At 41.0% G+C, this 61,205-nt stretch overlaps 3 protein-coding genes across 3 annotated transcripts; 1 reads left to right on the plus strand and 2 right to left on the minus strand.

Annotated features, from left to right (window-relative positions):
* Positions 1-12,493: 12,493 nt before the first annotated feature.
* On the minus strand, positions 12,494-18,658 carry GIMAP4 (GTPase, IMAP family member 4). The gene is made up of 3 exons (XM_012443349.2): positions 18,562-18,658; positions 15,583-15,654; positions 12,494-13,441 (listed from the first exon to the last, which is right to left on the minus strand). Exons 2-3 carry the CDS (start codon positions 15,638-15,640, stop codon positions 12,510-12,512), a joined length of 990 nt encoding a protein of 329 aa, XP_012298772.2. The 5' UTR covers positions 15,641-15,654; positions 18,562-18,658; the 3' UTR covers positions 12,494-12,509.
* Positions 18,659-23,807: 5,149 nt separating this feature from the next.
* Positions 23,808-29,524, minus strand: GIMAP7 (GTPase, IMAP family member 7). Its single transcript, XM_012443362.3, has 2 exons — positions 29,417-29,524; positions 23,808-25,363 (listed from the first exon to the last, which is right to left on the minus strand). The coding sequence occupies exon 2, from the start codon at positions 25,320-25,322 to the stop codon at positions 24,435-24,437; it is 888 nt and encodes a 295-aa protein (XP_012298785.1). The 5' UTR covers positions 25,323-25,363; positions 29,417-29,524; the 3' UTR covers positions 23,808-24,434.
* A 27,901-nt stretch (positions 29,525-57,425) lies between these two features.
* On the plus strand, positions 57,426-60,704 carry LOC105711255 (GTPase IMAP family member 1-like). Its single transcript, XM_064380675.1, has 2 exons — positions 57,426-57,463; positions 59,992-60,704. The coding sequence occupies exons 1-2, from the start codon at positions 57,436-57,438 to the stop codon at positions 60,702-60,704; spliced, it is 741 nt and encodes a 246-aa protein (XP_064236745.1). The 5' UTR covers positions 57,426-57,435.
* The last annotated feature ends 501 nt before the right edge of the window (positions 60,705-61,205 follow it).

Genomic DNA, 61,205 nt, shown 5'->3' on the forward strand with positions numbered 1-61,205 from the left:
AGGAGATTCCCAGGCGGAAACATGCCACAAGTCTCCAGTGCAGCTGTTTCAGCCAGCAGAGCAGGTCTCCACACAAAATCTCACACAAATCACACAAATCCAGGTGTCTTTTGAACTGGCAACTGGAACGACTGGGAGACAGAGTCACTCATTCAACTGAAAAAAAGGGGACTGAAACAGGGAGCCAGGTCAGGAGATTCCTGGGCAAAAAAGCACCACGAGTCTCCCATGTGGCTGTTTCAGCCAGTGCAGCGGGTTTCTGCACAAAATCTCACACAAATCCGGGTGGCTTTTCAACTGGTGACTGGAATGCCTGGGAGAGAGTCGCCCGTTCAACTGATAAAAAGGAGACTGAAGCAGGGAGCCAGGCCAGGAATTTCCCAGGTGGAAACATGCCACAAGTCTCCAGCGCAGCTGTTTCAGCTGGTGGAGCAGGTCTCTGCACAAAATCTCACACAAATCTGGGTGCCTTTTGAACTGGCAACTGGAATGACTGGGAGACAGAGTCACCCATTCAACTGAAAAAAAGAGGACTGAAACAGGGAGCCAGGCCAGGAGATTCCTGGGCAAAAAAGCACCACGAGTCTCCAGCATGGCTGTTTGAGCCAGCACAGTGGGTCTCTGCACAAGAACTCACACAAATCCAGGCGCCATTTCAACTGGTAACTGGAATGCCTGGGAGACCGAGTCACCCATTCAACTGAAAAAAAAGGCATCTGAGGCAGGGAGCCAGGTGATCAGGATTGGCTGGCCCCACCCCCCAAAAGACCAGCGATCTGAAATGCTCTGGATTGAGAGTTTCACACCAAGCACAGCTGAACCCGGGATGGTACACCTCTGTGGGGGAGGGGTGTCTGCCATTACCGAGGCAGTCCACCACTATTGAGGTTATCCGCCATTGCCAAGGCAGTCTGCCATTACAGAGAGATTCCGCCATTAGAGGTGGGCTGCCATTGCCAAGCCAGTTCTAACTATATCCCTATAAACAGGAGCAGGGAAGTTCACATGGCAGCTGGGCAGAGCTCACAGCAGCGCAGCAATGCCTCTGGTGGCAGACTGTGACTAGGCTGCCTCCTTGCTCGGCAAGGCATCCCTAAAACAAGGCAGTGGCATGACAGAAACTTATAAATCAAGCCCCACCTTCCTGGGACAGAGCACCTGGCAAAAAAAAGGTGGTTATGAGTTCTGCTGCAGCAGACTTAAACGTACCTGCCCAGCTGCTCTGAACGGAACAGCAGAGCTCACAGCTCAGCACTTGAGCTCCTATAAAGGACAGACTGTCTCCTCAAGAAGCTCCCTGACCCCCATATATCCAGAGTCACCTCATAAAGGAGAGTTCAGACTGACATCTGGTGGATATCCTTCTGGGACAAAGATAGCAGAAGAAGAAAGTGGCAGCAACCCTTGCTATTCTGCAGCCACTGCAGGTGATCCCCAGGCAAGCAGGATCTGGAGTGGACCTCCAGCAGTCCTACAGCAGAGGGGCATGACTGTTAGAAGGAAAACTAAGAAACAGAAAGAAATAACTTCATCATCAACAAATAGGACATCCACTCAGAGACCCCATCTAAAAACGACCAACTACAAGGACTACAGGTAAATAAATCCACAAAGATGGGAAGAAACCAGTGCAAAGAGGATGAAAACACCCAAAACCAGAATGCCTCTCCTCATCCAAGGGATCACAACTCTTCACCAGCAAGGGAATAAGGCTGGATGGAGAATGAGTCTGATGAATTGACAGAAACAGGCTTCAGAAGGTGGGTAATAAGAAACTTCTCTGAGCTAAAAGAACATATTCTAAACCAATGCAATGAAACTAAGAACCTTGAAAAAAGGTTTGATGAAATGCTAATGAGAATAAACAGCTTAGAGAGGAATATAAATGAATTGATGGAGGTGAAAAACACAACATGAGAACTTCGTAAAGCATACACAAGTTTCAGTAGCCGAATTGACCAAGCAGAAGAAAGGATATCAGAGGTCGAAGATTAACTTAATGAAATAAAACGCGAAGGCAAGATTAGAGAAAAAAGAGTAAAAACAAATGAACAAAACCTCCAAGAAATATGGGACTATGTGAAAAGACCTAATCTACGTTTGATAGGTATATCTGAATGTGACGAAGAGAATGAATTCAAGCTGGAAAACACTCTTCAGGATATTTTCCAGGAAAACTTCCCCAACCTAGCAAGGCAGGCCAATATTCAAGTCCAGGAAATAGAGAGAACACCACAAAGATATTCCTCAAGAAGAGCAACCACAAGGCACATAATCGTCAAATTCACCAGGGTTGAAATGAAGGAGAAAATACTAAGGGCAGCCAGAGAGAAAGGTTGGGTTACACACAAAGGGAAACCCATCAGACTCACAGCAGATCTCTCAGCAGAAACTCTACAAGCCAGAAGAGAGTGGGGGCCAATATTCAACACCCTTAAAGAAAAGAACTTTCAACCTAGAATTTCATATCCACCCAAACTAAGTTTCATAAGTGAAGGAGAAATAAAATCTTTTACGAACAAACAAGTACTCAGATATTTCATCACCACCAGGCCTGCTTTACAAGAGCTCCTGAAAGAAGCACTAAACATAGAAAGGAACAACCAGTACCAGCCACTCCAAAAACATACCAAATGGTAAAGAGCATTGACACAATGAAGAAACTGCATCAACTAATGGGCAAAACAACCAGCTAGCATCAAAATGGCAGGATCAAATTCACACATAGCAATATCAACCCTAAATGTAAATGGGCTAAATGCCCCAATCAAAAGACACAGACTGGCAAATTGGATAAAAAGTCAAGACTCATCAGTGTGCTGTGTTCAGGAAACCCATTTCATGTGCAAGGACACACATAGGCTCAAAATAAAGGGATGGAAGAAGATTTACCAAGCAAATGGAGAGCAAAAAAAAAGCAGGAGTTGCAATCCTAGTCTCTGATACAGTGTACTTTAAACCAACAAAGATCAAAAGAGACAAAGAAGGTCATTACACAATGGTAAAAGGATCAATGCAACAAGAAGAGCTAATGATCCTAAATATATACACACCCAATACAGGAGCACCCAGGTACATAAAGCAAGTTCTTAATGGCCTACAGAAAGACTTAGACTCCCGCACAATAATAATGGGAGACTCTAACACTCCACTGTCAATATTAGACAGATTAATGAGACAGAAAATTAACAAGGATGTCCAGGACTTGAACTCAGACCTGGAACAAGCAAACCTAATAGACATTTACAGAACTCTCCACCCCAAACCCACAGAATACACATTCTTCTCAACACCACATCACACCTACTCTAAAATTGACCACATAATTGGAAGTAAATCACTCCTCAGCAAATGCAAAGGAATGGAAATCATAACAAACAGTCTCTCAGACCACAGTGCAATCAAGTTAGAACTCAGAATTCAGAAACTAACTCAGAACCGCACAGCTTCATGGAAACTGAACAACTGGCTCTTGAATGTTGACTGGATAAACAATGAAATGAAGGCAGAAATAAAGATGCTCTTCAAAACCAATGAGAATGAAGACACAACATACCAGAATCTCTGGGACACATTTAAAGCAGTGCCTAGAGGAAAATATATAGCAATAAATGCCCACATGAGAAGAAAGGAAAGATCTAAAATCGACACCCTATCTCAAAATTGAAGGGTCTAGAGGAGCAAGATCAAAAAAACTCAAAACCTAGCAGAAGACAAGAAATAGCTAAGATCAGAGCAGAACTGAAGGAGATAAAGACACAAAAAACCCTCCAAAAAATCAATAAATCCAGGAGCTTGTTTTTTGAAAAGATCAACAAAATACACCACTAGCCAGATTAATAAAAAAGAAAAGAGAGAAGAATCAAATAAATGTAATAAAAGACGAAAAAGGGGATGTCACCACAGATTCCACAGAAATACAAACCACCTTCAGAGATTACTACAAACAACTCTATGCACATAAACCAGTAAACCTGGAAGAAATGGATAAATTCCTGGACACTTGTCTCCTCCCAAGCCTAAACCAGGAAGGAATTGAAACCCTGAATAGACCAATAACAAGGGCTGAAGTTGAGGCAGCAATTAACAGCCTACCAACCAAAAAAAGCCCAGGTCCAGATGGGTTCACAGCCGAATTCTACCAGACATACAAAGAGGAACTGGTACCACTCCTTCTGAAACTATTCCAAACAATCCAAAAAGAGGGAATCCTTCCCAAATCATTTTATGAGACCAACATCATCCTGATACCAAAACCTGGCATAGACTCAACAAGAAAAGAAAACTTCAGGCCAATATCCATGATGAACATAGATGCAAAAATCTTCAATAAAATACTGGCAAACCGATTGCAATAGCACATCAAAAAACTTATCCATCACTATCAAGTAGGCTTCATCCCTGGGATGCAAGGCTGGTTCAATATAGGCAAGTCTATAAAGGTAATTCACTACACAAACAGAACCAAAGACAAAAACCACATGATTATCTCAATAGATGCAGAGAAGGCCTTTGACAAAATTCAACAGCCCTTTATGCTAAAAACTCTCAATAAACTAGGTATTGATGGAACATATCTCAAAATAATAAAAGCTATTTATGACAAGCCCACAGCCAATACCATACTGAATGGGCAAAAACTGGAAGCATTCCCTTTGAAATATGGTACTAGACAAGGATGCCCTCTCTCACCACTCCTATTCAATATAGTATTGGAAATTCTAGCCAGAGCAATCAGGTAAGAAAATGAAATAAAGGGTATTCAATTAGGAAAGGAGGAAGTCAAATTGTCTCTATTTGCAGACAACATGATTGTATATTTAGAAGATGTCATCGTCTCATCCCAAAATCTCCTGAAACTGATAAGCAACTTCAGCAAAGTCTCAGGATACAAAATCAATGTGCAAAAATTAAAATCACTTCTATACACCATTAATCAGCAGAGAGCCAAATCAGAGTAAACTCCTATTCACAATTGCTATAAAGAGAATAAAATATATAGGAATATAACTTACAAAGGATATGAAGGATCTTTTCAAGGAAACTACAAACCACTGCTCAAGGAAGTAAGAGAGGACACAAAGAAATGGAAAAACTTTCCATGCTCATGAATAGAAAGAATCAGTATCATTAAAATGGTCATACTGCCCAAAGTAGTTTATAGATTTAATGCTATCCCCATCAAGCCACCATTGACTCTCTTCACAGAACTAGAAAAAACTACTTTAAATTTCATATGGAACCAAAAAAGAGCCCGTATAGCCAAGACAATCCTAAGCAAAAAGAACAAAGCCAGAGCATCACTCTGCCTGACTTCTAACTATACTACAAAGCTACAGTAACTGAAATTGCATGATACTGGTAACAAAACAGATATATGGATCAATGGAAAAGAACAGAGGCTTCAGAAATAACACCACACATCTACAACCATCTGATCTTCAACAAACCTGACAAAAACAAGTAGTGGAGAAAGGATTCCCTATTTAATAAATGGTGTTGGGAAAACTGGCTAGCCATATGCAGAAAACTGAAACTAGACCCCTTCCTTACACCTTATACAAAAATTAACCTATCTAGATTAATTAAAGACTTAAACACAAGACCTAAAACCATAAAAACTCTGAAGAAAACCTAGGCAACACCATTCAGGACATAGACATAGGCAAGGACTTAATGACTTAAACACCAAAAGCAATGGTAACAAAAGTCAAAATTGACAAATGGGATCTAATTAAACTAAAGAGCTTCTGCACAGCAAAAGAAACAATCATTAGAGCGAACAGGCAACCTACAGAATGGGAGAAAATTTTTGCAATCTATCCATCTGGCAAAGAACTAATACCCAGAATCTACAAGAATCTTATATAAATTTATAGGAAAAAAACCACAAACAACCCCATCAAAACGTGGGCGAAGGACACTCTCAAAAGAAGACATTTATGCAGCCAACAGACATGAAAAAATCATCATCACTGGTCATTTGAAAAATACAAATCAAAACCATGATGAGATACCATCTCATGCCAATTAAATGGCGATCATTAAAAAGTCAGGAAACAACAGATGCTGGAGAGGATGTGGAAAAAAAAGAATGCTTTTACACTGTTGGTGGGAGTGTAAATTAGTTCAACCATTGTGGAAGACAGTGTGGTGATTCCTCAAGGATCTAGAGCCAGAAATATCATTTGACCCAGCAATCTCATTACTGGGTATATACCCAAAGGATTATAAATCATTCTGCTATAAAGACACATGCACACATATGTTTATTGCAGCACTATTCACAACAGCAAAGACTTGGAACCAACACGAATGCCCATCAATGATAGACTGGATAAAGAAAATGTGGCACATATACACCATGAAATACTACATAGCCATAAAAAAGGTTGAGTTCATGTCTTTTGCAGGGACATGGATGAAGCTGGAAACCATCATTTTCAGCAAACTGATGCAAGAACAGAAACCAAATACCATATGTTCTCACTGTAAGGTTGGCTGCGTCGTGGAGAGTTCGGACATGCCCCCTCCCCTTGTGGGGCGTTCGGACACGCCCCTTCCCCTTGCAGGGTGTTCGGACACGCCTCCTTCCCTTGCTGGGAGCTCAGAAATGCCTCCTCCTCCTCCCCCCCGCTGCCGGGAGCCCGGGAAAAAAAAAAGCCCCATCAGGACATACCTGATACCATTTTGTCCCATCCAGGCTCCACTCCCTGTCTACTATTTTGTCCTATCTGGGCCCCACTCACCACCATCCGGGTCCCACTCCCCTCCATTTTGTTTCATCCGGGTCCCACTCCCCTCCATTTTGTCCCACTCACCTTGGCCACAGCCAATCGGACGCCTCCACTCCCTATAAAACCCCGTGCCTGAGAGGAGTCTGCGCGACTTCTCTGGCCCCTCCTGTCGGGCCGCAGAACCTCGTCCGGGAGCCTGAATAAAACCCCTTGCATTGGATTATTTTCGTGCTGGCCTCAGTTTCTTCGTTTCGTCCTCAGCGAGAACAGACCTTACACTCACTAATAAGTGGAAGTTGAACAATGAGAACACATGGACACAGGGAGGGGAACATCACACACTGGGACTGTTGGGGGTGGGGATCTAAGGGACGGATAGCATTAGCAGAAATACCTAATGTAGATGACAGGTTGATGGGTGCAGGAAACCACCATGGCACGTGTATACCTATGTAACAAACCTGTACCTTCTTCACATGAATCCCAGAACTTAAAGTATAATTTTTAAAAAAAGAATAAAATAATGGAAAGCAACATAGAGTGATGAAAACCAGACAGAAAGTGAAGGTGTTTAGAGCCTCAAAGTAAGGAACTACACATGGCCACATCCACATTTGAAAGACTGTTCCCCTGAAAGCACTCCCCAGACCAAGGCTTAAGGGATGAGTAGAATTCCAGTATCTAATATTTCCTGAGCCAACATCTGGAGAGACAAAACTCAGGACACACATTTGACTGCTTTATTTTTCTGCATTCCTCTCTGGCTCTTTTCCCATAGAAGAGTGGGATTTCCATATTTTATTACCTAGACTTCTGTATAAAATTTTATTGTCTAGTAACCTGGAAACCTGAGCCTTGTCAAGGCAATTGGAGAAATGATAAAATGCAGACAATCCATTCTGAAGAAAGTACTCAGGCTAACAAGGCTGAAAATATTCTATTAATATTTTTGAATGTTGGAAGCTGATTATTTCTGCAGGTTTTTCTCTGCATATCTATGAAGCAAATATTGTATTTTCAAAAAACCTCCAGCATTAGCATGCATTTAAGGCTTGTTAAAATACGAAGTTTCTCAGGAAGTAGGTGTAGGGTGGGACCTGGGAATTTGTGTTCCTAAGCCTAACATTTAAGACATTTCCCCCATTTCCAAAGTTACTAGTAAATGACAGGGTGCCAAAGACCCTGCTCTCCTGCAGGATTCTGAAGAACATAGAACACACAAAGAACTCAATCAAATCAGGCAAAATACCATCTTTTTACCAGAAGGATAAGACTTTCTAATAAAGATGGAGTAGAGACTAGAGCAGGGACCAGAGCCCAAAGTGAGTGTCTAATCCTCCCACTGGAATGGAAGGGAGCTATTCCCCATCCTAAGCCACCTGACAACCAGAGAGTGACAGCTCCAGGAGAGAAGACCAGGCAGAGCTGCCAGAAGGAGACCTTCACTGGTGCCTGTAGAGTAGAAAGAGAAAGCAAACGTGAAGGTCACATCTGGTCACCACAGGGCAAAGGGAACACAGAACAGTCTGTTTCCTGTTTTTGGAAAGTTGAAACAATAGAAGGAAGTGGCCCAGTGGGTGTCAGGTTCTCTAACATCCTGGAATTGATCAAGGAGATGATTTGTTAAGCAGCTCCAAAGTTGCTTCCTCCTGGGTGTAGAGTGATAAATAGTTTCTCTTTCCAAGCTAGAGGGAGGAGAGTGGGCTCGGTATAGAAATGCCCAGTGCTGCCTTTGGTACCCTCCCCTGTAACTCAAAATCTGTAGGAAAGCTGCTAAAGCCTATACAATGCTGATCACTGTTCTGATGGTGGAAACCAGGCAGAAAACTGAACTTCAATTGAATGAACTTCAACTGCATGAAATGGGGTAGGACAAGGGACAGTGGCCCGTGCAGGAGAAAGTAGGGGAAGCATGAGGAAGTGAACGCAGAAAGCCCCCTGCAGGAGGGAGTTTGGACTCTGTGTGCTGTGGAAATGCAGCTTAAGCCAAGTTTTACCAATCTCCAAGGGCAAGGGTGATGTGCAGCTGCCAAACAGGTAAAAAATATTTAATGAGTGCTTCATGTACTCCAGGACATCAGAAACCAATAGTGAACAAGGAAGTGTTCTTCATCAGCCATAACTGTAGAAGACAGACAGCAAGCAGTTAAAATACAAGATCAAAGCTATTTTGTCCTGGGTATACCCAGCCTCAATGAGTGTGTCTTGAATGGGCTAGGAAACATTTTCCACAAAAAGGTCAGATTGATGATGAATGCTTCCATATGAATGCTTCAGCTGTCCCGAATCATTTGTTGTTTCTGAATCACAGAGGAGCCTTGTATGATATTTCTCATCACCTGTTACACTGTATGGTCCAAGTGAGAGTCAACCATAGTGAGACATTCACATGAGATTTGGATGGTGGACAAGGAAGAAGGACCATTCTCTGGCAGCAACAGCAGAGAGACAATGAACAGACCTAGCTGCATGTCACAGCAAATGAGCACCTGGAAACCACCCAGCTCCGTGCACCAGTGAGCTTTCAAGATCTCTGCATTCCCAGCCCTCCAGAGGTAGGACAGCCTCTAATTTCCTGGGTTGAAAACATATCCTACCTTTTTTTCACAAAGTGATTTATTAGGCAGAGAGGAGAGAGAGAGAGAGAGAGAGAGAGAGAGAGAGAGAGAGAGAGCGCTCCAACACTGCCCTGGGAATATCCTTCTTTTAATACCTACTACTCAGTATAAGTGGAGGAAGATGAAATGCTTCATGTTGGGTTCAAAAAATGGAACAGAGCATGATCTAATAACCCTGGGTCGTGAAACATGAAAATGAGACTGCTTACATAACAAGGGATTTGTGTCAAATACATGGCTAGAATTCTTACTTGACAAATGTGGATGATTTAAAAACATCTATACCGTGAATTCATATTTTATCCTGAATTTACAACACCTTTCATAAATTTGGAAATATTTTAACTCTTAACCTTTCACAATGTGGTTGTGTCATTGAAGCTGTGCCCACAATCCATCTCTGCAGAGCCCTGACAGTGAGGCAACCAGAAAAGACCCATGCAGGGGAATCCCTTTTGCCCTGTACTCTCAGTGGCTGGGGACAGTAGCTACCAGCTGAGTTGATAGTGAACTCAAAGTGTTTCATTCAAAATGGTGCCTCAGTGGTAGATCTTTCATGTTGCGTAAACATTTAAATATCTAGTCTTTTCCCCAATTTTCCCACAAAAGCTTTCATAACTGAAATAATATTTTCTCTTACCACCTCTCCAAATAAAAATGTGGACAAACATAAACAGAGAGAAATTTTGTAGCTTTACAGACTTACGTTAGTAAAAAAGAGAGTTCTAAAATCAGATATCTGAACTATCTATCTTAAGAAGAGGAAAAGCAGAACCATGATACTACTGTAATCCAGAACCTTGCTCATTTAATTGGAAAACACTGGAGGCATTGCCAAGAATAAGGCAAGCATGCCTGTCATCTCCACTACTGCTCAACATTATAATGGAAGTATTAGCCAATGCAATCAAACGAGAGAAATCAATCAGGTACAAAGATCAATTAAGAAGTGACAGACAAACTATGGAATGTCCATATGAAAAAATACTTCTCAGTCAAAAAAGAAAGAAAGAACAGGCAACTCAGATGACTCTCAAAAGCATTATGCTGAGATGAATGAACCCAATCTCAAAAGGGACTTCTTTTGCTCATTTCTAGATTCTCAGTGTCTGCTCTAGAACCAACCATGAGATACAAGAAATCAATGAGTGTTAATGAGTGCATGAGTAGGTATGAACTCGCAAAACTATTGAGAGAAGGAAGCATGCCTCACTCTCTTCTTGTAATCCCAATGCCTAGTATTTGCCAAGGACCCTCTGTCTGCCTTCTCTCCTGGGAGGCAAACAGACGACCCTCTTCTCAGGGTTTTTCACATGGGCTTCTCACCTGCTCACTGCTTCTTAAGTCAGTCTTTTTTCTTTGCCTCATCTGCAGCATTAACCTGAATGCAAAGGTTGGAATAATTGAGTGTGCGTTACACTGAAAATAACCACTACAGTTAAAGACGTTTTCCTATTAAACCTGAATTTTCTTTTTCTTGGGAGGAATGTGTGGCTTTTTGTTCAAATATTTGCTTACAGACGGTTGTAATACAATAAGATGTTAAGTTCCTGTCTCAAAATTTTGGCTAAAACTTCAATGATAAAAACAATAGACACAAGTACACCACATTCTGTGAGGTGAGAGACAGAAGCTGTCTTACTCTGAGTGATCATTTCTACAGAAATCACACATTTCATTGTGTAGTGCTTCTCTTATCTTTGAGCCTTTGCTAACTTTTGTTAAATGTATAGTCTAAACTTATTTGTGCTTTTGGGAAATAGGGAAGAAATGTGTATCCTATTTTGGGCAACATGATTTAGGGCATGGAGAAGCCAATTTCAAGATGGCAGAATATGGAAAGTTGGCATAAGTCACACGTGACCACTAGGACATATTAATAAAACAGGAAAACATGCTTTCAGGATTTCTAGAAATTATTAAGTGAGGAAAACCCAGTAGAAAAGGGATAGGAACTTCAACCATTGCTATCTCTATATTAAAGGGAATTTTTGCACCAACAAAACTACACAGGTCTCAGAAACCTTGGTTACACATAATGTCCCTTGGCACATAATGAACATCCAAGGAAGTTGTGGTCTTTGGCTGATGAATGGGTTGAAATTGTGGCTCAAGTCTTCTAGCAAAAGGGGGAAGGGGAGACAGCATGAGAGCAGACCAAGTCTAGCTCCAAAATTATCTTGAACTTTTACCAAAAAGCGAAATTAATCCCTATATGTAGCAGTAGTATTTTCTAAGACAAAACAGGTTCTAATTCTGCACAAATATGAGATAACTGAAAAGTTTCATTATAAACACAATAAGCAAAAAATTCAATGCAGTGGGGGCAGAAGTGTGTGTATGATCTGCCAAACAAGTATTCAAGGTGTGGAGTGAAGGAGGTGCGGTCGCAACTATCTGTTATTTCTCAAGAAAAGGAGAGAACTGGGTATTTATCAAACTGGTTAAATTGAGGTTGGTCAAAGAGTTTCCACAGATATACCTGAATATACCAATCGTTGCTCTCTTATCTGTTGAATTGCTGTCTTTCACTCTTTCAGGATTTGGGGATCACTATATAGTTGAATTTGTAGAGATCTATTTTCCAGACAAGTCTCTGTTCTTTAATGAGCAAATGATAAAAAACAATTTGACTCTTTATATAACAATGGAATTAAATAGATACTCATCTAGAAATAATTCTACAATTATCTCCATCTCTAAGATTACCTACTGCAAACAAAGAATTGATCTTTCTAACAAACCATATGAGTAAGATGATCACTGTGACTCTGAACACAAAAATAAGTGAGTAGAAGCTACAGGGAGAGACTATCTGCTAATACAGAAAGAATCTAGATAAAAGGTTTTATTAGAGGTAACATGATATAACTTGGAGTCATCTTCTTTGGTCTCTTGCATACATTTTCTCTGCATGTCTAAGGAAGAATTCACAAGGTAGCAGGCACAATACCTTCTGCTTTGGAGTTTCACAAATTAAAAATTTGTCCTTCTCTTGTTAAGTCAATCAAACATCTACCAATGGACAATGGTGGTCCTTATTTATGAGCACCTGAGAGACAGAAACTAGAGCACTCCAACTTTGCTAAATGAGTAAGTACGGGGCAAGGTTGCCAGAGAATATGCAGAAAATACAAACAGGTTTTCATTAAGTTTAATCTTCCATGAACACATGTGAGAAAATTAAGAAAGCAATCTTTAATGCATTAATGATTAATTCAAGCGTCCCATTCTGATTCTCCACTTCCTTTCTTGCCTCTTGCTGTCTTGCGACAAAGAGAGCCTCCTGTTCTGCTAGTTCCTTCACCATTGTTGCCCTTCTCTTTTCCTGCTCCATTTCATCTTTCAGCTTGCTGATTATCTCTTCATACTCCTCTCTTATCCGTGTTTTCTCTCTCTCCATCTCCATTCTGTAGAGTTCTTGCATCGCTTGGGTTTGCTTCTGGATCTCCTCCTCGGCCATTTGGTACGTCCTGTTAGTGTAGCAGCCTCCCTCGTTCTCCCTCACCACGCGCTGGACCAGGGCCAGCAGCTGCGCCCTCTGGGCCTCCTGCTCAGCGCCTGTTGCCCTGTTGTTGAACGCGCAGTAGCGGTCACCAAAAATGTTCATCAAGTCTTGAATGCCTTCTGGAGCTTCCATTAAGTAGTCGTGCAAATTGGTGCCATCTAAGTCATCCTTCCGGGTGAATAGGAGAATCATGAATCTTCTAGCCCTCTCTCCAAACATTTTCAGGATCTTCTCTGTGGCCTCCTGTTCTTCCTTGGTGTAACGGCCTAGTGGGACCACCAGAAGCAGAGCATGAGGCCCTGGGGAGGTCAGGAGGATGCAGCGACCGATCTCTTTGCACGTGTCATCATTCTGCACCTCAGTGTCGAAAATGCCTGGCGTGTCAACCACGACAAGTTCTGTTTCCTTCCATGTGCTGCTGCGTTTCTCACAATTCTTGGTAATGGATTTTGCTGCAATGCCGGAGTGAAACACTTTCTCTCCAAGGATGCTGTTTCCTGTTGCACTTTTTCCTGCTCCAGTTTTACCCACTAACACAATTCTCAACTGGGAATGTCTGGGCTCTTGGCTTCCAGGCCCTGGGATATCAAGAGAGAAAAAAAGCCACGCTGTTAGAATCTACCTCTAATAGTTTCTCCTGCAGAGTCCTCACTCCCTGTGCCCTTTTCTGTTACTGGCTGTGGGCTTCTCCTGATGTTACTCCTGCACTCACAGAGAGTCCTGTGGGCCTGACGCTCATCTTGCAGTATTTGGGCAACTGGCCCTTCCCTTAATCTCCGGTCTTCAGTCTTGCTTTTCAGGATTCCCTTGAGCTTCATCGTGTGATCTTTTGTAGCTATAGAGCCCACAGAGGAAGAAATAAAATGGTTTCAGAAGAGAACTATGTGAGCTACCAATAATAGCTGTTTGTTTGTTTTTTGAGACGGAGTTTCACTCTTGTTGCCTAGGCTGGAGTGCAGTGGCATGATCTTGGCTCACTGCAACCTCTGCTTCCCAGGTTCAAGTGATTCTCCTGCCTCAGCCTCCTGAGTAGCTGGGATTACAGGCATGCACCCCACACCAGGATAATTTTTGTATTTTTAGTAGAGACAAGGTTTCAGCATGTAGGTCAGGCTGCTCTCGAACTCCTGACCTCAGGTGATTCACCCGCCTCAGCCTCCTAAAGGGCTGGAATTACAGGCGTGAGCCACCAGGCCCGCTGTTTGTTTCTAGTAAGGTAGTACAGGGAGTAACCCAAGATTTGACTTTAGAGTATCTGTAATGGAGATTTATTTTCCCAATTTATATTCAAAATGAAGCATTTCTTCTTCCCATTAAGAAGCCAGGGAAGTGGGTTATACACCCTATCATTATTCTTAAAGCAGAACTTCCCACCTCTGATAACCACTATCCTAGGATGAAAGAAGCATAATTTCAAAAGTAACATGACTGAGAACACTGGATACAGGAAGGCTAAGATTATCTTTAAAAACAAAAACAAAAAACGTGGGCTGGCATCCACATTTTTATTTAGTTACCATCACAGTGGAAGGCTCTATCCGAAGGATATCCTGAGGGCATTGGTTGACCATAGGGAAGGGAATAGGAGAATCATGGGAAGTAAAATGACAAGGCCCAAAGGCCAGGTCCAACACTGCAAGTTTGTCGGTGTTGACAGCGTGGGGATGACAATCCATGGAGGAAATTGCAAATATAGCCACAATCTATTCCTATCCCTGCATGCCTCTTTAGGATGTCGAGTTGCAGTTCCTCCCATCAAGATGCTATCTGCCTCTTCAACCGTTGAATCTGGGTGGGTCTTATGACTTGCTCTGGACAGTAGGACAGTAGAAAGCCTGGTGCAAGCAGAGACTCCAAAAGTGCTTATGCATAGTGGCTTGCCTTTTCTTTCTGCTCTTCCAGCAACTGCCTTATGAGGAAGCGTGGAATAGCCTTCTTGATGATGACAGCAAGGCCCAGTTATCCCTATTACCCTGGCTATCTGAGAGCCTGCTAACTACCAGACACGTCCATAAGGCTATCCAAGACCATTCGGCCGCATACCAGGCACTAGCTCACCCCACATGCATGAACGAGTGCCTAAGATGAGCCAAGCTGGTCCAGACCCAAGAATGGCTCAGTGAGCCCACAGAATTAAAAGCCAGCTAAATGGCTGATGTCTTAAGCTACTAAACTTTGGAATAGTTTATTAAACCGGCAAAAGCTCAATTGACATAGTGAATTTCTATAGATAAGGAAGAAAATGGAGGGTCATGTGATACACCGAGTGAGCCAGCCAGTTTAGTTTGTTGGTTATAGTGAGACCACCAGGAGCTGGGAAATTAGGGACCAGGGTGAGGGATCAATTACTCCCACATTCCTCTTTCCCAACCCTCCTCCAGGCTGAAGAAAGGGGCAGAAAAACAGAGAGGATACAACCAGCTGTTCTGGTGTGTCCATGTTGCAGGAAGTAGGAGGTAAGAAACTGTGTCGAGCCCTGGGTCAATCAAAGGATGTTTAATCTCTCTTCTGCTTAGCTGCTACAGCCACAGCACGGGCAGAAAGTGCAGAGGGTCAAGAGAGATGAAAGAGCAGGTCAAATGAGGAGGAAATGAGAAAGGACGTTGGAAATATTTTTCTCCTGCTCAAATGGGGACTAGCTGGCAAGGCAGGAGAACCCCCACCCCCACCTGCTAACCTCCCTGCAGCCTGGCCTGGGGAGCCCTGAACACCCTCTCACCATAACTGGCCCCTGGTGTGCCGAGGTTGAAGTTCACGCCGCCGAATTTGGCTGCCATTGTCGCTTGAACTCCTGTAGATCGAGAACATAGCCATGTCATTTTAGGATAATGGAAGCAACTAGAATCCCCGACTGCCTGTAGCCAACAACTTTCTTTTTTGCCATGAACTTGCTACATTGATTTCTCCTGCCACATTTCCCAAAAGTCTCCTCAACCCTCCATTTATTTCCAGATTGTTCCTTTTTCTTTACACAAACACAAATGCTTCCAGTGCTTCATCAGCATTGGTCTGGCCCCTTCCCCCACCTAGAGATTCGTGGCTTGGATGCCTTTATATGAGGTCTGTACCCTACACCCTCCTCAGAGTTCTAAACTTTTATATTCACTCAGCTTCTCCCTTTGGCTGTTTCATGGGTATCTCAAACAGAACCTGGCTGAAATTAAGCCCTGACCTCCACCTCCTGTTCTGCCTCCCTGGCTCCCCCTCAGCAGACGGCACCACCATCTAGCCCGTGGCTCCTCCAGAACCCTGGGGTCATCTACAACTCTTTTATCCTCTCTCTCTCATTGGTCCATCACCAAATCCTATTGATTCTACTTCCAAAAAAACTCAAAATTACCCATTTATCTCCATCTTTGTGCTAATACAACCCACTGTCATTTGTTTGCAATTTAACAGGCTTCTAATTGATCATCTCCCCTTCAATCCCTTTTCTGCTCTACAATCAGATGTTATTTTAAAACTAACATTTGATATTTTTTCTGGTTTAAATTTCCTAGTGGCTTCCTATTGGTTTCAAAAATAACTTAAGTCCTTGGAATGGTCCATAGGCCCTGCATGATCAGCTTCTCTCCTCTCTCCTAGGTGTGAGCCACACTACCCTCAAAGTCCTGGAAATCTAGGCTCCTTCCACCTTCAAGGCCTTTGCAGAATCGTCCCCTCTCTGGAGCACTCACCCTCCAACCTAGTGCCCAGCTTGTTCCTGCTCAGCATGCAGGCCTCAGCTCTCCAGAGAGTCTCCCCAACACCACTGTCCACCAGCAACACCCTCTGGCATGGTCCACTTGGTATTTGCACCCCAGAGAGTTCTTACAGAATATGTATTACCCTCATTCTATTATAAAGACACATGCACACATACGTTTATTGCGGCACTGTTCACAATAGCAAAGACTTGGAACCAACCCAAATGCCCATCAATGATAGACTGGATAAAGAAAATGTGGCACATATACACCATGGGATACTATGTAGCCATAAAAATGGATGAGTTCACGTCCTTTGCAGGGACATGGATGAAACTGGAAACCATCATTCTCAGCAAACTGACACAAGAACAGAAAAGCAAACACTGCATGTTCTCACTCATAAGTGGGTGTTGAACAAAGAACACATGGACACAGGGTGGGGACCATCACACACTGGGGCCAGGTTGGGTGGCTGGCTAGGGGAGGAATAGCAGGGGGTGGAGAGATTGGGGAGATTAGAAGAAATACTTAATGTAGATGATGGGGCGATGGATGCAGCAAACCACCACCATCGCATGTGTATACCTATGTAACAAAACTGCACGATCTGCACATGTACCCCAAAACTTAAAGCATAATAATAAAAAAAGATCTGTATTACTCTAGGAAGTCATTTGTTTGATTTTTTTACTGTCTCCTCTTAGACTACAAGCTTTGTGACAGGAAGACCACGTCTTGTATTTCTCATTATTCCCTGGAGACAAACACAGTACTGGGCAAAGAATGGTTCTCAATCATTATTTGTTAAATAAATAAATGGATAATCTCCCTGCTTCTTGCCTCTGATTGGTCACTATGTCCAGCCCACATCTGATCTGTGAAAATGACAATCCTTTCCTTTATTAATTAATATGTAGTATTATAGAAACATGGTATAAATGTTAAATGTTTCATTTCACTGCTACCTACAAACATTTTGCAATGGAGAAAGATATTTGAAGAACTCTTTTTGGAGCAGACTGTGACCAAAACAGGCAGAAAATGGTAGCTGTTAAGGACAGAGTCACCTCATAGGACACCAACAAACATGAAACACTGTGAAAAGCCAGGTATTTCTTTTGAAAGAATGATTATTTCTTTACCCTTCAAGAATAGGGTGTAGGAAACAGCTTCTTGTAAACAAAGAAGAGAAATCATAAAATTTTTAAAATTCAGTGGCTGGTGTTAGGAGAAAGGATAGGACACCAGCAACAAGAAAACAATGCCGTGACATTCTTTGGGTGTTTCTTCACATCCTCCTTCTAGTACATGGGCTCTTTAATGCTGCTCTGCTGTTCCTAACTCAGAGACAAAGCCAGGAGGCTGTGCTTTCGTAGGTGCTAACCTCAGGTAGCCGAGTTCTCCTCCCTCTGCCTAAAGAAAAAGTATCCATCAGAACCCAGCTTCTCCTGAACTGCAGAGAGTCACACCCTCCTTCTACCCACTAAACGGGAGCTCAACTCTCAGTAAACCCAGGACTGTTCCTGAGGAGGCAGTTTCCCTAACAGGCAGTTCTGAGCAGTCAGTTAACCCGGTAACAAGATTTCAGACTGCAGAGCCTCCAATCCTGACCTGGATGCAGTCTTTGTGGGGGCGCATACAGACCTGTGCCCCTTACGCATCGCAATGTTTTTCTTCCCACCAACTCCTGCAGAACTAATTCTGTCCGCTCACCCAACTTTATCCCTGGAAGAATCCAAGTTTCTGTATAAATTCAGAAACAAGTGAAAGGAAACTTTTATTTGTAAAACAAGTATTCTCTGAGCAGCAGCCCCTGAAAAAGGCAATAATTTGTAGGGCTCAGCCTTCAAAACAGAATACAAGCTAAAATTAGCAAAGACAGGAAACAGGAACCAATGAGAATATAGTCTGAAAACATGTTTACCAGACATTTTAAGATACAGGTCCTCTCCTCACCAAAATTGCAAATTTATCGCAACCCCCACCACACACACCCCTTATTCCTTTACCTGGAAAATCTGGGTCCTGCCCGCGTCTCTGATTTTGCGCACAATACTAAGCCAGGATGTTGAGAAGGAGGAACAGAGAGGAAGTGAGGGGAGGAGCTGTCCAGATTTACTTGTGCAAGGGACCTGCTCACCTAATCATCCAGCAGCTCTAATAGAACTTTCTGCAGGGATGGGATTGTTCTGTACTGTCCAGGATGGCTACCCTTAGCCACATGTGACTACTGAGCACTTGAAATGTGACAAGTGTGACTGTAGTTCTGAATTTTAAGTTTTATTTTGTTTCAATTTATTTAAAATTAAATGGCTATTCCATTGTCAGGATTCTAAAAGGCCAATGTCAGGCAGAACAACTTGCACCAGCCATTTGCCTCAGAAGGAAAGAAGGAATATTCAGTATGCGATGCTTGGTGGCTACCATACTGAACCTTGCAAAGGCTCTGCAGTGAGACAGAAAACACGGGTCGTGCTGTGACATTCTGGAAGAAACTGCTGAGCCAAAACCAGAGGGTTGCCAGTCATTCTGAAAGACCCCTGAGCCCCTGAACCCTGCTCAGCACAACAGGCCTCCCAGCTGAGCTCCCATACCCCGATGTCCCAGGACCTCAGGTGTGTCCTCTGAGTCCACAGTATGTCGTGTATTTCCAGGGTATGTCCATGAGTCATCTGCTAGAAGCAAAAGATAGTAAATGACCTTCATTGGACTGACCAGGATGGGCCCAAATTCACCTCCTGAGATGGTCCTGGAACCACTGAAATATTCTAAACACTGACATCTGACACTACTTATCACTAAAATGGAAATTTTGAGAGTATTGTAATGGGGTCCCAGCTCACTGTTATAATCAATTATTTTTCCATTATAAAAGGGGTCTCAATTTACCATTTTACCCCACAGCTGAGACCTTATTTAGCACTTTAGTAATTATAAAGTTGCTAATAATTCTAAAGAGAGCCGTAAGAGACAAGACATACATTTCTTTGAGGATAGAATGTGGTTGGCCTTGGGTATACAAGCACAGGATGGCTACCCTAAAAAGCAGGACAGGCAATGGAATACATTCTGCACCAACAGTAAGGATAATTTACATCCCAGAACAACATGACTTAAGTAACAAAGACAGACCTCTTGGTCCCTTAGTTTGACAGGCAAACAAAGGCAAGTCTAAAAGAACAGGCAGTGTGAGAAAGCATCTCCATGATTCTGAACCGGAATACCTAAAAAGACTAGGATCACATTTCGTTTCTGAAGCGTAAACCTGGCTAGAAGTCATGTATTAGTCTAGTTAATTACAGAAACTGATGTAAAATATAGTATTTATTTTAAGTACTATTAAACCACTGGATCATTACTTAGGGAATCTTTATTTGGGTTACAGGGATCATTGCAAGTAGGAAAGTTCTCTGTTAGGGACTATATTTGCAATCAGCACCACATTTCATCCAAATGCTCTAACAATAAAGCAATATGTAGAAAAAATATCTACACTAAATATTCAGAAATGATAACAATCTGAAAACAATCATTTGTGATACCACATTGAAAATTTAGAAAAGGAACAAAAATTGAACCTAAGGTAAGAAGGATGAAGGAAATGCTAAAGGGGAGAAATCCTGAAACAGAAAAAAACAGAGAACCAATAAAATCAAACAGGAATTGTTTGGAAATAATTAATAAAACTGATAAGCCTCTGTCTACATAAATCACAACAAAAGGGGCAAAAATACGGTACACAAATTACTAATATCGGGTATAGGAACGAGAATATCAGCGCAGATCATACAGGCATTAAAGGGATGATAATGGACTGTGGTAAAGCAGTTTTGAGGACAGGGATGCAGATGGACATCTCTGAAGAGCATGGAGTGTACAGATATGTGTACCTCATATTCATTCAACAGAATTCAGAAAAGAAGGATATTCACTAATATACCCCATTCTGTGCACGTCAGCCAGCCTCTTCTCCTGGCCACACCCGCCCTTGCTCAATAGGCTCATCACATGGTGGTAGGGATGGGGGCTGTGCATAAATACAGTAATTCTGACTCTCAGTTTCTGAGGTCCAGCTGGCTACAACTACTGCTAAGTGACCGAAGTGGTAAGAGCTAAGACCAACACCGAGCCTTTGATCCAACACCATATCCCAGGGAGATCAGTCGGCCACCTGGTGGCATGTCCCACTTCCATGATAGAAAGAGCAGAGCCAATGATATCAGAGTGGATCTTCCCACTATTAATCCTAATGAGCCATGTGAAATTATGGCTTCCATTTCCCATAACTTTGGGTTCTGTTGGCCTCAGTTGCCGAGGAAAGAATGTTTCTCTCATGAATGCAATGTTTTAGTAACAATATAGGAATGTTCAGGTTATGTATTCCTTCTTAAATGAGCTTTGGTAGTTTCAAGAAACTTCACTATTTCATCAAAGTTGTTGAATTTATTGGCCTAAAGTTTTCCATGATATTCCCTTATCATCATCTTAATTTATAGAGACTCTGTAGTGATGTAATAATTGATACTTTATATTTCTCTATATTTTTTTCATCCACCTGGCTAGAAGTTTGCCAATTTTATTGAACTTTTTAACAAAACAGCTTTGGGTTTTATTCATTTTTAAAAACATTTTTCTGTGTTCTATTTCACTGATTTTCATGTTGATCTTTATTTCCTTTCTTGTGCTTACTTTGAGTTTAATATTTTCTTTTTTCTTATTTTTTGATGTGGAAATGGAGCCATTGATACATAAAATTTTTCTTTTTTTTTCTTTTACAACCATTTAGGGCTATAATTCTCCATCTACTATTGCATTAGCTGAATCCCAAAAATTTTCATATGCTGTGTTTTTCACTCATTCAAAATGCTTTCTAATTTTCCTTTTAACATAGTTTTTGGCCCACAGATTATTCAGATGTAACTAAGTTTCCAAATGTTTGGGGATTTTCCAGATATATTTGTTATTGATTTCTAATTTAATTTTATTATTGTCTGGGGTAGGCTTTGTATTATTTTGATGCTTCTACATTCATTGAGACTTTTTTGTTGCCTGGAATATGTTCTATCTTAGTAAATATCTCATGTGCATTTGAAAATAATGGGTATTCTGTTATTGTCGAGTGGAATATTCTATGAGTATCAGTCAGATTAATTTGGTAGCTAGTGTGATCAAGTCTCCTACAAACTAATTTCCTGTCTGCTTGTTTGAGAGAGGAGTGTTGAAATCTCTATTATTTTGGATTTGTTTATTTCTTCCTGCAGGTCTATCAAATTTTGCTACATGAGTCTGCCAGTGCTTTGCTCATCCTCCAGAACCGTAGGAAATAAGTTTCTGTTGCTTATAAGCCATGCAGCTTACAGTATTTTGTAATAGCAGCCCAAACTAAGAGCGAAAATTGGTACCAAGAACTGAGGGTGCTGCTGTAACAAATACCTAAAATATGTAAGCAGCTTTGGACCTAGGTAATAAGTAGAGGTTGGAAGTAAGAGGTTAGTGCTAGAGAAAGCCTGCATTGCTATGAATGGACCATTAAGGATGATTCTACTGAGGTTCAGAAAGTCTCAATTTTCTTAGCAAATACCTAAGTAGACACACCAATAACTTAGGTTATTGGTAGAAATATGGATAGTAAAGACCATTCTGATGAGGTCTCAGAGAGAAATGAAGAATGTGCTATTGGACAATGGAGGAACAGAAATTCTTATTATAAAGTGGCAAAGAAATTGGCTATGTTGTGTTATTGTTCAAGTACTTTGTGAAAGGTAGAATTTGTGAGTGATGAAATTGGATATCTGGCTGAGAAAATTTATAAGCAAAGTGTTGAAGATACAGTGTGGCTTCTGTTCACTGCCTACAGTAAAATGTGAGAAGAGATAAATATAAATGGATTTGTTAGTCAAAGGGAAGTAGAACTTAAACATTTGGAAAACTCTTAGTCCACACTGGAAAAAAATAATAAAGCTTTTTCAGAAAAGAAATGGATGTGGCCTATTGATCATTTGATAAAGGAAATTAGTGTGGATCAGCCGTCTCAATGGAAGCCATGTGCTACTGATCAAGGCAGTGAGCCATCTAAACAGAAACAAGGACCTACTGTCTAAGAGAGGACAATGGGAGAATGACCCCAAAGGCATTTCAGAAATCCTGGGGCTGACCGCCATCACAGAATGCTAGGACCTTGGGGATCAAAACAATTTCAAAGGAGGAGCCGCTGCTGCCCAGCCTTACCTCACGTTGTGGACTCTGCTCCCCACACTCTGTTGCCATTTTGCTCAGCTCCCCTAGGTGCAGCTCTGGCAGGCTCTGGTATGGTGTGTGCTGAACCCAGCAAAGCTGTGGGGGCAGGCAAAGTTTTGGAGGCTGGGCTACCATCAAAAAGAGTCCAAAAGGCAGGACTTCCATATCAGTAGGCCTTGACAGCATCAAGCCAAAAAAGATTATTCTTGAGCCATAGGTTGTTGGACTTGCTTGGTAACTGTCACCCCTTTCTTCATTTCTATTTTTCCCTTTCAGAATGAGAATGTCTGTCCTATGCCTCTCCCACCATACTATGTTCGATGCTCATAATATGCTTGATTTCACTGATTCACAACTGGAAAGCAATTTGCCTCAGAATAAATTGTACTTTAAGTCTCACCCATTACTGATTTAGATGATAATTAGATGAGACTTTGAAGTTACATTTTAAAATTGATGCTGGAACAAGACTTTTGGGGCTACTGGGATGAAAGTAATGTATTTTGCACATGATAAGGGCATGATTTTGGGGAGCCAGGAATAGAATGCTATGGTCTAAATGATTATGTCCCTCCAAAACTCAGATGTTGAAATCCTCACCCCCAACGTGATGGTATAAGGAGAAAGGCCCTAGGGAGGTGATTAGGTCATGGGGGCAGAGGCCCCATGAATGAAATTCATGCCCTCATTAAAGAGGCCCAACAGAGACCCCTGAGTATATTCCACTAAACATACATTCTACTGAATATATGTATGTGTGTGTGTATATATATATGATAAAGATACATTTCATTTCCTTTAGGTATTAGTCCATTTGGGCTGCTATAAAAATACCACAAACTAGATGGCTTATAAATATATATTCCACTGAAATGTATCTTTATCCATTGCGAGCAATGCCACAATGAACATTATTATACAAACATCTACACTCCCATGTTCACTACACATTATTCACAATAGCCAAGATAGGAAATAACCCAAGTGTGTCCACGGACAGATGAGTGGATAAAGAAAATGTGGTGCATTATTAACATTTTATTAATAATGGAACATTATTCAACCTTGAAAAAGAAATAAATCTTGTCTTTTGCAACAGTATCAATGAACCCAGAGGACATTATGTTAAGTAAAGTAAGCTAAGCACAGAAAGACAGGTATTGCATGATCTCACTTACATGTGGAATTTTACAAAGTAGAACTCACAGAAACAAAGAATACAATGTTGGTTGCCAGGGACTGGGGGTTGGGGGGAAATGGAGAATTGTTGGTACAAAACTTTAGTTATGCAGGATAAATCAGCTCTGGAGATCTAACATATAGCATGATGACTATACTTAATAATACTGTATTGCATTTTTGAAATTTGCTAAGAGATTAAACCTCAGATGTTCTCACCACACAAAAGAAAATAGTAACCAAGAGGTGCTAGATGTGTTAATTACCTTGATTTAATTCTTTCATAATGTACATATACATATATTAAAACATCATATTATACACCCTAAACATACTCAATTTTTATTTATCAATGAAACCTTAATAAAGCTAAGGAGAAGGAGGTGTTTTTGTAACTATATTTGGAAAATACGATTCATCACATTAACAAATCATAGTAAATTAAGAAGAAAGAATAAAATTTATATTACTGCCAAAAGGTATGCCATATTTTTGAAAGCATCTTCCAAATCCTATTTAAAATATCTCTAAATATATTTTCCTTAGCTTCTTCTCTTATATTTTTAATTCTTTCATCATATGTCATTTTTAGCAATTTTATTTTTTTCTCCTTTTCTTTCTCTGATTTATGCTCATATTCCTTTTCTACTAGTTTAATTTCCTCATTTAATTGGTCAGTGTAGATTTTCCTCAAAACCTCTTGCCGTTGTTTCAGCCTTTCCTCTGTGTCCTTGTATATGGCGTCGGAAAAGTAGGCCCCTTTGTTGCACTGCACCATTTTCTCTACCAGCTCCACCAGCTCCTTCACCTGAGCTTCCTCCTCTGCCTCACTTGTTTCCCTGCTGTTGCCAAAGGCACAGCAGCGGTTCCCGCACTCCTTTAAAATGCTTTTTAGGTTCACATCCGCATCTACTATGAAGTCATCCAGAGTCTGGCCTTCCTCCAACTCATCTTTGCGAGTGAACAAGATGACCATGTGCTTCATGGCTAGCTCCCCAAAGACAGCCTTAATCAACGCAACGGTTTTCTGCTCTTCCTCCGTGTAGCGACCCAGCTGCAGAACCAGGACAATAGCATGGGGCCCTGGGCAGGAGGCGACGACGCAGTGGCTGATTTCCCTGCAAGTGGTGTCCAGGGTCTCCTCGGTGTCAAAGAGCCCTGGAGTGTCAACAACAAGAATGTCTCTCCCCTGCCAGGTCCGGGATGCTTTTTGACAGGTCTTGGTAACAGCTTGGGCAGCAATTTTAGACTCAAAGATTTTCTGTCCAAGGATGGTGTTCGCTGTCGCACTTTTCCCACTTCCAGTTTTCCCTACCAGAACGATCCTCAGAGAGCGGTCCTCACTCTCAGCCATGCTCACGTCAGGAGGCTCTGTAGCTTAGGCACGTACAAGACCTTAAGGAGAGGAAGAGAGAAGAAAAAAGCCAATTTTGTAAGTGGGACCCTTTCCCAGTCTTCTTTTCTGATTTCTCTTTCTTCCTGAAAATTTGTAATATTCTATTATCCATATTGAGCCCAGTAAGGAGAGAAAGATGCAATAGTCCAATTATTATGGAAGAAATAATAGAGAAAGCAGTTAAAGAGTTTCCCCTGGAAGTAGTACCAGGTATAGATGGTTTCACAGGGGAATTCTATTAAAACTTTTAAGATCTGATCACCTCAAAGCTACCTAAAACTGTTCCTGACCATATAAAAAGAAGGAAAAAGTTACATTTTTTTCTATGAAGTAAGCATAATATTGATTCCTAAGGCTGACAAATATTTCATCAACAAACTACATATGTGTCTCATTTGTGAATATTAATTTAAAAATCCTAAATAAATTAGACACAAATAATAGACTATTATTAAGTGTGATTTATTTCAGAAATACTATGGTGGGTCAATATGAGAATATTGACAACACATCCCTTCAATAGGCTAAGAAGAAAATCAGCTAGATGCAGGAAAGATATTTGGCCAAATTTAACAATGATTCATATTTAAAGTAGTTTATAGAATAGAAACTATATATATATTTCTTTAACATTATTTTATATAAATATGAATTTTTAAATTTTGTCATCTTTTTTTTCTGTAGCTAAAATAGTTGATTATAAAGTTCATTTGGATGAAGGAAAATGCAAGTTAGCCTAGACAACCAAGGAAAAGAACAAGGGAAGACTAGCTCTACCAGACAATTAAAAATTATAGTCTCCCTAATAAAAGCAGTGTGATTTTGGTGAGTGAATACAGACATGCCATGAAACAGAAAAAGGAAATTCACAAATTGACCATTGCTCATTTTATATTCATCGATATTCAATTCAATTACATTAACTTACATTCTGTGAAGCAACACCTTATACCAATGGGAAAAATGATGGACACTTTTACAAGCAACACTGAGATAGCTATACCACCATATAATTGGATGCAATTCTAAAGATAAAATTGCATTCAATTCCTCATGTCGTACAAATTCCAAATAGATCAGAAATTTAAATGTAAAAACTATCCAATATAAATAATTTAAAATGGGTAAATTCTTTGCAATCTGGGAGTGGGAAAGATGTTTATAACTAAGATATAAAATAGTATAAGGAAGAGACTGATAAGTTTGATTACATAAAAGTCTAAAAACTTATTTAAGGCATACAACACCATAGACAAATTAAAACATAAATATCAAACTAGAAAACATTCTTTCCAATTTATCTCAAAGGAAGCTATTTTTCCTATTATATGATGACTATCTAAAAGTAGAGAAGCAAAACACCAGTGACTTGATAGAAAATTGGGTGAGATATGAATACACGGTCAAAGAAAAAAAAGAAATGCAAATGTTTCTTGAATACATAAAAAGATATCCAAGTTCATTCACAGTAGAGAAAAATAAATTAAATACGTAGAATAACTTAAATTACTCAGAGATTACTATTTCTCAACTATAGGTATGGCAAAAGTCCACACATTTGCCAGCATAATATGGTGGTAAAGGTATGGGGAAACAGGAAATTTCCTGCATGACGAGTGTGAAGGGGAAAACAATCTAACACCTCTAGAGGAGAAGGTAGCAATACCTTGAAAAATTACACATGCATTTACTCTTTGATTATCTATCCCAATTTTAGGATTTATCCCAGAGCTGCGATGACAAAAATACAGAAGGAAAAATGCATGTGGCTATTCATGCAGTACTATTAGTAACAGCAGAAGACCAAAACCCTATCAGATGCCCATCAGTGGAGGCCAGTTGAATAAACTAAGGTATATTCATACAGAAAAGTACCACCTAACTGCAAAAAGGAATTAGAAATATATCTATATACCAGTATGAAGAGATCTCTGAGGTATACTGTTAAGTGAAAAAAAGCAAAGTGAAGAAAATAATGTACAATTTGCTACCATTTATATAACAAGGAGGAATATTAGTTATATATGTGAATAATTTTTATGTGCAGGTGAAAAAGCAATGACAGGACCATTTGAAAACTAAACAAACAAAAGAGTTTTTTATATGAAGATGGGAGGAACAAGGTGCAAGGGACAGCAACAGAAAATGGGCATTAGACTTCTGTGAATATCCTTTGTTTTTGCAAATTTGATCTTGAGACCATGTAAATAGTTTACATAATTATACAACAAAAATCATCTTTTAAAACACCAGTAAAAATTGAAAGCAAATGAAACAAATAAACCTAATTGTATTTTGTGTCAAGGATGAACCACAAAGAATTGTCCCAAGAGGCTTGAAAATGTAGTATTAATAATTTCACTGTGTGTGTGTGTGTGTGTGTGTGTGTGTGTGTGTGTGTGTGTGTACTGTTTTGAAGTCCATCTAAAAGGTATAAATCATGGTCAGCCCAGTAGCAATGTGTGCACTTAATATCTAGATTGTGATCTTCAAATGGCATTTTCCACAAAAGAAATAAGGACTCTAGGAAAAAGTACTGATTCCAGGTGTGGGCCAGTAAACATACAAGTTTAGCCTACAACATCTTTCATACTAGAAAGCAGGGATGCTACCAAAAATTATTTAGTTTTATCAGAAGGACTTGGAAGCCACTTTAAAGGCATTCCAACCAGACAAAGATGGAACAATTTGGGCATCATTAACAAAGATTGTTCCATCTGATTAAAATATATCAAATATGTCAAAATCCAGTAGTTTATAACAACACCAATTTCCTGAAAGAAGTTAACTGCTCCCTTTGGAGTGTGACTCATCATTCTGAACATTGACAACTAAAGAGAAAGAAGCATTTATTTTGTCTTTCATACATCTCATCTTTTAACTATATCTCACAAAAATGAAAGAATCACTGAATGAAAGTTCCTTTGTATAGGACTACTCCATCTAATAAATGAAGAAAGAGTGATAGACTATCTTTTGGTAACTCTTAATGAAACAAATTCATTCTAGACAATCATTAACATCTGCTAACATGACAAAAAGACAGACACTCAAATATGTGCCTTCTAATGGAAGTTTAGGATAACATCTGTGAAGTATTCCCACTTAAAAAAACAAAGTCAAATTTTAATCTGATCCAACCTCCCCATTAATATAAATTCCCATGAAACACTGGAAGCACATGTTAAATGACATTGTTAGGATGCAATCAGCAGAATGAACACTGTTGGGCAAAAAACTTTCCCTTCTTTAAACAAAGACATTTGACACAAAAAACAAGGAAGGTGAAAACCTACACCTTATGTGAAATGTAAGAGGTGTCAAATAATTGTAACATATGGATTTTATTTAGATCCTATCTCAAACAATTTAAAAAATTTTGAGATCTTCAGGGAAATCTGAATACAGCTGGTAGTATTAAAAATTATAGTTGCTTTTTGAAGTCTGTGAAACTGTGGATATGTTTTTAAACGGTCTTTATCTTTCAGAGATACATATTCAAATATTTACTGATAAAATGATGTAAATGTCTGACATTTGCTTTAAAATAATCTGCAATAGAGTTGCAAACAGGAGCAAATAGTTGAACAAGACTGCCATAAATTGTTAACTGTGGAATTTTAGTGTAGGTACATGGAAGTTCTTTATATTATTTTTACCATTGAATTAGTATAAATTTTCCACAAATAAAAAAATTAGTCCTTGTATAGTGTAAGCATTATCAAGTATACACTGCATATCAGAGCACCCTGATAAGCATGTTTCGTATATCTTGTTTACTCTTCAAAATACTCTACAGAGATGATCCACACTTCCTGCAGAAAGGTGAGCTGGGAGCCATGCGTGTCCTGTTACATATGAGATGCATGGACACTGTGCAAACCAATCTCCTCACTCCCCTTCCCACCCATCCCTCCCACAGCACTTTCCATGCAGTGCTGCTGGCACAGTGCCCTGTTCCTCCTCAGGGCAGAATCCACTCCACTAGACACCCTGTGCTCACTGCCCTATGCAGCCCAATAGCACCAGGCCCTCTTCTCAGCCAGGCTCACCTTCTCTTGAGTAAGTTGAGTTCTCTGGTTTTCTCCAAGGAGGCTGCTTGAGCTGTTGCTTTTGCTTTTACTGTGAGGCAGATGTATCTGCACCCCCACCAAAACCTCTGATTCAGGAAACTCTGACTGGGTGGAGCCACAAAAAAAAAATACTGTTTGTCTTTAAAGAAACAGAAATAGGCATGGGCAAGAACTTCATGACTAAAACACCAAAAGCAATGGCAACAAAAGCCAAAATAGACAAATGGGATCTAATTAAACGTAAAAGCTTCTGCACAGCAAAAGAAACTATCATTAGAGTGAATCAGCAACCAACAGAATGAGAAAAAATTTTGCTATCTACCTGTGTGACAAAGAGCTAATATCCAGAATACACAGAGAACTTAAACAAATTTACAAGAAAAAAACATCAAAAAGTGGGTGAAGAATATGAACTGACACTTCTCAAAAGAAGACATTTATTCAGCCAACAAACATGAAAAAAAGCTCATCATCACTGATCATTAGAGAAAAATGCAAATCAAAACCACATTGAGATACCATCTCAGGCCGGTTAGAATGGCAATCATTAAAAAATCAGGAGACAACAGATGCTGGAGAGGATGTGGAGAAATAGGAATGCTTTTACACTGTTGGTGGGAGTGTAAATTAGTGCAGCCATTGTGGAAGACAGTGTGGTGATTCCCCAAGGATCTAGAAATAGAAATGCCATTTGACTCAGCAATCCCATTACTGGCTATATATCCAAAGGATTATAAATCATTCTATTATAAAGACACATGAACACATATGTTTATTGTGTCACTGTTCACAAAAGCAAAGACTTGGAATCAACCCAAATGCCCATCAATGATAGACTAGATAAAGCAAATGTGGCACATATACACCATGGAATACTATGCAGCCATAAAAAAGGATGAGTTTGTGACTTTTGCAGGGACATGGATGAAGATGGAAACCATCATTCTCAGCAAACTGACACAAGAACAGAAAACCAAACACCGCATATTCTAGGGGTGCCAAATTATTTTAGGTCCTATATACTTGAAACTTTCTCCTTGCTGCTTTTTCTTCTGTATTGCTAGGTACAAATACCAGAATAATGCTTGAAAATACAGTTGGTGCACTAGAGAATCTATTGTTTAAAACCACTCTGTTCTAAGGGGCATCAGATGTAGTCCCTCCAATCACACAGTGCTACAACAACTCCAAGGAAACATCAGAATTACTACTCTAGCTAGTTAGTGTCATTTATTCTGGAATTTTCTTCTAAGCTGTGACTAATGTTCTTGATCTCTTGATATAATTTTTGAGTCAGTTAATTTTTTCAGTATTTTGCTGTCCTCTTGGGAATTGGCCCTCAGAGGATAGTGCTCCCAAGTACACTTCTTCTCCCAGATTCTCTGGCCTTTTTAATGAGCTATTATTAAACCAACAGGCTAGTTTATCTTGCATCACACCCTTTTATGGTAGAGGGAAAATGTTCTTACTTTCCCTTTTTATTCTGTTATTACTTATGTAACATCTAACTGAGCCTCACTCACATTAAATGATTTACTTTAAATATATATTAAAAAGAATACTATGTTTAAAAATAAAAAAGACATTGCCTCCAAGGCTCTGGTGTGTATCTCTGTTTTGGTACCAATATCATGATGTTTTGATTACTGTAGCCTTGTAGTATAGTTTGAAGTCAGGTGGCATGATGCCTCCGGCTTTATTCTTTTTGCTTAGGATTGTCGTGGCTATGCAGGCTCTCTTTTGGTTCCATATGAAACTTAAGGTGGTTTTTTCCAGTTCTGTGAAGAAGGTCATTGGTAGCTTGATGGGGATAGCATTGAATCTATAAATTACTTTGGGCAGTATGGCCATTTTCATGATATTAATTTTTCCTAACCATGAGCATGGAATGTTTTTCCACCTGTTTGTGTCCTCTCTTACTTCCTTGAGCAGTGGTTTGTAGTTCTCCTTGAAGAGGTCTTTACATCCTTTGTTAGTTGTATTCCCAGGTATTTATTCTCTTTGTAGCAATTATGAATGGGAGTTTGCTCTTGATTTGGCTCTCTGCTAGTCTGTTATTGGTGTATAGGAACGCTTGTGATTTCTGCACATTGATTTTGTATCCTGAGACTCTGCTGAAGTTGCTCACCAGTTTAAGGAGATTTTAGGCTGAGACGACGGGATCTTCTAAATACACAATCATGTCATCTGCAAATAGAGACAATTTGACTTCCTCCTTTCCTACTGAATACCCTTTATTTCTTTTTCTTGCCTGATTGCTCTGGCTAGAAATTCCAAAACTATATTGATCTTTGACAAACCTGACAAAAACAAGCAATGGGGAAAGGATCCCCTGTTTAATAAATTGTGTTGGGAAAACTGGTTAGCCATGTGCATAAAGCAGAAACTGGATCACTTCCTGACACCTTACAATAAAATTAACTCCAGATGGATTAAAGATTTAAACATAAGACATAACACCATAAAAATTCTAGAAGAAAACCTAGGCAAAACCATTCAAGACATAGGCATAGGCAAGGACTTCATGACTAAAACACCAAAAGCATTGGCAACAAAAGCCAAAATAGACAAATGGGACATAATCAAACTCCAGAGCTTCTGTACAGCAAAAGAAACAATCATTAGAGTGACCGGCAACCAACAGAATGGGAAAAAATTTTTGCAATCTACCCATCTGACAAAGGGCTAATATCCAGAATCTACAAAGAACTAAAACAGAAAACAACAAACAATCCCAACAATCATTAGAGTGACCAGCAACCAATAGAATGGGAAAAAATTTTTGCAATCTACCTATCTCACAAAGGGTTAATATCCAGAATCTACCAAGAACTAAAACAAAAAAACAACAAACAATCCCATTCAAAAGTGGGCAAAGGATATGAACAGACACTTTTCAAAAGAAGACATATATGAGGCCAACAAACATTAAAAAATTCTCATCATCACTGGTCATTAGAGAAATGCAAATCAAAACCACATTGAGATACCATCTCACACCAGTTAGAATGGCTATCATCAAAAAATCTGGAGACAACAGATGCTGGAGAGATTGTGGAGAAATAGGAACACTTTTACACTGTTGGTAGGAGTGTAAATTAGTTCAACCATTTTGGAAGACAGTGTGGAGATTCCTCAAGGACCTAGAAATAGAAATTCCATTTGACCCAGCAATCCCATTACTGGGTATATACCCAAAGGATTATAAATCATTCTATTATAAAGACATATGCACACATATATTCATTGCAGCACTGTTTACAATAGCCAAGACCTGGAAACAACCCAGATGCCCATCAATGATAGACTGGACAAGGAAAATGTGGCACATATACACCACGGTATACTATGCAGCCCATGAAAAATGATGAGTTTTTGCCCTTTGTAGGAACATGGATGAATCTGAAAACCATCATTCTCAGCAAACTGACACACAAGAACAGAAAATCAAACACCACATGTTCTCACTTATAGGCAGGTGTCGAACAATGAGAACACATGGAAACAGGGAGGGGAGCATCACACACTAGGGTCTGTTGGGGGTCTAGGGGAGGGACAGCTGGGGTGGGGAGGTTGGGAAAGGATAACATGGGGAGAAATGCCAGATGGGGGATGGAGGCAGCAAACCATCTTGCCATGTATGTACCTATGCAACAGTCCTGCCTGATCGGCACATGTACCCCAGAACCTAAAGTACAATTCAACAAAAACAAAAAATCAAAAAGGAATAATATGTTTTTGATTTTGTGTGTATGTGTATGTGTACGTGTATGTGTATGTGTGTGTGTGTGCACACAAAACTCAGGGGTTTTTTTTTGCTACTGCCATGATGCTAGATAAATGCAAAGCTTAACTTATTAAGATATTGCAGAAACATAACAGGAGATGAAAGGCATAGTACTGTCCTAGCTCTTATACAGATTAACTATGTAACTTTAGAGTATCAACTTTCTATTGCTACCATGACAAATTATCAAAAATGTAGTGGCTTAAAACAACACAAAATTTTCCTCTTGTAGTTCTGGAAATCAGAAATCCAGAATCAAGCTAATTAGAAGGGTACCTTCTGGAGGCTCCATGGGAGAATCTGCTCCTGGCCTCTTCCAGCATCTCAATGCTACCAGCGTTCTTTGGCTTGTGGCCCCATCACACCAATCTCTGCTGCCATCTTCACATTGCCTTCCTTCTTTGACTTTCTTGTTTCCCTCTTAGAAAGATCTTTGTGTTTACATTTAAACCCACCCGGATAATCCGGGATAATCTCCTCATTGTAAAGGCTTTAATTTAATCATGTCTGCAAAGACTCTTTTGCTGTATAAAGCAGCAGTCACTGGTTCCTCCCAGTACCAAGTCTATATTAAATAGTTTCTGGGGCTGCTGTAACAAATTACCACAAACTAGGTAGCTTAAAACAAGAAAAAAAATCTTGTCTCACAGTTCTTGAGGCCAGAAGTCCAAAGTCAAGGTGTCAGCAGGGCCATGCTCTCTCTGAAGACTCAAGGGGAGGATCCTTCCTTGCCTCTTTCTGGCTTCTTCTAGTTTTTGTCAATCCTTGCTACTCTTTCACTTGCAGATGCATCCCTCCAATCTCTGCCTCCAAAGTTACACGGTTTTCTCCCGTGTGCTTATCCAAATTTCACTCATTTTCTAAGGATAATGTCATTTGATTAGAAGAGTCTGCCTCAAAACCTCATCTTAACTTGATTACATCACAAAGACTATTTCCAAATAAGGTCACATTCTCAAGTACTTGGGATTAGATCTTGAACACTTCTTTTAGTGGATACAATTTTAAATTGTGATAGGAAATTGGTGATAAGAAAAAGACAGTATATGCATTTTGAGAGACAGACATCCCAGATCTCTTCCTTTCCAGTCCCAGTTGCAATGAATAGGTGAAACCCAGGCAGACAGTTCATGCCATGGTACTTGGGAAGTTCTCACTGCATAAGGTTTAGCATCCTTATTGCTTAGCCTGGAAATCAGCTTTTGTTACAGTGTTTCAACCTTTCCTTCTAGGCCAGATCTTCCTCTATTCTTCTTGAGAGGCAACTTAACACCATGTTTCAGTGGAGCTCTGCTTACCTAAAATTCCAGTCACAGTTACTATTAATACCAATTTTACATAGCTGAAGGAGACAGTGGTATAAAGGCAGTTTCTGGAACATCACAGGTACTCAGAAAGTGCTTTTAATGATCCTGTCTTGGTCTGTTTGGACTGCTACAATAAAATGCTGTAGAATGAGAAACTTATAAGCAACAGAAATTTGTTTCTCATAGTTCTGAAGGTTGAAAAGTCCAATATCAAGGTACTGACAGGTTTGTTGTCTGGTGAGGGCCTGTTTCCCGAATCACAGATGGTGCTTTCTTGCTGTGTCCTCACGTGGCGGAAGCGGTGAGGGATCTCTCTCCAGCCTGTTATAAGGGCACTAACTCCATTCACGAGGGCTCCACCCTGATGACCTAAGTACCTCCCAAAGGCCCTACCTCTTCATACCATCACTTGGTGACTAGGTTTCAACATATGAATTTGGAGGAGGATACACAAACATTCAGACCACAGCAGGTCCCTCCTCAAGTCGTTTAATCTTCTCTGTGTCTCACATTTCCACTGCTGATAGCCTCATCTATGAGGGTTGGAGTGTGGCAACTTGTGGTATTTCTCTCTCTTTCCTGTTAAAGTATAATTTTTAAAAAAAGCAAAGTCATGACTTTCCTGCAAATTTAAAATACGTACATGTCAAAGATTTTACTTAACTCATTGATTAATGAGGAAACCAGTAAGATATTATAATTAGTTCAAAGAACATTTGAGAATCTTGGGTAATTTATAGGGGAATAAGATTTCCCCTGTGCTTATTTAATGACTGTTCCCAAAATGCTCATTGTATTAGTCTCTTCTTGCACTCCTATAAAGAAATTCCTGCAACTGGATAATTTATAAAGAAAAGAGGTGTAATTGGCTCACAGTTCCACAGGCTGTGCAGGAAATGTGATGGCTTCTTGGGTGGCCTCAGGAAACTTTCAATATGTTGGAAGGAAAAGTGGCAGCATGCACATCTTACATGGCTGGAGAAGGAGCAAGAGTGGAAGGCGGCAGTGCTACACACTTTTAAACAACCAGATCTCATGAGAACTTACGCACTATCACAAGAACAGCACCAAGGGATGGTGCGAAACCATTCCTGAAGGACCGTCCCCATGACCCAATCACTTCCCACCAGGCCCCGCCTCCAACATTGGGGATTACAATTTGGCATGAGATTTGGATGGGGACACAGACCTAAAGCATGTCAGTCATGAAATGTGATTTTGGGGTACATGTTCGCCAGACAAAAAGTTATTTACTTGACTGTAAGACAAACTTGCTAATTACCTCTCAACAGGGTTGTAGCATCTCAGACAATAGACAAGCCTTGCATCACACAGAAAGAATACCCAATAATCTCTTTTGCCTATTTCCATATGTTGGATTACTTTGGATCATTTTAATGGCATTTTCTACCTTGTGATCATATATAATCTCCAACAATTATTCTTGATTCCTAAACACCATTATTATGTACAGCTTCGTTATTTACATTTAAATATATATATATATACACACATACACACAACAAGAGTTTTAATTAGCAAGTTAGGCCTTCCTAAGTTTGCTCAGGAAATCCAGAGCCTAACCACATTAAATAACTACCAGCGCCAAAGAATGAACTTCTATTTGGAAATTTTCAAAATGAATCTTGAGTTACAATCTTGGAAAGTTACATTATTTGTTTTTCTATCACAAATGTAGAAAACCAAGAGAAAGACACTTTTTCCAATAGATTTTACATGCAGTTCTTAAAAATGTAAGTGAATTTTCCTTTTTTGTGAGGTCTCCAAAATTTCCAAAGTTTCCCAGCTTGTGGTAGTGGACTTCCTTACTGCCTGTGAGACTAGAAGTCTAGATGGCAGATACCATGTTAATTTTCTTGGGAGGTTTCTGGAGGCATTAGCCTCACATAGAATGTTAATCACTATTCGTTCATAGTGATCTTATTGTACCTGATTAAGTAAAAATCACTCTCAGATATCACACTCAGATACGGCCTTAATGCCAGTGTCCCTGGCTGCCCTCATCACCCATCATCTATCTGACAGTCCAGATAAAAAAAAAACTGGGTCAGGCCCAATGTCTGTCCCCACATTGATCTCTGCCTGAAGGAAGGGATATTTCATAGCAGAAGCTTATGATTTTGCCTTCTTTGAAGATTTAGGAGGGAAGTGTTTTCAGATACATAGGCAGAGGAGGAGCTGCTGAACTGCAAATCAACAGCATCTGAGAACTTTCATATCTGCTAGTAAGGCACAGTCCATTCTTGAAATTGGAGGGCGAGGCTCTCTGCAGTTCATAGGTAACGTGTGGTAAGTGCTTTCCAAGCCCGCCCCCTCTGTCTCTCCCTTTAGGAACTTCAGTTCTATTTATGTATCTGGATGCCTATAATGTGAAATCATATAATATGTGAGCTTAAGGAGACCAAACCACGACCCTGGGATTGACATCAAGAGTATTACCATTACCATGACTATTGCTGACACTAGTACTACTAGCTGACACTTACTGATCATGTACTATATGGTGAGTACCCTTCTCACCCCTTTGTAGATACTACAGGTACACCTTAGAGATATTGCAAGTTCAGTGCTGGGCACTGCAATAAAGCAAACGTAACTATAAAAAGAGTCACATAAATTTTTTGGTTTCTCAGTGCATATAAAAGTTATATTTATACTACACTGAAGTCTATTAAGTGTGCAATAGCATTATGTCTAGAAAACAAGTGTATATGCCTTAATTTAAAAATACTTTATTGCTAAAAGATGTAACAATCCTCTGAGCCTTCAGTGAATCATATTCTTTTTGCTGGTGGAGGTTCTTGCCTCAGTACTGATGGCTGCTGATTGATCAGGATGGTGATTGCTGAAGGCTGGGGTGGCTGTGGCAATTTCCAAAAATAAGACAACAGTGAGGTTTGTCACATAGATTGATTCTTCCTCTTGCAAAATGTTTTTCTGTAGCATGTGTGATGCTGTTTGATAGCATTTTAAGCTTAGTAGAATTTCTTTCAAAATTGAAGTCAATCTTCTCAAACTCTGCTGCTGCTTTATCAAGTTTATTTAATATTCTAAATAATTTATTGTAATTTCAACAATGTTCACAGCATCTTCACCAAGAGTAGTTTCTTTTTTTGAGATGAAGAAGTATATTTTGTTTTTTTTTATTTCAATAGGTTTTGGGAGTCAGCTGGTGTTTGGTTACATGGATAGGTGATTTCTGAAATTTTGGTGCATGCATCACCTAAGCAGTGTACATCGTGCCCAGTGTGTCATCTTTTATTCCTCACACTCCTCCTACCCTTTCCCCAAATCCCCAAAGTCCATGGTATTCTTATGCCTTTGCATTCTCATAGTGTAGTTTCCATCTCAAGAAACCAGTTTCTTTTCTTGTCCATAAGACATAACTCCTCATCCGTTCAAGTTTTATCATGAGATTGCAGCAGTTCAGTCACATCTTCAGCCTACACTCTTCTTTTGTTGTTGTTAGAGACAGGGTCTCACTCCGTCACCAAGGCTTGAGTATAGGACTGTGATCATAGCTCACTGCAGCCTTGAACTCCTGGGCTCAAGTGATGCTTGCACCTCAGCCTCCCAAGCAGCTGGGACTACAGGCACACACCACCATGCCAGACTAATTATTTTTTTATCAAGACAGAGTCTCACTGTGTTGCCCAGTCTGGACTCAAACTCTTAGCTTCAAGCGATCCTTCCGCCTTGCCTCCCAAAGTGCTAGGATTACAGACCTGAGACAGCACACCTGGCCTCCACTTCTAATTCTACTTCTCTTGCTACTTCCACCACATCTGTAATGATTCCCTATAATGAAGTCTTGAACCCCTCCAAGTCATCTATGAGGGTTGGAATCAACTTTTTCCAAACTCTTGTTAATATTAATATTTTGATCTCCTCTCATGAATCATAAATGTTCTTAATGGCATCTGGAATGGTGAATCCTTCCCAGAAAGTTTTCAATTTGTTTTGCCCAGATCCATCAGAGGAATCACTATTTATGGCAACTATAGCCTTATGAAATATATTTCTTAAATAATAAGGCTCAGAAGTAAAAATTATCCTTGATCTATGGGCTGCAGAAGGGATGTTGTGTTAGCAGGCATGAAATCTCCTTGTACATCTCCATAAGAGTTCTTGGGTGACCAGATGCATTGTCAATGAGCAGTAATATTTTGAAAGGAATCTTTGTTTCTAACAGTAGGCATCAACAGTGGGCTTAAAATATTCAGTAAACCATGCTATAAACAGATGTGTTGTCATCAGGCTTTGTTGTTCCATTTATAGAACACAGGCAGAATAGATTTAACGTAATTCTTAAAAGCTCTAGGGATTTTTGGAATGGTGAGTGAGCATTGACTTCAACTTAAAGTAACCAGCTGCATCTGCCCCTAACAAGAGAGTCCTGCCTTTTGAAGCTTTGGAGTCAAGCATTGACTTCTCCACTCAAGCAATGAAAGTCCTAGATGTATATTCTTCCTAGAAAAGTTTGCTTTGTCTACATTGAAAATCTGTTGTTTATTGTAGCCACCTTCATCAGTGATCTTAGCTAGATCCTCTGGATAACTTTCTGCAGCTTCTCCATCAGCACTGGCTGCTTCACCTTCCACTTTTGTGTAAGGGGGACAGGTCATTTCCTTAAACATCATAAACAAACATCTGCTAGCTTCAAACTTGTTTCCTGTAGCTTCCTCACCTGTCAGTCTTTATAAATTTGAGAGGGCCTTGCTCTAAATCAGACTTTGTCTTAAGGGAATGTCGTGGCTGGCTTCATCTTCTATCCAGACCAATAAAACTTTCTTTATATGAGCAGTAAGGCTGTTTCATTTTCTTTTTTTTTTTTTCTTTTTTTTATTTTACTTTAGGTTCTGGAGTACATGTGCAGGTCATGCAGGGTTGTTGCATAGGTGCATACTATATCCAGCATTTCTCCCCATGTCATCCCTCTCCAACCTTCCCACCCCCCACTGTCCTTCCCCTAGCCCCCCACAACTGTCCCCAGGGTGTGATGCTCCTCTCCCTGAGTCCATGTGTTCTCATTGTTCAACACTCACCTATGAGTGAGAACATGCAGTTTGGTTTTCTGTTCTTGTGTCAGTTTGCTGAGAATGATGGTTTCCAGATTCATCCAAGTCCCTACAAAGGACACGAACTCATCGTTTCTTATGGCTGCATAGTATTCCATGGTGTATATGTGCCACATTTTCCCTGTCCAGTCTATCATCAATGGGCATTTAGGTTGGTTCCAGGTCTTTGCTATTGTAAACAGGGCTGCAATGAACATATGTGTGCATGTGTCTTTATAGTAGAACAATTTATAGTTCTTTGGGTATACACCCAGTAATGGGATTGCTGGGTCAAATGGAATTTCTATTTCTAGATCCTTGAGAAGTCACCACACTCTCTTCCACAATGGTTGAACTAATTTACACTCCTACCAACAGTGTGAAACTGTTCCTATTTCTCCACATCCCCTTCAGCATCTGTTGTCTCCAGATTTTTTAGTGATTGCCATTCTAACTGGCATGAGGTGGTATCTCAATGTGATTTTGATATGCATTTCTTTAATGACCACTGATGATGAGCATTTTTCATGTTTGTTGGCCTCATATATGTCGTCTTTTGAAAAGTGTCTGTTCATGTCCTTTACCCATTTTTGAATGGGGTTGTTTGTTTTTTTCTTGTATATCTGTTTTAGTTCTTTGTAGATTCTGGATATTAGCCCTTTGTGAGATGGGTACATTGCAAAAATTTTTTCCCATTCTGTTGGTTGCCGATTCACTCTAATGATGGTTTCTTTTGCTGTACAGATGCTCTGAATTTTAATTTGATCCCATTTTTCTATCTTGGCTATTGTTGCCATTGCTTTTGGTGTTTTAGTCATGAAGTCCTCGCCTATGCCTATGTCCTGGATGGTTTTGCCTACATTTTCTTCTAGTGTTTTTATTGTGTTAGGTTTTGTGTTTAAATCTTTAATCCATCTGGAGTTAATTTTAGTGTAAGGTGAGAGGAAGGAGTCCAGTTTCTGCTTTCTGCACATTGCTAGCCAGTTTTCCCAACACCATTTATTAAACATGGAGTCCTTTCTCCATTGCTTATTTTTGTGAGGTTTGTCAAAGATCAGATGGTTGTAGATATGTGGTGTTGCTTCTGAGGCCTCTGTTCTGTTCCATTGGTCTATATCTCTGTTTTGGTACCAGTATCATGCTGTTTTGATTACTGTAGCCTTGTAGCATAGTTTGAAGTCTGGCAGTGTGATATCTCCGGCTTTGTTCTTTTTGCTTAGAATTGTCTTGGCTATGTGGGCTCTCTTGTGATTCCATATAAGTATAAAGTGGTTTTTTCCAGTTCTGTGGAGAAAGTCATTGGTAGCTTGTCACTTTCCTATCATTCATGTATTCACTGGAGTAGCATTTCTAATTTCCTTCAATAACTTTTTCTCTGCATTCAAACTTGACTAATTGTTTGGTGCAAGAGGTCTAGTTTTCAGCCTATCTCAGCTTTTCACATCCCTTCCCCACTAAGCTTAATCATTTCTAGCTTTTGGTTTAAGGTGGGAAATGTGTGACTCTGCCTTTCATGTGAACAACTAGAGGACACTGTACGGTTATTAACTGACTTGATTTCAATATTGTTTTGTCAAGAAACAAGAAAGCCTGAGGCAAGGGTGAGAGGAGAGGAACTGATGCATGGTGAAGCAGTCAGAATACACATCAATCAATTAAGTTCACCATCTTGTAAGGTGCAGTTTGTGGCATCCCAAATCAATTACAATAGTGACATCATAGATCACTGATCCCAAATCATTATGACAGATGATAATAATTAAAACATTTGAAATACTGTAAGAATTGTCAAAAAGTGACACAGACACAAAAAGTGAACACCTGCTGTTGGGAAAATGGCATCAACAGACTTGTTTGATGCAGGGTTGCCACAAATCTTCAATTTGTAAAAAGTGCATCATCCACAAGGTGCAATGAAGTGAGGTACAATAAAATGAAGTGCACCTGTACATCCTTCCTCATTCCTCACTCACACATCTGGCCCAGATGGAAATGAAAGTTTCACTGATGACGGAAGCAGTGGTGGCTCTCTCCGAAGGTCATTTTAGACACTACCTGTGACTTTTCCTTGGGGACTTTTCATTTACTAGGTCTCTCTGATTCTGCAGCTACCTTCAACCTACTCCCCTTAACTTTACCCTTTCCAAAATAGATCCTTTTGCAGAAGTATTTAACTTTTGTCATAAAATTATATGTACCAATACAAAATAAGTGTTACCTTTAAAGAGAGACATAGGAAATTAAGGTGTGCAAATAAGGCCTTTGAATCCTATGAGGAGCAGACAGACAGTTGAGACAGGAATAGCTGAGCAGGTTATAAGGCCACCTCTGCCTAAAAGCATGTCCCAGTCTCCCCAGCAAGAGCCAAATGTGTACTCTTACAGAATTCCCAATTTATATCAAAACAGTTGTTTTGTCACTAGAGAAAAGAGGAGGCTGTTATCCCTTAAAATAAAACAAAACAAGCTTTAATGCATTTAAATATACGGGAGACTTCTCCCTGGGGGACACTGTCAGCACAGGATTACTAACTTTATCTGAGTCATTTAAGAGTAAGGAGTATCCTTCTGTTAGCCCAAAGACACCTGTTTTGTTCCATGAGCTTCAGTAGTAGATTCCCATGTTAGCATATCAGCACTGGATGTCTCCCATTAATATATGAAATGCAGTGTCAGTGGAAAAGTATGTGTAGTCTGATTCTGCCACTAGTAATACCTATGGCTTTAAGGGGGAAAATGACCTTACTAAGCCCCAGTATCTTTAGGCCTTACCCAATGAGCAGAAATTCCCAGACTCTCTCAAATCATGCCCTCCCTACCCACAGCACTTCTCAGATGTTGGTCAGAACATACCTACAAGGTGGTACAGAGAACAATGATCCTCAAAGGGAGACCACAAGAAACAGACCAATCCTAGGACTTGTCTTGAGGAGTCTGATGTGAGGGAGCAATATTAGTACAAGCCCTCTTCTCCCAGTGCTGTTGAGGCCCTATAGTCATATGAGTAATGTATAGACAATTACAGATACCAGCTTTATTTATGACTTGGCACAGAACAGCCAAGGAAGCAAGAAGTAAGGAAGCAGGCATTTTTCTTCCACAGGTTTCTGCTATTCTCGACACACCCCAGATTCCTTCCATACTTGCTACACAGTCTTTTTAGCCCCACCCCTCTAAAGTCTAGGATTTGTTTATTCACTCCTGAATTCTTAGCCATTCCATAATACTAATGGTGAAAGCAAAAGGTGCTTAGGAGAACAGAAACTGGGGAAGGAACTAAGAGGTTGTCACAGCCACCAGATAGCATTCAGTAACTTACCTTCTCTCTAGAATTTATAATTAGGTTTGCACAAATTCTGCTACTATCTTCATTTCCTCATTTTGTTTTCAATTTAACACGCTTTCCTTTTTTGTTTCCCATAATCTCTTACATCTTCAAGAAATGAGCTACAAGATGATTTATTGTAAATTCACTCATTCGTTTAAAAAACAAACGCATCCTGCCTCAGCCACAGCCATTTCCTGCATTACTTCCTCCCCATTCTGTCTTACCCATCACTTAAGGTTGTGGTCGTATCACAGGCTAGAAATGTTATGCTAAAAGGCCCATGTCTCCATCTTTGTATCTGCTAAAATGTTCAGAAAAAAATTGAAAGAGGCAGACTGGGCCACCAAGAAATACCACCGTGGAGACTGCATTCAACTGTGCTCTGTCTCCTTCTTTGGTCCCTCTTCCAGTTGGTGCTGGCCCAGAGATAAAGCAGAAAAGTTTTCCTCTGAGTCTCCAGACCCACACCAGTGCCTCATTCAGAGGTGCAACCATTATCATTTTTGACTCTGACGTGAGCTGAACAAAATAAAATTTGCTCTAAATTGGAACAGACGCTTATGGGTGTTGCTGCTTTTCTAAATCCTAACAATGAAGTTCTGAAAACTTAAATAGCTAATAAACAGTTGAGCAAACTCATTGTTTTTTATTATTGTTCATTATGAAGAAAGATAATTTGAAAACACTATTTAAATGACACGAGAACAGAAAACCAAACACCACATGTTCTCACTCATAAGTGGGTGGTGAACAATGAGAACACATGGACACAAGGAGGGGAGCATCACACACCGGGGCCTGTCGGGGAATGGGGGACCTAGAGGAGGGATAGCAGCGGGTGGGGGGATTGAGGAGGGATAACATTAGTCGAATGTAGATGACAGGGGAATGGATGCAGCAAACTACCGTGGCACGAGTATACTGATGTAACAAATCTGCACATTCTGCACATGTACCCCAGAACTTAAAGTTTTATATATATACAAATGACGCATTTCCAAGCGTCATTTGTGAAAGATTATAAATGACTATTTGGAAATATAAAGAGACATCAGCAGTTCTCTTATCTTTACAAGCATAACACATTTGCATTTAGTGGAAGAAAGGAGTTACAGATAAACATAGTAACCTGGAAGACAATGGCAACTGCTACCTATGTTCCTATTTAGCAATTTCTTATTCTAATACAATAAATAACAACAAAAAGTGAAAAATAAACCTCTACAAAATCAATGCAACCAACAGGAAGAAGAGAGGAGTTGGCAATGTGATCGAAGTCTGATCTAAAACTACTGGCAGGATTTCTACTTCCATAGTACATTATAGACCTATAACACATAGATTCAATTTGTAATTTTAAAAGTTACCTACAAAGAAAACCCAAGCCCAGATGGCTTCACTAGTGATTCTACAGAACATTTAAGTAAATTAGTTCAACCATTGTGGAAGACAGTGTGGCGATTCCTCAAGGATCTAGAAATAGAAATACCATTTGACCCAGCAATCCTATTACTGAGTATATACCCAAAGGATTATAAATTATTCTATTATAAAGACACATGCACATGTATATTCATTGCAGCACTGTTCACAATAGCAAAGACCTGGAACCAACCCAAATGCCCATCAATGATAGACTGGATAAAGAAAATGTGGCCACCAAAAGCATTGGCAACAAAAGCCAAAATAGACAAATGGGACCTAATCAAACTCCACAGCTTCTGCACGGCAAAAGAAACAGTCAATAGAGTGAATCAGCAACCAACAGAATGGGAAAAAATTTTTGCAGCCTACCCATCTGACAAAGGGCTGATATCCAGAATTTACAATGAGCTAAAAAAGATTTACAAGAAAAAAACAAACAAGCCCATTCAAAAATGGGCGAAGGATATGAACAGATACTTTACAAAAGAAGACATACAAGAGGCCAACAAACATATGAAAAAGTGCTCATCATCACTGGTCATTAGAGAGATGCAAATCAAAACTACATTGAGATACCATCTCACGCCAGTTAGAATGGCGATCATTAAAAAATCTGGAGAAAATAGATGCTGGAGAGGATGTGGAGAAATAGGAACACTTTTACACTGTTGGTGGGAGTGTAAATTAGTTCAGCCACTGTGGAAAACAGTGTGGCGATTCCTCAAGGACCTAGAAATAGAAATTCCATTTGACCCAGCAATCCCATTACTGGGCATATATCCAAAGGATTATAAAGCGTTCTACTATAAGGACACATGCACACGAATGTTCATTGCAGCACAGTTTACAATAGCAAAGACCTGGAACCAACCCAAATGCCCATCGATGATAGACTGGACAGGGAAAATGTGGCACATATACACCATGGAATATTATGCAGCCATTAAAAATGAGGAGTTTGCATCTTTTGTAGGGACATGGATGAACCTGGAAACCATCATTCTCAGCAAACTGACACAAGAACACAAAACCAAACACCACATGTTCTCACTCATAGGAGGGTGTTGAACAAGGAGAACACATGGACACAGGGAGGGGAGCACTATACACGGGGGTCTGTTGCGGGGGAGTGGGGGGGACAGCCGGGGGGGGAGTTCGGGAGGGATAGCATGGGGAGAAATGCCAGATATGGGTGAGGGGGAGGGAGGCAGCAAATCACACTGCCATGAATGCACCTATGCAACAACTTTGCATGTTTTTCACATGTACCCCAAAACCTAAAATGCAATAAAAATAAATAAATAAATAAAAATAAAAATAAATAAATAAAAATAAATAAATAAATAAAAAAAGAAAAGAAAATGTGGCACATATACACCATGAAATACTATGCAGCCATAAAGAAGTATGAATTCATGTCCTTTGCAGGGAAATGGATGAATCTGGAAACCATCGTTCTCAGCAAACTGATGCAAGAATAGAAAACCAAGCACCACATGTTCTCACTCATAGGCAAGTGTTGAACAATGAGAACACATGGACACAGGGAGGGGAACATCATACAATGGGGTCTGTTGGGGGGTGGGGGGTGGGGGGCTAGGGGAGGGATAGCAAGGGATAGGGAGACTGGAGAGGGATAGCATTGGGATAAATATCTAATGTAGGAGACAAAGGATAGAGGCAGCAAACCACCATGGCATGTGTATACCTATGCAACAATCCTGCAAGATCTGCACATGTACCCCAGAAATTAAAGTATAATCAAAAAATTTAAAAAGAATCATTATACAATTTCTTCACAAATTTTTTCACCATTTCTTCACAAATTCAAAAATTTACAAGAGGAAGAACACCTCCCAACTCATTCTATGATGCCAGTATCAGGTATTATCCTGATACCAAACCAGAAAACGACATCACAAGTGAAAAAAACACATATCATTATCTCTTATAACTACAGATTCAAAAAATCCTCACAAAAATACCAGCAAAGAAAATTAAGCAATCTATAAAAAGGAGTAGACATCATGACCAACTGGAATTTACCTTAGAAATGCAAGATTTGGTGGGGGTGGAGCAAGATGGCCAAATAGGAACAGCTCTGGAGTGCAGTTCCCAGTGAGAGCTGTGCAGAGGGTGAGTTATCACTGCATTTCCAAATGAGGTACCAGGTGCATCTCAATGGGACTGGTGCATAGTGGGTGTAGCCCAGGAAGGTCGAGCCAAGGCAGGGTGAGGCATTGCCTTACCCAGGAAGTGCAATCCCCAGAGGACCCCACTCCTTACCCAGTGGAGGCCATCAGGGGCTTTTCCATCCACTTCAGCACTCCGGTTCAGATACTGTGCCTCTCCCACAGTTTATATTGCCCACAGACCAGGAGATTCCTGGGCCGAAAAGTGCCATGAGTTTCCAGTATTGCTGTTTCAGCCAGTGCCACTGATTTCCACACACACAAAAAAAATCACACAACTCTGGGCGGCTGTTTCAGCTGGCACCTGGAACACCTGGGTGACAGAGCCACCCATTCAACTGAAAAAGAGGGGGCCGAAAGCAGGGAGCTAGGTGATCTGGCTCGACGGGTCCCACCCCACAAAGACCAGCAATCTGAAAAGCTCTGACTTCAGAGTTTTGCAGCAAGTGCAGCTGGACATGGGTGGTCGAGCTCTGTTGGGGGAAGGGCGTCTGCCATTACCGAGGTAGCCCACTACTACCGAGGCAGTTCTAACTGTACTTCTGTAAATAAAACCACAAGGAAGTTTACACAGCAGCTGGGCAGGACCTGCGGCAGCTCAGCAACACCTCTGCCGGCAGACTGTGATTGGCTACCTCCTTGCAGGGCAGGGCATCTCTGAAAAAAGGCAGCAGCACATCAGGAACTTATAAATAAAGCCCACCTTCCCAGGACAGAGCACCTGGGAAAAGAGGCGGTTATGAGTTCTACTTTAGCAGACTTAAACATACCTGCCCAGCAGCTCTGAACAGAACAATGGAGCTCCCAGCACAGCACCTGAGCTCTGATAAGGGACAGACTGTCTCCTCAAGCAGCTCCCTGACCCCAATATATCCAAAGAGGCACCTCATAAAGGAGAGCTCTGGCTGACATCTGGAGGGTACCCTTCTGGGACGAAGATAACAGAAGAAACTGGCAGTAACCCTTGCTGTTCTTCAGCCCCCACAGGTGATTCCCAGGCAAGCAGAGTCTGGAGTGGATCTCCAGCAGTCCTGCAGCAAAGGGGCCTGACTGCTAGGAGGAAAACTAAAAAACAGAGAGAAATAGCTTCAACATCAACAAAAAGGCTGTCCACTCTGAGACGCCATCCGAAAGTTACCAACTACAAAGACTACAGGTAGATAAATCCATGAAGATGGGAAGAAACCAGCGCAAAAAGGATGAAAACACCCAAAACCAGAAGGTCTCTCCTCCCCTATAGGATCACAACTCCTCACCAGCAAGGAAACAAAGCTGGATGGAGAATGAGTCTGATGAATTGACAGAAGGAGGCTTCAGAAGGTGGATAATAACAAACTTCTCTGAGCTAAAGGAACATGTTCTAACCCAATGCAAAGAAACGAAGAACCTGGAAAAAAAGGTGAGATGAAATGCTAACTAGAAAAACCAGCTTAGAGAAGAACATAAACGACTTGATGGAGCTGAAAAACACAACATGAGAACTTCGCAAAGCATACGCAAGTTTCAATAGCTGAACTGACCAAGCAGAAGAAAGGATATCAGAGATTGAAGATAAACTCAATGAAATAAAATGAGAAAGCAAGATTAGAGAAAAAAGAGTGAAAAGTAATGAACAAAGGCTCCAAGAAATATGGGATTATGTGAAAAGACCTAATCTACATTTGATAGGTATACATGAATGTGACAGGGAGAACAAATTCAAGTTGGAAAACACTCTTCAGGATATTATCCAGGAAAACTTCCCCAACCTAGCAAGGCAGGCCAATATTCAAGTCCAGGAAATACAGAGAACACTACAAAGATATTCCTCAAGAAGAGCAACCACAAGGCACATAATCATCAGATTCACCAGGGTAGAAATGAAGGACAAAATGCTAAGGGCAGCCAGAGAGAAAGGTCGGGTTACCCACAAAGGGAAACCCATCAGACTCAAAGCAGTTCTCTCAGCAGAAACCCTACAAGCCAGAAGAGAGTGGGGACCAATATTCAACATCCTTAAAGAAAAGAACTTTCAGCTGGGCGCGGTGGCTCACGCCTGTAATCCCAGCACTTTGGGAGGCCGAGGCGGGTGGATCACGAGGTCAAGAGATCGAGACCATCCCGGTCAACATGGTGAAACCCCGTCTCTACTAAAAATACAAAAAATTAGCTGGGCATGGTGACGCATGCCTGTAATCCCAGCTACTCAGGAGGCTGAGGCAGGAGAATTGCCAGAACCCAGGAGGCGGAGGTTGCGGTGAGCCGAGATCGCGCCATTGCACTCCAGCCTGGGTAACAAGAGTGAAACTCCGTCTCAAAAAAAAAAAAAAAAAAAAAAAAAAAAGAACTTTCAACCTAGAATTTCAAATCCAACCAAACTAAGCTTCATAAGTGAAGGAGAAATAAAACACTTTATGGACAAGCAAACGCTGAGAGATTTTGTCACCACCAGGCCTGCCTTACAAGAGCTCCTGAAAGAACCACTAAACATGGAAAGGAACAACCAGTACCAGCCACTCCAAAAACATATCAAATGGTAAAGACCATTGACACAATGAAGAAACTGCATCAACTCACGGGCAAAACAACCAGCTCGCATCAAAATGGCAGGATCAAATTCACACATAACAGTATTAACCTTAAATGTAAATGGGCTAAATGCCCCAATCAAAAGACACAGACTGGCAAATTGGATAAAAAGTCAAAACCCATCAGTGTGCTGTGTTCAGGAAACCCATTTCATGTGCAAGGACACACATAGGCTCAAAATAAAGGGATAGAAGAAGATTTACCAAGCAAATGGAGAGCAAAAAAAAGCAGGAGTTGCAATTCTAGTCTCTGATACAGTGTACTTTAAACCAACAGAGATCAAAAGAGACAAAGAAGGTCATTACATAAGGGTAAAAGGATCAATGCAACAAGAAGAGCTAACGATCCTAAATATATACACACTCAATACAGGAGCACCCAGGTACATAAAGCAAGTTCTTAATGACTTACAAAGAGACTTAGACTTCTGCACAATAATAATGGGAGACTTTAATACTCCACTGTCAATATTAGATCAACAAGATAGAAAATTAACAAGGATGTCCAGGACTTGAAATCACATCTAGACCAAGTGGACCTAATAGAGAGCTACAAAAATCTCTACCCAAAAGCCAAAGAATATGCATTCTTTTCAGCACCACATCGCACCTACTCTAAAATTGACAACATAATTGGAAGTAAATAACTCCTCAGCAAATACAAAAGAAAAATGGAAATCATAACAAACAGTCTTTTAGACCACAGTGCAATCAAATTAGAACTCAGGAGTAAGAAACTAACTCAGAACCACACAACTTCATGGAAACTGAACAACTTACTCCTGAAGGTCAACTGGATAAACAAAGAAATGAAGGCAGAAATAAAGATGTTCTTCAAAACCAATGAGAATGAAGACACAACATACCAGAATCTCTGGGACACATTTAAAGCAGTGTCTAGAGGGAAATTTGTAGCAATAAATGCCCACATGAGAAGCAAGGAAAGATCAAAAATTGACACCCTATCATCAAAATTGAAAGAGCTAGAGGAGAAAGATCAAAAAAACTCAAAACCTAGCAGAAGACAAGAAATAACTAAGATCAGAGCAGAACTGAAGGAGATAGAGACACAAAAAAACCCTTCAAAAAATCAATAAATCTAGGAGCTGGTTTTTTGAAAAGATCAACAAAATAGGCAGACTGCTAGTGAGATTAATAAAAAAGAAAAGAGAGAATAATCAAATAGATGCAATAAAAAATGATAAAGGGGATATAACCACCGATTCCACAGAAATACAAACTACCATCAGAGATTACTAAAAACAACACTATGCACATAAACCAATAAGCCTGGAAGAAATGGATAAATTCCTGGACACTTGCACCCTCCCAAGACTAAACCAGGAAGAAGTTGAAACCCTGAATAGACAAATAACAAGGGTTGAAGTTGAGGCAGCAATTAATAGCCTACCACCCAAAAAAAGTCCATGTCCAGACGTGTTCACAGCTGAATTCTACAAGACATACAAAGAGGAGCTGGTACCACTCCTTCTGAAACTATTCGACACAATCCAAAAAGAGAGAAGCCTTCCCAAATCATTTTATGAGACCAACATCAACCTGATAACAAAACCTGGCAGAGACTCAACAAAAAAAGAAAACATCCATGATGAACATAGATGCAAAAATCTTCAATAAAATACTGGCAAACCAATTACAACAGCACACCAAAAAGCTTATCCATCACAGTCAAGTAGGCTTCATCCTGGGATGCAAGGCTGGATCAACATACACAAGTCTATAAACATAATCCACCACATAAACAGAACCAAAGACAAAAACCACATGATTACCTCAATAGTTGCAGAGAAGGCCTTCAACAAAATTCAACAGCCCTTTATGCTTAAAAACTCTCAATAAACTAGGCATTGATGGAATGTATCTCAAAATAATAAAAGCTATTTATGACAAACCCACAGCCAAAAACATACTGAATGGGCAAAAACTGGAAGCATTCCCTTTGAAATCTGGTACTAGGCAAGGATGCCCTCTCTCGCCACTCCTATTCAATATAGTATTGGAAGTTCTAGCCAGAGAAATCAGGCAAGAAAAAGAAATAAAGGGTATTCAATTAGGAAATGAGGAAGTCAAAGTGTCTCTATTTGCAGACAACATGATTGCATAGTTAGAAGACCCCATCATTTCAACCCAAAGTCTCCTTAAACTGATAAGCAACTTCAGCAAAGTCTCAGAATACAAAATCAATGTGCAGAAATCACAAGCATTTCTATACACCAATAACAGACTAGCAGAGAGCCAAATCAAGAGCAAACTCCCATTCACAATTACTACAAAGAGAATAAAATACCTAGGAATACAACTAACAAATGATGTAAAGGACCTCTTCAAGGAGAACTACAAATCACTGCTCAACGAAATAAGAGAGGACACAAACAGATGGAAAAACATTCCATGCTCATGGTTAAGAATCAATATCATGAAAATTGCCATACTGCCCACAGTAATTTATAGATTCAATGCTATCCCCATCAAGCCACCAATGACCTTCTTCACAGAACTGGAAAAAACCACCTTAAACTTCATATGGAACCAAAAGAGAGCCCACATAGCCAAGACAATCCTAAGCAAAAAGAACAAAGCTGGAGGCATCACGCTACCTGACTTCAAACTATACTACAAGGCTACAGTAATCAAAACAGCATGGTACTGGTACCAAAACAGAGACATAAACCAATGGAGCAGAACAGAGGTCAGAAGCAATGCCACACATCTACAACCATTTGATCTCTGACAAACCTGACAAAAACAAGCAATGGGAAAAGGATTCTCTGTTTAATAAATGTTGGGAAAACTGGCTAGCCATGTGCAGAAAGCAGAAACTGGACCCCTTCCTGACACCTTACACTAAAATTAACTCCAGATGGATTAAAGACTTAAACATAAGACCTAACACCATAAAAATCCTAGAAGAAAACCTAGGCAAAACCATTCAGGACATCGACATAGGCAAGGACTTCATGACTAAAACACCAAAAGCATTGGCAACAAAAGCCAAAATAGACAAATGGGATCTAATTAAACTCCAGAGCTTCTGTGCAGCCAAAGAAACAATCATTAGAGTGAACCAGCAACCAAGAAAATGGGAAAAAATTTTTTGCAATCTATCCATCTGACAACAGGCTAACATCCAGAATCTACAAAGAACCATAACAGATATACAAGAAAAAAACAAGCCCATTCAAAAGTGGGCGAAGGATATGACAGACACTTTTCAAAAGAAGACATATATGAGGCCAAGAAACATATGAAAAAATGCTCACCATCACTGGTCATTAGAGAAATGCAAATCAAAACTACATTGAGATACCATCTCACGCCAGTTAGAATGGCAATCATTAAAAAGTCTGGAGGCAACAGATGCTGGAGAGGATGTGGAGAAATAGGAACACTTTTACACTGTTGATGGGAGTGCAAATTAGTTAACCATTGTGCAAGACAGGGTGGCGACTCCTCAAGGACCTAGAAATAGAAATTCCATTTGACCCAGCAATCCCATTACTAGGTATATACCCAAAGGATTATAAATCATTCTATTATAAAGACACATGTGCACGTATGTTCACTGCAGCCCTGTTTACAATAGCAAAGACCTGGAACCAACCCAAATGCCCATCAATGATAGACTGTACAAGGAAAATGTGGCACATATACACCATGGAATATTATGCAGCCATAAACGATGAGTTCATGTCCTTTGTAGGGACATGGATGAATCTGGAAACCATCATTCTCAGCAAACTGACACAAGAACAGAAAATCAAACACCACATGTTCTCGCTCATAGGCAGGTGTTGAACAATGAGAACACATGGACACAGAGAGGGGAGCATCACACACTGGGGACTGTTGGGGGGGCTAGGGGAGGAACAGCGTGGGGTGGGGAGATTGGGGAGAGATAACATGGGGAGAAATGTCAGATATAGGTGATTGGGGACAAAGGCAGCAAACCACCTTGCCATGTAAGTACCTATGCAACAACCCTGCATGATCTTGGGTTGTTGCATAGGTACTTAAAATAAAAGATAAAAATAAAAATAAAAATATATACGAATTTTTAAAAAGCGTGCCTGCATTAGGCTTCAGTAAACAGAACACGAGATAAATAAAGTCAGAAGTGAGAAAACAAGTGTCCTAATACTACTGCCACCCCACATTATTTTAAAACACCAGGCTATAGTTATATACTGGTGAAAAGCCCTTATCTGTAATGTTGCCTTAGACAGAAAATATCCTAATATGTTCCATCCATCATCACTCCAGTATAATAATTATTACATTCATATATGGGTTCCTCAGATTCTTCCTTCACCAGGGGATATAACTGGCTGCTTTTTTTGTGTGTGTACTTTAAGTTCTGGGGTACATGTGCAGATTGTGCAGGATTGTTGCATAGGTACACACATGCCATGGTGGTTTGCTGTCTTCATCCTCCCGTCACCTACATCAGGCATTTCTTCCAGTGTTATCCCTCCCCAACCTCCCTGCCCCCTGCTGTCCCTCCTCTAATCCACCACCCCCCAACAGAGCCCAGAGTGTGATGTTCCCCTCCCTGTGCCCATGTGTTCTCATTATTCAACACCCACCTATGAGTGAGAACATGTGCTGTCCTATTTTTAATGGCTGGAGAAGGCTTCCTTTTCTTTGAGAATAATGAGATTTTGCACCTAATGTGCCTAGCAGATAGGACCACCTTGGTGGCCCTGTCCAGACCGATGCCCAGGCAGGGATTCCTTTCAGAATGCCTGTCCTGGGAAAGGAGACTCTCAGGACAACCCTTTTTACAAAAGTATCTCAGAAGCAAAAAGCAGATGAAAATAAGATTAGAAGTCATCAGAGGCTAGAAATAACGACGGGCTCCAGAAACCTAAAACCTTCTTCCCCACCTAGGTTATAGCCACTGTGGGGACAAGGCATCGGTGTCATAGGGACATCCTGAAAACATCACCTTAGTCCAAAGCAGGGGGTGGGTTTGTAGTGGAAAAACGGCATGCCCACCACCTCACTGCTGAGTGTCTCTGCCTCTTTAAGTCATCACCATCAGGCACTCTCTGAGCTTCCTGAACTCTGAGTTCCTAGCAGCTCCATGACTTCCTCCATGTGCCAAAAGGAAAGAGCCCTCTGCACTCACGATCGCAGCAAAATCAATAAGTCAGGACTTCTCAGAGCCAACTTCAGAGCATGTCACGGGGAAAGGTGAGCCTGAGCCTGGGAGCTGGTTGGGAGTGGGAGCAGTGAGGTGCAGGAAGCATTCAATGTCTGATGTTGTCGTCGAAATGAAGTGAGGGAGCACCTACCTTCTACTAAGTACAAGGTAGGGGAGCAGAACCTGGAAGGCATAACTCCATGCCCCCAGGATTTTAAGGATGTTTCAAGTTTTGTTTTGTTTTTTCGAGACAGAGTCTCGCTCTGTGGCCCAGTTTGGAGTGCAGTGGTGTGATCTCAGCTCACTGCAACCTCTGCTCCCCAAGTTCAAGAGATTCTTATGCCTCAGCCTCCCGAGTAGCTGGAACTACAGGCACACACCACCACACCCAGTTAATTTTTGTATTTTTAGTAGAGACGGGGTTTCACCATATTGGCCAGGCTGGTCTTGAACTCCTGACCTCATGATCCACCTGCCTCGGCCTCCCAAAGTGCTGGGATGACAGGCATGAGCCACCTCACCCGGCCGGATGTTTCAAGTTTTAAATGGAGTAAGTTTGAAAGAAGTAGCAAGAATCTTCGCTACTAAAGATTTGAGACTAAATCCTTTCTCTACTCCCCAAGTAAGTAAAGTAAGTGTTTGCCAGAAATACTGAGGGAAACAAAACACACTGTAGAAGGCAGTAAACACTCCATGAATGCATATTCAGCAAAGGTGAAGGATATTTCAGAGGATATATAAGCAATTCTAACCTCAGAACAAGTTAGAATGAAAATTCTGTATACGTCTGAGCTGAATCCTCTAATCCACCACTCTCCTGACCACCACCCATAACAGGGTCTGTCAAGAGACATCTAAGGTTATGAACATGATCTTCAAACTCTTGCCCTACACGTGCCCTTAAAAGTCTCCCCAGTCCAAGCTGCCCAGGGCCCTCTTGGCTTCTGAGCCATCAGAATCTTCTCATCTGTACAATGAAGGAGTGAGCTAAGATAACCAGTTCCCAAATTCAGATCCACAGATGAGCTGCATTAGAATCACTCAAGGGGAGTGAGGTGCTTATTAACAATGCAGATTTGTAAGCCACAATCTGTAAGAAATAATGCTTTTCACTTTAAAGAGTCCCTTAGATAATTTCAAAAGGTAGCAGTTTAGGGAAGCATTGAACTAGGTAACTTTGGAGATACCTGAGAGTTTTGCAATTATAGGATTCTATACAGTTTACCTTCTCCATTAAACACATGCCTTTTGTAACTCCAGATTTCGACTTTTAAGAACTTTGAATTAACTTTTGAAACTGCTTTCCAAACTCTGTGGGAAGTTCCAAATGGCCTGCTTGATTTCTGCGGGTCCCTGAAGCACACTTTCTTTTTGTGATCATTGACAAATACTTCTTGCTTCAGCCTAATTCTTGTCCTTTGCTCTGAATCTTGTGGCGGCTGCTTTATTTTCTGCTCTGGTGTCAATTATGATTATTTGTTAATTCATACACAAAAAATAATTAACCACATTAAGGCCCATGAAGTGAACTTTATTGAAGGCTTTAGGGAGGGTTAGGGTAGTTCCTGCAGAGACAGGAACAGCTTTGGAATGAGTGTGAGGAAACCCTGTTCTCCAAGCCTTCAGCCAGAGACAGAGCAGAAAATGAATAAGCAGCCACGAGATTCAGAGCAAAGGACAAGAATTTGGCCGAAGCAAGAAGTCCTTGTCAATGATGACAAAAAGAAAGTGTGCCTCAGGGACCTGCAGAAATCAGCTGGGCCATTTGGAACTTCCCATAGAGTTTGTAATGCAGTTTCAAGAGTTAACTCAAAGTTCTTAAGAGTTGAAATCTGAAGTTACAAAAGGCACATATTTAATGGAAAACGTAAAATAAGTAGAATCCTATCATCGTAAAACTCTGAGGGATCTCCAAAGTTATCTAGTTCCCTGCTTCCCCAAACTGCTACCTTGTGAAACTGTCTGAAGTGAAAGGCATTATTTAAAGTGAATAGCATTAAACTATTTAAAGTGAAAAGCATTATTTCTTACAGACTGTGGCTTACAGATCTGTAGCCAGCCTCTCTCTCTGCCCTTCCTTCATGTGTGGTGCCAATGGGAAAGAACCCGGGTACCCGAGTGACCAGGCTGCAAGACACAAAGAGGTGGAGTTTGACATGGACGGTGAGGCACAGACAGGTCGGGAGGAGCAATAGTTCTAGGAGGGGAAGCAGAGCGGGTTGGAAAGGCCCAGGAATCTGCTGTTTGTGAAGCAGCTGACTGAGTAGGGGATTGGCTGGGAATGAGGCTGGAGACCTAGAGGGAGGGAGAAGCACATTTGTGTTCAGGAGCTTGTGTGATCAGGCAAACTGGATCACAGAGTGTTAGTTGTATTAAATAATGTTAGGATAGGGCACAATTACTTTATTTAGAAAAGTCTCAGGTAGAAGGAAAGCAGAAGGTGGACGACAGCATTCGAGCCTCCCCAGCACAGAGTTCCTATTCAGACAAGCAAATAGACACTTGGCTTTGTGTGAGCAGAGCTAAAAGCTCTTAGGTCAGCTTGTTGTATGCATTTGTGAACCCAAGAAACGAGATTTTTTTCAAGTGTCTTCTCATTTGTTTGCTAGGCCAGTTCCCACTAAGGCAGTTCCCTAAGTCATTGAGTACATGTTCAGACACTCAAGAGTTTTTACTAAAGTCTCCTGTAACCCCCAAATTCCCTAGAAAAATCTATTTCTGCAGCTCATGTGTCATTGACATAGAATACCCTCTTCTTTCATTTCGTTTCTGAGCCAGAACAGAAAACATTAAATGGTTCCAAAATGTCCTTCTAACTCAAGAACAGGATGGGTGCCCTTATTCTGCTCTTCCATATCCTAACATCTTAATCTTAATATTCAATATCCTAATGTCACTCCTAAAGTAGGACTTGTAACTGATTCTATTTGCATTCTTTCCCCACCTCATCCCAACCCAACTCCCACAAACACACACACAATACACAACTAGATTCTAAGACCCTTGAAGGCAGGGACAATGTCTTCTCGCTGTGTTTCCCCAGCATCTTGCTCTCCTCCCAAGTTACGTCGTATATACCTATGTGATAAATAAGTGGACAAATGAGCTGTGTTTGTGACTCTTCCAGGTGAGCATGGGACAACAAGGGAAGATGGGAGGCAATGAGGAGCATCTCCATGGTAAGAACGTGTGTCTAGAGGGCACACATGCCCTCTGTGTTTGTGCCTGGATTTGGTACAGGGGTTCGGAATGACTCAAGTCTGAAGACATCTAAGAGATGCTTTTTCTGGGAGAAAATTCCTTTAGTATCTTCTAAAAGACAGAGGAGTTGTGACCACTAAGATATCACAGTGAAAGCCCCAGCACCATCTCTGCTCCTGGTCCGCTGTGCAATGTAGGAAAGTCTTTTGACTGCCTCAGTAAGACAACATAATAATTGAGGCTCTAACCTTTTCTACAGGGAGAGGAACAAGGGTATAAAAGATGGAGTAAACATGGTTTACCAAAGAATGTGTTGGAGAACAATGTGTAAGAGTTAAATTATTATTAGGGCTCAAGAGAGAGAAAATGAGGGAGGGAGAGAGACAGAAGAAAGAGACTCAAAGACAGAAGATGGGAAACGAAGATTGACTAATGACAAAGAGAGCACCTCTCTGACATGGTTCTACTGTTGGATTTTACCGACTATCATCCAAGTCAAGAAGGGGAGAGGAATAGGGATTCACATGCATCGTTTTCTCTCAATGACTGACTTACATGGTGATGTAAGAGCAGAATGACGACAGAGCCCAGGGAAGGTATTCAGTTGGGAGAGAGATGACATCCTGACTGAATAGGGAAAGGGGGGAGGGGGAGTAACTCCCAATTATTTATTTCACACCCCACCTTAAGAGAAATGTCTCTGCGTACCTTCCTTTTGGCAGGGCGGCACTGCTTGTTCAAATGATAAAGGACTCACTTGGTCAGGATGCCAGCACTGCAGGGCGGCTTGTCACCGTGAGTAACTCAGTGTATGACAGGCTCTATATGCAACATCCCACTTACTCCTCAAAGGAAACTTTACGGTAGATTAAACAGTTATTATCCCCATTTTCAATATGAGGAAACTGAGGATTGCAAAGGTTAAGTAAGACCAGAAGTAATTATTGAGAAGAGCTACAAATGGAAAGGAGTGACTTTTGCCATACTCTGCAAATAGCTGACTTGGAAATATTGTGTGGTACTAGGATGGGTAATGAGGTCATGTACATGGTCTATGACACAAGTGAACTAGCTTTGAAATCTACCAAGAGAAGTGAAAGAAGAAGGAGATATTGGAAGGGTAGATTTGGAGAGCACCTCAGGGATAATCAAAATCCACCCCTTTCATTTAAAAGGTGACAAAAGTGAAATTCAGAGATTTTCTAGTACATGGACTTCAGACAGTGGCAGGGCAGAGGCCACCATTCAGGTATTCTGCCTTCCAGGTGTGGGTAGCGGCACCCTGTAGGTGCCTCTCTCCTAATCAGAATCAGAATCTGAAGTCAATTAGTGACTTTTGAATCGGACTAAAACAATTCAAGAGCACTTTGTAATTTTCTCGCCCCTGTTAATACAATGGCGAAGACTGAGAGCTGAAGCTGGTATGGCCCAGCTGATTTGGAATAAAGTGTTAGGCTTTGATCTCTGGGGTGGGATGGTAGATTCCATTCTGCCTGCCACTGGCCTAGATAACTTTAGACCTTGAGGTCCCCAGAACCCCTGCAGAGAGCAATGCCAGTCCTCAAATGCCCAGATCCAGATGGGCAGGGACGGTGATTTCAAAAGAAGTTGATCTTAGAGAAGTGAAAACCAATATATTGCCTCACCCTCTTAGGCTCTGTATACAAGGCTGACCTAAAAACAGTTGACTTATATCAGCTCAGCTTCCCAGAGGTTGGCTCAAAATTACAGACCGGGGCTTAGAAATGGCACCAAATCTGAATTTGAGTCAGGAGCCCCTCAGATAATATTATTACCACTCAAGCTGATATGGTGGTCTGTTATTCCCAGCCCCTCAAAGTGATGACTTAGATTCACCAAGGGTGTTCCACGTGCCAGCCACTCTGCTCAGCATGTATGTGGATTAGTTCATGTAACCCTCTCAAGAACCCTCTGAGGAACCATGGATATTATTATTCCCATTTTACAGGAAAAGGAAGTGAAGGTTCAGGGAGATTAAATAACTTCCCACAGCTACCCAGTTAGCCAGTGCAGAGGTGGTGGTTCAAACCCAGGGTCTGACACTGGATCCCGCTCAGATCCTACTCCCCCTTCCAAAGGGTGGTTTCTGGATGACTTGTTAGAGAGCCCAGCACAGTTGTCCCTGCGGGAAGGTCAGGAAGGCAGGGGAATGAATCCCTGTGCAGCCTGCAGGTGTGCAGATGACCAGAGACGGTTACTGTGGGATGAGGTAATGGCCTGAAATTATAAAGGGGTCCCCTAGAGAAATGTTCCCCAGGCTCTGGGACATCAGCAGGGTCATGCAGGGAAGCCAAAGGGGACAGGAATGGATGAGTAAGGACCACCCAGGACTACACATTTCTCATCAGATCACCTCAGTGAAGCATTGCTTTAAAAAGCAAAAGTCTAACCCACTCTTCTCTTTGGCTCAAAAGACATCCAGGAGATCCATTTACCTAGGTATGCTGGCTTAGGTTTGGAGCTTACAAATAATGCATTCTCGCAGATTCAGCAGAGATCACCCAGTCCCGGCAGGAGCCCACGCTGCAGCTCATCCTTGTTGGGAGAACACGGACCGGGAAAAGCGCCACCGGGAACAGCATCCTGGGCCAGAGATGGTTCCTGTCCAGGCTGGGGGCCACGTCTGTGACCAGGGCCTGCACCATGGCCAGCCGCAGGTGGGACAGGTGGAACGTGGAAGTCGTGGACACTCCGGACATTTTCAGCTCCGAGGTGCCCAGGACAGATCCCCGCTATGAGCAGAGAGGTCACTGCTACGTGCTCTTGGCCCCCGGGCCCCACGCGCTGCTCCTGGTGACCCAGCTGGGCCAGTTCACCGCCCAGGACCAGCAGGCGGTGAGGCAGGTGAGGAACATGTTCAGGGAGGGCGTCCTGAAGTGGATGGTCATCGTCTTCACCAGGAAGGAGGACCTGGCCGGGGGCTCCCTGCACGATTACGTGCGCGGCACAGAGAACCGGGCCCTGCGCGAGCTGGTGACCCAGTGCGGGGACCGGGTCTGTGCCTTTGACAACCGGGAGACCGGCCCGGAGCAGGAGGCCCAGGCGGAGCAGCTGCTGGTGCTGGTGGAGGGCCTGGTGCGGGAGCACGAGGGCGCCCACTACTCCAACGAGGTGTACGAGCTGGTGCAGCAGCTGCGCACAGGTTTCTGTGGACTAAGAACTGGTGATATGATGATGGAATATAGAATCCTCTTCTGACCCACACATATCTGGGTCAGTGGTCCAGGTAAAATAAGGCATGTTAGCCTGTGCTGTCAACCCCACTGTCCCTCCATATTCCTCTACCCGCATTGATTTTGTCTCAGACCCCACCACTCTCACCCACAGATTCCAGCTTATCTCTTTGGTGTTGCTCTGTAATTCCAAACCTCTCCCCTATGACATTATTCGCCCATTGCCTTCATAGCCAGAGAGACCCAGGTTACTGATGGCCTCTATTACTAAAGAGACAAGCAAAAAGGGAAAATAAGCTGGAACAGCCAAGCCCATACTGGAGAGCAAGCCTACAAGTCCTTCTTGGAAGCCATTGCACGCATCAACAGGAACACCAGTGCCAAACGCTGAGACTCGACATTTCCTCAGCGGCAGAGGCTTTTAGGGAGTTGGTTTAGGGAGTTGTGAACAGATCTTGGCAGAGGCCTTGGTAGGAAATGAAATCACTTTTCAATATATTCTTGCAGTGAACAAACAGAAAAGTTC

Source organism: Aotus nancymaae, unplaced genomic scaffold (assembly GCF_030222135.1).
Source record: "Aotus nancymaae isolate 86718 unplaced genomic scaffold, 86718_ANA_hifiasm-v0.15.2.pri h1tg000002l, whole genome shotgun sequence".
Classification (NCBI taxonomy): domain Eukaryota; kingdom Metazoa; phylum Chordata; class Mammalia; order Primates; family Aotidae; genus Aotus; species Aotus nancymaae.

Coding starts and splice junctions, on each gene's coding strand:
- LOC105711255 (XM_064380675.1), top strand. CDS start 57,436: ATGGGAGGCAATGAGGAGCATCTCCATG. Junction 57,464..59,991: donor CAATGAGGAGCATCTCCATG/GTAAGAACGTGT, acceptor GCATTCTCGCAG/ATTCAGCAGAGATCACCCAG.
- GIMAP7 (XM_012443362.3), bottom strand. CDS start 25,322: ATGGCTGAGAGTGAGGACCGCTCTCTGAGGATCGTTCTGGTAGGGAAA.
- GIMAP4 (XM_012443349.2), bottom strand. CDS start 15,640: ATGGCAGCCAAATTCGGCGGCGTGAACTTCAACCTCGGCACACCAGGG. Junction 13,442..15,582: donor CACACCAGGGGCCAGTTATG/GTGAGAGGGTGT, acceptor TTGATATCCCAG/GGCCTGGAAGCCAAGAGCCC.